The 72,089-nt window shown below is 43.9% G+C and overlaps 1 protein-coding gene, 1 long non-coding RNA gene and 2 pseudogenes across 3 annotated transcripts; all 4 read left to right on the top strand.

The window, feature by feature from the left end:
* Positions 1–4,665: 4,665 nt before the first annotated feature.
* LOC136488855 (protein FAR1-RELATED SEQUENCE 5-like) lies at positions 4,666–7,960 on the top strand (annotated as a pseudogene).
* A 269-nt stretch (positions 7,961–8,229) lies between these two features.
* On the top strand, positions 8,230–8,948 carry LOC136488856 (uncharacterized; annotated as a pseudogene).
* A 2,850-nt stretch (positions 8,949–11,798) lies between these two features.
* On the top strand, positions 11,799–15,890 carry LOC136486752 (uncharacterized). Of its 2 annotated transcripts, XR_010766940.1 has the most exons (5): positions 11,799–12,102; positions 12,256–12,388; positions 12,460–12,510; positions 13,049–13,129; positions 15,678–15,890. It is a non-coding gene; the product is annotated as an uncharacterized lncRNA (long non-coding RNA). The 2 variants fall into 2 exon arrangements; XR_010766939.1 differs by having other exon boundaries at positions 12,256–12,510.
* A 3,971-nt stretch (positions 15,891–19,861) lies between these two features.
* On the top strand, positions 19,862–44,016 carry LOC136488857 (uncharacterized). The gene is made up of 10 exons (XM_066485654.1): positions 19,862–19,888; positions 19,970–20,131; positions 21,806–21,928; positions 22,127–22,183; positions 22,249–22,348; positions 22,608–22,684; positions 43,112–43,294; positions 43,360–43,480; positions 43,553–43,647; positions 43,723–44,016. Exons 1-10 carry the CDS (start codon positions 19,862–19,864, stop codon positions 44,014–44,016), a joined length of 1,239 nt encoding a protein of 412 aa, XP_066341751.1.
* The last annotated feature ends 28,073 nt before the right edge of the window (positions 44,017–72,089 follow it).

The following is a 72,089-nucleotide window of genomic DNA, read 5'->3' on the forward strand; positions in this document are numbered from 1 at the left end:
TCGTAAAGCTCTTGATGTCCTCTGAATTCATGGTCTAGAGGGAGGAACTGACGATGCTGGTCGAACGACGAATACTTGCCACCCTTCTTCAACCAAATGAACCTCACAGCTTCCTTGCATATTGGGCATGGGAACTTCTCGTGAACACACCAGGCAGCAAATAACCCATACGCCAGGAAGTCATGCAGGGAGTAGTTGTACCAAACGTGCATTTTGAAGCTTGTCTTTGTAGCTCAGTCGTATGTCCATACCCCTTTCTCCCAAGCGTGGATCAATTCATCAATCACAGGCTCCATGAACACACCCATATTACTCCCCGGGTGTCCAAGAATTATCAACGACAAGAATACGTTATGCCATTGAAAGGAGATGCCGGGAGGGAGATTGAGGGGGATAACAAAAACGGGCCAGCATGTGTATGGGGCAGCCATCATTCCATAAGGATTGAACCCATCTGTTGCCAGCGCGACACGTACATTACGGGCCTCAGCTACTTTGTCACGATGTTTGTCATTGAAGTACGTCAATGCTTCAGCATCAGACGGATGTACCATCTTTCCAGGATTGTACTGTTTGCCATCTTTGTGCCATGTCATCTGTTTTATGGATTCCTCGATCATGAATAGCCGTTGGATCCTCGGCAGGAAAGGAAGGTGTCGTAGCACTCTCGCGGGGATCGAAAGCTGCTTTTTCTGACCATCACCAGAGTCTACCTCCAGGTACCTGGAGGATTTACACTTCGGACAGTAATTTGCGTCCTTGTGTTATTTCCTAAATAGGATGCACCCCTTCGGACAAACATGTATCTTGTCATACGACATCTTAAGCATACGAAGGAGTTTCTCTGCCTCGTACAAGTTCATCGGCAAAGTGTGCTTCTCCGGTAGCATGGTGCCAAACACGGCCAACATCTTATCGAAGCCTTCTCGACTCAGGTTTAACTCGGCCTTCAACCCTATTACTCGGGGAAGAATTTTTGTTTTTTTGTTTTTTTTTGCCTCATTTTTTTGTGAGGCCTTCCCACATTATTTAAAACTCCCTGTTCAAATTTGGGACAATTTTGCATACTTCAAATTTGAACGCAGGTGCATGAAATAATGGAATTTGGTGATTCAAAAAATGATATTCATGATATTTGGTGTATGTTGAGGCCGTATCCAGGAACTAACATGAAATGTCGAGCATCTTGTTGACGTAACATGACGAGGTACTTGCGGGAAAAGTGTATTTAAATCATTTTGGGTCTCAAATTTTGGTTCAAACTTGTCATTTTTTTTAATTTTAAATTTGAAAGGTTCAAATTTTGTCAAATGACAAGATGACCAAAATAAAAGTTGTAGATCTTGATGAGCTGAACAACTTTTGTATTCATCACTTTTACATCTGAAATCATTTAGGGTTTTAAAATTTGGTTGGAATTTGTCAAATTTCAAATTTCAAATTTTAAAATGCGTAAAACATTGTCACATCCAAGTTTGATCAAACTTAAATGTTGAATCATGATTTTAGAAATTTTTAGAAAAAAAAACCATCACATTTTGAGTTAGTACGAGGGAGAACAACTAGTTGCAAAGTTTACCCATAGATTAAAAAGAGAAATCACACTGTTCTAGATGATCCTTACATGATCATAGTGAACAGTGTGATTTCTTTTTTTAATCTGCGGATCAACTTTGTAACTAGTTTTTCTTCCTCATACTAACTCCAAATCTGATGATTTTTTTTCCTAAAATTTTCTAAAATCATTGTCTATCAATTTATTTTGTTGGTTTTGTCAATATATACATATGAAAAGTTTGAGCAATTTAAATTTTGAATTTCAAAAAAATACAACTTCAGACAAGATTTTGGTACCCCAAATGATTTTAGCTGAAAAAGTGATAAATACCAAAGTTGAATAACTCATCAAGATCTACAACTTTTGTATTGGTCATTTCTTCATATGACAAAGTGATAATAACATTGTTCACAAATGTGACACATCTCTCATATGGTTTTATAAACTATACGAGACATGTATAAAATTAGTGAACAATGTATGCTAAGAATTTATCAAATGAAGAAATGACCAGATCTGGTGCTAGCTGGAGCCCGCGTTTAATTTGGACGATGCAGGGGCGACACCCCGTTCTGTAGTGAGGAGTGCCGGCAGCAGGAGATGGACGCCGACGAGGCCAAGGAGAGGAGGAGGTCGTCCAAGCAGCCTGCTGCTGCTGCCGCCAAGAGGGAGCGGGAGCGGGAGCAGCTGCGACAGAGCAGCGACCCGCAGACGATACGCGTGTGGGCGCTGTCGATCGTGTCTTGACCACTGCTACGACTATGATATCGAACACGCGCGACGAGCACGCAGAGATGGGCGTGGCTAGGTTTTCTTTGGAATTTTCCGCGTCACTGCAGGTGTTTGTTCCGTTTCCCGGCACAACCAGTGCAATGCAAGCGCGTGCAACTGGTATGTATGCATGTGTGTGCTGCATTGATCTCTGCGCGATGTATAGCCGCGTTTTGTACTCCAACATTTCTGTTGTATGAATTATTACGATTTATGATAAGCAATAGCAAATACAAATTGTGATCTAGTTTCCACGAGAGCCGGAAGTACATTTTCAAGGCTGTGTGCCTCTTTATTAGACAGAGGCCGAAACTACATTTTCAAGGCTTTGTATCATCACGCTTTGACAATTTAGTAAAAGCTTTCCTTATATAAAAAAAGTTTCCACGAGAGCCGATTTGCAACAGGCATCACAAGGGATATATATGTGCTCCGCAATGCAGTAATGGCTTCCGGTTGCTTGAATCAACCAAAATTCCAGCTATACAATACGATAGACATCGTGTGTGACAATGGTATCCACTACGCTCTACAGAACTAACAATTTTCTAGTCATGATACGCTACACATCATATCTTTACCTGATATATTCTCTAAGTAGACAATCATTTCTGCAATTTGTAAAATTGTAGACATAATCGTGTCTCGACCACTAAGTACAAAATACATTTATTTATAGAGGTGGCATCAGGCCCTATATCCGTCTCGACCAAATGGTCCTTGTAGGCTGTCCATGTAAAATGGTTTGAAGTTGAGTATCGCAGGTCATTTCACATGAATAGGCGCGCGTGCGTTTTCAAAGATTTTAAACCAGAATGTAAAGGTCTATTTGGATTTTCTCCTCTAAACTTTAGATATCTAAAAACTCTAGAGCAATTTAGCTCAGTTTTGAGGTCTAAAGCTCTAACGTAAAGTGGGCTAAAATTTAAAGCTAACTTTAGATCACTTGTTTGAAGCCTTTACCTCTAAAGTTTAGAGTTTTAAAGCTTAGAGAAGCAGATCCAAACAGGACCTAAATACTCTTGTGACTCCCCTTGTACCACACAACATGGCACGAGTACCTATATAGCAGATTTTGTACTTTTGTATTACCTTTTACGAAACCTTTATCGAATATTTGGGAACCCAAATGAAATCAATTTTAACTACAAAGCTTTAGACCTAATTGTTTAATACAACTTTGATATAGAGTGCATGTCTAAATCCGTGATCATTAAAAGAACTAAAAATTTGAGTTCAAAAGTATGATAATTTAAAACGTATATTTAGGCCTCTAAAATTACTCAAATTAAAAAACAGTATCAACTACAAAGATGTATATATATCGTGTTGAGAACAGCAACATTAATATAGACCATATCAACATTCAATATTGTTTGAAAAATATTAAAAAAATGAATTTAAAAACCAAAGAAATTAAAAAAATAAGTATTTATGTCTCCAAACAATCTTGTCGCCGATTTGTGGAAAAAAATTGTGTGGACTCTGGGCTCATTCCGTGGAGGATGAGCCCCCTCCCCAGATGCACGACACATGGCGATGTTTCTAATCAGACAAGCGGCGTTCACTCGGCTACCTCGACAGCTTGTACACGCATCCAAGGCCGGCTGGCTCCTATCGGCTCGGCTCCTACGGATACTATCTAAACTTCTCTAATAGATCTTGCACGCAGTTGTACGCCGCCACCGCCTGACCCGTGCATGCAGTTGCATGCCGCCGCTGCCGTGCATGCAGTTGCACATGCCGCCGCTACGTGCAGGTAGTTGCACGCACACGCCGCCACTGCGGCGTGTAGGTAGTTGCACGCCGCTGCAGCAGCACTTCGATGAATCAATCAACTTCTATGGCCGGCATTGGAGACCAAGAAGACATCAGAACTGTCGACTTAATGGCAACATCTTCTGTGATGGAGGCTTCATACGCATTACCAATTGATGGCGTCGGTGGTACTCGTGGAGATGACGAAGATTAGCTAACACAGGTTGTTTATTCGTTTAGATGATATCGCCTTTTCATCTATGTTGTTGTTTGGTCATGTATATAGTGCACATATTTTCACAGAACACTGAGTCAGTTACCATGGGAGCAGAGGCCATCGACAGTATTGATGGCAGTGTGCATGGCAATGTTAACAGGTCTGGATCAATGGAGAACGAAGTACATGCTGAGGTAAAATATAAGTAACAAACTTGATAGGATATATGATATTTTGTTTTGTTATGGTACAACTTTAAGTGACAATTGATATGTACAGGAGGTGGTTGATAAAGCTAGGAAAAATTTGATCACTCCAGAAGTTGGAATGACTTTTTCATAAAGAGGAAAAGGCTTAGGAGATGTACAACACCTATGCCGGTAAGGTTGGGTTCAGTATTAGAAAGAGCAAGACAAAGCACCGCCAAGATGGTACTTATGTCAGAAACATATAGTTTGCAGTAACCAGGGACATAGAGAAAATGAGTTGTCACAGAAGGACGTCACAAGGACGGGTTGTGATGCTCGTGTTCAGTTTAGCATCAGCAGGTAAGGGATTTGGACAGTGCAAAAGGTCGTAGAAGAGCACAACTATTATCTGGCTAGTCCAAATAAGTCACACAAACTGAGGTCCCAACGACAAGTTATAGAGGCAGACATGAAGTTAATTGGGCAGATACGGGAAGCCGGAATGAAGCCAGCCCCAAGTGTATGAATTCATGAAGGAGTTTTATGGAGGGGAAGACAAAATGCCTATGTCTAAGATGGATTGCAATAATGAGATTGGTCACGAACGCAGACAGTACTTAAAAGCCAATGATGCACAAACACTATCTGAATACCTGAGAAATAAATAGCTACAAGATCCTACATTTTTTTATGCGATTCAGGTAGACAAGGAAGATGGTCGTATTGCAAAAAAAATTTGGGCAGATGGTCAGTCTATCATGGATCACAAATGCTTTGGTGATGCTGTGTCATTTGACACGACATTTAAAACTAATAAGTTTGAAATGCCTTTTGCTCCGATTCTTGGCACCAACCATCATAGGCAGACAGTAATTTTTGGGTGTGCGCTTTTATTTAATGAAACTATTGAATCATTTGTTTGGCTTTTCGAAACTTTCCTAACAGTAATGTCAGGAAAGCACCCAAGCACAATTTTCACTAATCAAGACGCGGCTATGGCAGGTGCAATTGCTTATGTATTCCCAAATCAAGCCAACGTTTTTGTTTGTGGCACATTTGCTTAAATGCGGGTAAACATCTTAGTCATGTAATTCATGAGTTAGATAACAAGTTCCTACCAGATTTCAAGAAATGTGTGTACCAAGACAGATCAGATGCTTACTTCATAGAGAAATGGCATTTGAATTGCTGGCTAAATACAACCTTGAGAATAACTCATGGATGGCAAACCTATATGCTTTGAGGGCAAAGTGGGCTGCTATATACCGTGACTCTTTTACAGCAGACATGAACTCGATCCAAAGGAGTGAAGGTATGAATAATGTGTTCAATAAAAGATTTCATAGGAAACTCGGACTTTCAGAACTCCTTGTAAAATGTGAGAAGGTTGCAATTAGTCTGCGTGAAAATGAGTTGGATGCAGATTTTAAGTCACGCCGAAAGAACCCAGTTACCTACATTCCAAATCTACCTATGTTGAATACTGCAGCTGAATCATATACAAGGAGAATGTATTCAGAGTTTGAGGAAGAATTTAAAAAACAGTTTACATTGACATGTGATTTGGTGGAAGCTGTGGGGACAAACTTTACATTTTCTTGTTAAGTATATGCAATCTGAGCGTGGAGCAACAGTAGTATTTGACACTGAAGGTTCCACCATTACATGCTCTTGCCGGATGTTTGAATCCATAGGTACGTATACTATTACATTACATTTCAATTTTTACATTGTAACCTGTAATATAAGTTGTTTAAATTAGGAACTACATCTTGCAAGTATACTGTGCAAGGATGCTCTTAGAGTCTTCAATACAAACGGAGTATACAATTTGCCATCGCAATATATACCGCCTAGATGGACAAAATATGCAAAAAGTGGATTTTATATCAACAAAAAAGAAACTGAGACGGAAGATTTGAAAACACAGGCAGCACTTATATCTCAACAGGCCGCATCTCTTGTTTTGAAGTGTTCGCCGTCAAAGCAACTTCTTGATAAATTGCAGAAAGACTTACATAGCTTGAACTTGGAGTTATCTAAGCGAGATGCATGAAAAATCCAACGAGGTTACTCCAATTCCAAATGAAAGTGTCCAAGAACCATTAAATGATGTAATATCATTTTAAATTCCACAAGTAGTAAAAGGTCCAAAGAATACACATTTCAAAAATGCTGTTGAAAAGAAGACAGGGAAGAAGAAGAAGAAGAACGGTGCTCAGGAGAAACGTAGTGAGCCTGCCCACTATGTTATGCTTATGTCTACAATTTATTTTTAATCTTCTATTATATTATATATTTGATTGTAGGTGAAGATCTAAACAATGATGTAGAAAATAGAGATGATCCTGCTGCTCCAATACAAATGACTGTAAGACAATAGCTATTTTCACAATTTATTCACTTACAAGCATTATTTGTGAACACTTTCTTATGCTGTGAAACAGGATTTTAATCCTGGGCCATCTTCAACTACGGCAGCTCCGTACATGCCACACTTCAATTCAATCGCAGATCCTTCTGGAATGGCTGCTCCATTTATACCAGGAAGATACACAAGTCTCTTAATTGGAGTTGATCAAGAAGCCGCAGTGCAAACTGCTGTTAGGAAGTTGCATTTTGATGGAGTGGAAAATCATAAAAATATGTAACTGTACTCTTTTACTGTCATGGGACTTTATGAAATGAAACATGTTCAGACTTAAGAAGAACATGTTCAGCCTTACATAATTGACTAAAGCTCTACATTTTTGTAACATGTCTATACAGTTTACTTTGCCAGGAAGTTCCCATGTACTATCTATGTTTACATCTTTGGCAACCATCCTAGTTACTGTCAGGCACAAGACACAAGTCCTATCTTTTGGAGCTAGACATCTTCAGATGCCAATACAAGAAAAAATTATCTTGTCCACCATCCTATCTTCTGGTTGCCTCGCTGCTCTGGTAGGGAGGTTCTCATTCCCATTCGCACAATGCAAGATACAATGCAGGATGGTGCCTGTTCTTCAATGTTCCTTGCAGCCGGCACCCTGCACCCTGCAACCTGCAACAAGTCAAACAAATGCTTCAGCTTCATTAGCAGGACGAGGATGCGGCAGCGGCGGTGCCCAGGTGGGCGCGCCTGCTCTTGACTGCGTTAGACAACCTGCAGCTGTCCTGCACAGCCGCGGACCCGCTGCTATCGGCGCCGTCGCAGAGCTGCGTGCGGCCTTCGCGGCGGGCATCCAGGTGGGCGTGGGCGCGTCTCCTCCTGGCCGATTGGGATCACCTGCTGCTGTGCGATGCAGCCGCGAGCCCCCGCCGCCGCCGCCGCCGCCGCCGCGACATCCTGCTACGCATCTGAGCCGAGGGAGCCGCACTCGTATGTGTGGAACCGAGGAGCCGCAGTGGACCGTGGAGCCAAGGGAGCCGACGACTTCTGATTACAAGTCGAGGGAGCCGAGTGAACGCTGCTCGTCTGATTAGAAGCGCCGCCACGCGTCGTGCATCTGGGGAGGGGGCTCATCCTCCACGGAATGAGCACATTTTTTTCCCGATTTGTAGCAAAGGCATCGAAATACAGGGTCCCTGGCTAGTTAAAAAATTACTAAAATGTAAACCGCGCGCTTCCCCCGCTATCCTCGTTCCTTTATAAACCACGTCCATCTATCTCACCCACTGCAAAGTCCCAAACTCCATCACCACCTTCTTCCTCCTCCCGTTGCTCGATCGCCCAGAAACAAAACAGAGAACCCATGGAGGACTACCATTTCCACTGCTTCCACGCCTTTTGGGAGACTGAGCGCTTCCCGAAGGCAGGGCTCCCAGGCCACGCCTCCTCTCACACCCTCACCCTGAGCGCGACCCAAGAAAATGGCAACACCACTGATGAGCGCGATCACCACTTCCTCGACGCCTGCTTCCGGTGCGGCCGGCTGCTTGGCCGCAATAAGGACATCTTCATGTATAGGTAAGACCCTAGCTAGTGTCAAGTAACGTTGGCGAGTAGCCGCCGTCCTTGTTTCTGAGATCCGATGCTGGTGCCCGCGTTTGGACAAATGCAGGGGCGACACCCCGTTCTGCAGCGAGGAGTGCCGGCAGCAGGAGATCGACGCCGACGAGGCGAGGGAGAGGAGGTCCAAGCAGCAGCCTGCTGCTGCCGCCAAGAGGGTGCGGAAGCAGCAGCGTCACATGCATGTTTGGCTCCCGCCGCACATGCACGTCGCCACAGCTGCTGCGGGCGCGCCGCGAGTGCGGCGGACGAATCGTATGCCACACAATTGGCAAGCTGTGGCATCAAAGATGAACCGGAGCGTGCGGCGGCTGCCAAACCTTTGGCGAGTTGCGGCGTGGCCGCGTGGGTGTTTGGCCGACGCGTCATGCCACACTTGCAGAGCGGCGAGCTGCGGCGTGCTGTGGACGCGAGCCAAACACTTGTTTCTTTGGACCCCTAGGATCTTTAGGACTTGTCTAACACAACACATATGTTAGCTAGTTCTAATGATTTGGTTGTCATCTAAGTCCCCTAAATCATGTACATGAGCACATAATCATTACAAAGGCCTTGTGTACTCTGTATATATTTTCTTTCTTTCAAATGTATAAAATTCAGGAGGGCCCTCTCATCTTGTTTGGTCAAAAAAATGTTGTTCACAAAACATGAGAAAAAACAAACAACAATTACACACAAACAATTTTTAACAGGTTATGCATGCAAAAAATACAATAACTCAAATCAAGAAGGAGCTTCCAAAAAAGTGACATGACACAAGGAACACACTATTCACAAGAACATACTCGTAATTGGTTAACTGATACACTTATTCTGTCTATGATTCCATCTATAGCAAATCGCCATGGGTCTGCAAGAGTCTTTTCACTTGCATACTATGCACTAGTTCACCATTCGGTGAGCATGCCTTCCATTGGGCTTGTCAACAATTTCAACTATAGAAGGTGTTCCATTGAGCATGCCTTCCATTGTGCACGCATATGATGTGATAGTAGCTATATAGCAGATTTTGTACTTTTGTACTGCCTTCTACGAAACCTTTATTGAATATTTGGGTATCCAAATGAAATCAATTTTAACTACAAGCTTTATACCTAATTGTTTAATACAAGTTTGATATAGAGCGCATGTCTACATCCGTGATCATTAAAAAAACTAAAAAATCGAGTTCAAAAGTATAGTAATTTAAAACGTATATTAATTTAGACCTCTAAAATAACTCAAATTTTAAAAAGTATCAACTACAAAGATGTACATAGATCGTGTCGAGAACAACAACAATATTATATATAAACCATGTCAGCCATTCAATATTGTTTGCAAGAAAAATAAAAAAATTGAATTTAAAAACCTAAGAAATAAAAAAACAAGTATTTATGTCTCCAAACAATCTCAATAAAAAAGCTGCCAGTAACAGAATTGTGCATTGCATTGACCTAACTTAAATATAGACCATGTCAGTATCAAGACTGTTTAATAAAAACGAAAAAATGAATTTTAGAATCTAATAATTTAAAATAAATATTTGGGATCTCGATAAAAGAGAGCTATGAACCACAAAATTGTTGATCGCGTCCAGCCGTATATAAAGTTTTGTTTCATCTAACTTATTATAAAAAGTTCTGAATTATTTACAAAGATAGACCGGCATCTAAAAAATGGATTTAGAAAAGACAAACTTTGCCCATTGGGCCCATAGATGATTTACAAAGCTGGCAGGTCGTTAGCTCTGTATTATTCTAAAATTGTTTATGTATAGTGCGTGCGGCATATACTAATATGATAATATGGGGTGCCATTTCTTGCTTTTCATGAGCTACTTAGAAAATGTTTCAGATAAAAATAAATAGGGGTACAAAGCAAATGATTTTGTTTATATTTATAATAAGTTAAAATGAGAACCAATTCTTTCTCTTTGGACAAATCCCAGAAAATAACTAAGAGCATGAACATAAAAACTGGGAAGCACAACTGCTTGTACGGAGGGCAGTGCATGCCGCCGGAATCAATCCCAAGCACGTACCGCAATATCGTACTTTATGAACAGAAATGGACAAAATGGTCATTTTTTTAGAATAAAATGATCATATAATTAACCGGAGGTACAAGTAAACAGGAGTACTTGTCAAGTGTCGTTTGGGAAATAACAAAAGAATCAAACTAAAGGTCTCAGTGAACCAAAATCTTATCTTATACAGCGTGCGTGCGCCGGGCCGGACAGCGACGCGCGCTTTTCCTTTTCAGGCTGTTAGGCCCCGTTTACATCCCACCCAAAATCCAAAAAAATTTAAGATTTCCCGTCACATCAAATCTTGCGGTACATGTATGGAGTATTAAATGTAGGTAAAAAGAATAACTAATTACACAATTTGCCTGTAATTGACGAGATGAATCTTTTAAGCCTAAATAGTCCATAATTGGACAATTTTTGCCAAATACAAACGAAACTGCTACAGTAGCCAAAAGCCAAAAATTTTCGTATCTAAACGGGGCCTTAGACGGACTCCAACAACGTAACCCATATCTGACACATATTTCACGGTTTGGATAATATACAGTAAAAAGGTTACATTTCCATAGCTTCACTCTCCAATAGAGGAGCCCCAAATCCATGCGTCCGCAAAAATATCCGAGCTCCCACTTCACTACAGCTGCTACCATTTGGCGGCCTCCACTGGCTGCGACGCCGCCACAGCCGAAACGCCGCACCTGCGCCCTCCGCTGGCCACGCGGCGCGGCCCCGCAAGGCGCCGCTAAGCCGTACCTCGGCAACGCCGTCGGGCCGCGCGCGGCCCCTCAGCAGCACCGGTCCGCCTCCGCCTGTCTCGGCCGCGGTCGCGTGGCCCCGCAACAGCGGTGCCTTCACCCTCGCACGCTCCTGCAGCAGCACCGCAGCCTTCACCCTCGCACGCATTTTGGGTTTGCCTCCTCATTGGAGACAGTCTTACCCTTTCTTCCATCCGGTACTTCATGTTTAAGGGGGTGTTTGATCTGATGACTAAAATTTAAGAGATATATCGGAAGGATGTTGTATGGGGTGTTCGGATATTAATAAAAAAATAAATTACATAATCCGTCGGTACTCCACGAGACGAATTTTTTAAGCCTAATTAATCCATCATTAGCACATATTTACTGTAGTAAAATATTGTTAAATCATGACCTAATTAAGTTTAAAAGATTCGTCAAGTAAATTAGTCGTAGACTATGTAATTAATTTCATAATTAATATCAAATATTCGATGGGACAGTGATCGAGATTTAGGACCAAACACCCCCCTCAGTCGTTGCATCTCATCCCCGGTTCGCAAAACTCCCACATCGGCCTTTCAAAAAAAAAAAAAAACACCGCGTCGAGGAGAGCCTCTGGGACAAGCCGCCGCTCGAGGCACCTCCGCCACCAGATCCCAGCATCCGCCTTCGCCGCCCCTCGCCTGGTCACCGCCGGAGCGCTCCGCCGACACTAGACGCAGCTCGTCCGTCCCATCACCTGCAGCTCCGCATCGGCGCCGGAATTGTTAGGGTTTGGAGTTTCGGTAGCTGGCGCCAAATCCCGACGCCGCTGCTCGCGCAGGAGGCCTCAATCTCGCGGGGTTCCCCTCCTCCTCCGCTCCAGGTAAGAGGTTCCTCTCCTGCTCCTGGCGACCGCGCTCTCTTCGATTCGGCCCGTTTCGCCCGATTCGCTGTGTGGTCTCGAGCAACAAAGAGGAGCTCCCCTCTCTCATCGGCCTCCTTCTGACTAAATCGCATCTGTCGCCGCGTTGCTCAGCCACCGTGGACCCTTCATCGCCGCTAGAGTTGCTCCATCGCCGGTGCTGTCTTTCCGCTGATTCACCTGGATCTGTGGGCTAGGTGAAAGGGGATCAGCTGCTCCTTGTACTCGTCGTCCACTGCTTACTAGGGTTCGTCCTAACCCTCAGATGGGGAGGCAAATTGATGTGATGCGGATAACATCCTGCTTGTGTGTTTGCAGGCGTGTGTGTTCAAGTCAGTGTGATTTATCTATGCGAGCAGCAAAAATTAGGTAGTCAATTTCCTCTCCCTTGATTTTTAGGGATGTAGATTGTTTTGTTGATGGGATCGACCAAGGGATGAGCACCTTAAATATGTAGCCAATCCATTATCACGATGTCTGCAAGTTTGATGCGATCCAAATCCCTGTTTGAATATATATGTGCTTCTCTTGTTGATGGCACTTTCTTACCCAATTTATATGTAATGTATTAGAGGTCCTATGATTTTAACATGAACATTTGTGCCTCCAAATGTTGTCCATGTAATGCATTTGTTCCAAGTATATTTTGCTATTACTTCCAATGAAATAGAAACATATGAATGTCATATCAGATAGTTGAATCATATTCATAGCACTACATACAAGTCGTGAAAATGTTGTAGGCATGCTCTTTTTCTAGGATTTTAGTTTTTTATACCCCAGAATTGTAACAAGAAGCAGCAGACTCAGAGAACTTGTTTTTCTTCTTTCCTTTTTGCTAGTTTGCTGCCTGTGTGCTCGCTGCTGAAGATTCATCAGTTATTGACTTACCTCCAATTTTTTGTAGGTCGATGGTCTGTGGGATCACGTGAACAAAAATGGGATTGTAGATAAGAATGAATTGGTCAGTTTCTTCGCTTTTACTGAGGTATAGTCCGGTCTTAATATATCTTATGTGTGCTTTTTACTATTATGGATCCTCTGGTAGTCTTCTTAGTATTTGAGAAATAGTTATCTTTAGTTTTGGCATTGCTAGTATAAAGTTTCTAATTTAGCATCTGAAGTTTTTAATATATAAAGTTATAAAATTGTGAGTTTGAAGTTTATGATGTTGTAGTACAAAGTTTTTGTATCTCGAGTACAAATGTTGTTGAATATAAACTTTTTGATTGACGAGGTCAGTACATAAAGTTTTCGACATGTAAGTTGAAAGATATGTATGTAGAAATAGATATGTATGTAGAAATAGAAAGTTTTCAACATGTGCTTTTTTGTTTGTTGAAAGGATTTTTCTTCTTTTTTGATATGAATGTTGTCCTAACCTTTTGAACTATTACTTCTGCCCCCATATAAGACTTTTGAATTGCACGGAATGGAATTGCTAGCACCTACTACTACTAGTACTCATCTGCCTTCTGTTGTTTTTGTTGTGGATGGATGTGATGATGATGGCATGACGTTGTGCTTTGGGGTTGTACAGGCAAGGGTGCCAAGAGTTCATTTCAGCTGCTCTCTGTATTCCACCTTCACGCTGTGTTTTTGGAGGTGGTGGTAGTACAGTAGCAGTAGTAGCCTTGTGGCTATTAGTAGATGATAATGAATTCAACCACCCAGTTGCTGACACCTACTGCTAGTACTCATTTGCCTTCAGTTGTTTTGTTGTGCATGGATGTGATGATGATGGCATGATGCTTTGCAGTGAGTGATTTGTTTATGTGCAACATAGAAAGGATAAAAGCTTTTCTGCTGCGTCTTGGGAATACAGGTGACACTGATGTTAATTCCCTCCATTTGCTTGCTTGCCCTTGTCATCTTTTGTGTTTGATTGGCCCTGCTCCTGCTAAGAAGTCATATTAGTACCACTAATTGTCATCCTGTGTCTGATTCGCCGTGCCAAGAAGTTGCATTAGTACCACTAATTCTGGCCCCTTCGTGCTACAACCTGCATTTGTCAATAGCAATCATGTTCTAACCGCTTTTTTGAGGACCAAGGTTGCACTTGTCAATAGCAGTCATCATGTTCTAGCTGCTTTGAGAATTGAGATGCATCTCTGCAACACTTCATAAGCTGGCTGGCTGTTTTGTGCTTAAAGCCCAACAGATTAAAAAATATATACTTGACTGATGATGGAGGAGCGCGCACCTTTGCGTTGACAGTTTATCCTGTTGTAGTGGATGGGCGAGTAGTTCCTGTAGCTAACAATTAGCTAGTCGTTGGTTGTCTCTCGCTAAGATGAACTAATATTTTAACTATCTATTAGCTTGGTGTGGTTTGGGTCTACTAGTTTAAAATAGCCACCTAAAGACTCTGCTTGGATCCAAGAGCACCCAATAGTTAACTGGTTAATATAGCAGCTAATACTAGCTATCTCACTATTTGCTGGCTATCTATTTTAGTTCGTCTTACCTGGTTAATATAGAAGCTACTACTAGATAGGAAGCCGTGTTTCCATGCTTGGTTTGGTGATATGATGATGTGCTTTAATGCCCTATTCAAATGTTTACTTCAAAACTAAAAATAATTCCTAGCTTGAGGCTTAACATGCCATTGTAAAGCACATATGCCTAATACTTTGATACAATTTGAAACATTGATCTTTTTGATAATAGATGGTGCTTTTTACTTGCTTTTGTCCCGTGTGGTTTCTGTCAGCCAAGATAGTTTTGAACCTAGCAGTACAAAGTTTATAATGTGATAGATCAAAGTATTACATCTAACAGTATAAACTTTGTAATGTGATAGTTCAAAGTTTTTAAATTCTTAGTGTAAAGTTTTGAACCTAGGTGTACAAAGTTTATAATATGATAGTTCACAGTTTTGAACCTAGCAGTACAAAGTTTATAATGTGATAGTTCAAAGTTTTGAACCCAGCTGTACAAAGTTTGTAATGTAATAGTTCAAAGTTTTATAAATTCTGAGTGTAAAGTTTTGAACCTAGCAGTACAAAGTTTTGTAATGTCATAGTTTGAAAGTTTGTAAATTCTGAGCGTAAAGTTTTGAACCTGCATGCATAAAGTTTATAATGTCATAGTTCAAAGTTTTGTACCTAGAAGTATAAAGTTTATAATGTGGTACTCCAAAGTTTATAAATTCTAAGTTTAAAGTTCTCAACCTAGCATTATAAAGTTTTTTATGTGATAGTTCAAACTTTTTAACCTAGCATTACAAAGTTTGTAATGTGATAGTTCAAATTTTTAAATTCTGTATAAAATTTTGAACCTGGTAGTACAAAGTTTTTTTAAACCTAGTAGCACAAAGTTTAATATTCATAGTTCAAACTTTTGTACCTAGAAGTATAAAGTTTATAATGTCAAAGTTTATAAATTCTGAGTGTAAAGTTTTGAACCTAGCAATGCAAAGTTTATAATGTGATAGTGCAAAGTTTCGAACCTGGCGGTACAAAGTTTTGAACCTAGTATGAAGTTTATAACTTCATTCATTTTCTTAATCTGTTACCTTGTCTTTTTTTTTTCAGGGTATTAGTGACAACTATTTTGGTACTGAAGAACGGAAGCCACATGTGCTTTATATTAGCTATTTGCATATCGACAAATAAGATGTACTCATTTTCCTATTTTTTCAAACTTCATAACCATTTTTTAAATTTTTTCTGTATCAGTTGAATCGTTAATCCTGTATAAAGTATTATGGAACATAAGATATATGAATTTTGAAAATAGTACTTCTACATCTATTTAGATGTCAAACCATCCTTGTCCTTTTCATCTCCCATAAACCGCTATCTCGAAAGAGAAAAAAAAAAGCTCGTAGGATCTCAATCAGCCCATTGGCTCAGAATCTAGATAGGGGAAACGCTAATGGGCCGGTCCAAAATAAACTAGACATGAGAAAGGGTATTATATGTAGGCCCGTGCGTTGGGAAACCACGCTATTACGGAACGTGTGTAAAGATGGCAATGGGCCTCGATACCCGATGGATATTTGATCCATTAGGGAACGGGGATGAGATCATATCTTTACCCGCATGCATCTAAATAGGCAAGAATCTATATCCGATGGGTATAGCGGGTACGGGAACGTTCCCTGTTTACCTGTCCCCGTTACCCGTTGGGGAACCCGACTATTTGAGCTGTCATGCGAGTATTAGGTCTAAAGAAGCTCAACATAGGTATTTTGGTCCAAATCTGAACAGTTATATATATAGTTTGTGTGTTCTAGGAATCCTCGTTCAATTTTTCCTCACCATCTCCGCCAGCAGCACAAGCACGTTTGTCTCACGAGCGCTCGTGTCCCTCACTTCCTCAGTTCGGTCTCTTTGCCACCTTTGCTCGTCCTCCTCACAACCTCGCTCCTCCTCGGCATCTCCGAGACTCCGACACTTATACCCGGGTGAAGAAGAAACGTCTCCGATTGCAAAGCTACGACCCCAAGTGTCCTTGTTTATCGGGTATGCAGTACCCATCGGGTATCTGTTACCCGACTGATACCCGACGGGTACGGGGATGGGCAAGAATCTATACCCGAGACAGTTAATGGGGATGGGGACGGGATGAATTCTCCGTAGCGGGGAAGAGAACGTTCCGGCGATACCCGACGGGTATATCTCTGTTGCCATCCTTAAACGTGTGCCGCTATCGCTTCCCGTGCGCGTGCGCCGGGAAGGATCGGAGCGCACGCGTGCTGAGGAATAGTCCTAGTGATCCCTTCGCGCATTGCAGGCCGAACACTTTGTGGTTATGTTTTACTTTGTCATTTTTGTCTGAATTATTTTGTCATTTTGACAAGCGGAACCTTATTTCAGACAAAAAAATTAAATTATTTTACTTTGAGTTTGCTGGTTAACTTTTACATATGAGTATATATTTGTATGCACTACGAATATACCAAATTTCAATATTTTGGAGTTGTCAAAATACAACTTTGTGAATTAGTTTCCATATTTTCAAATAGTATGTGGTTTTCACTACATATTTTCGCTGCCATCTTCTGTTTGCTTCTCTCTTTCCTCCATGTGGCGAGCGTACTATTAGGCTCGAACAGAGCAATTTCATAAGCCTATCTAAAGCCTTTCTTATTAATAGGAATAGAGGTTATGGTGAAAAAATACCCTCTAACAATCTATATCTCTTATAAAGATAAACCTCATTAGTAATTTATTTTGCCATGTAAAGTGTCCACTTTAGCACCCACTAGAACATCCCACTAGCACATTCAACTATCTAGTCATGCAAAGTGTCCACATCAGCATCCATTAACACATGCAATTATGTCTTCATTCAAGCTATTCACGTTAGCAAACAACATCATTTACTAACATATATTTAGTTGTCCACATTAGAATGCTAAAAATCATCTACTAACATGTATTATGATATTTATTCAATCATATTAGTAAATATAAGTAGTATAATTTCACAAGCGATTCCCGTATCAATGCGAAATATTGCTATCATTTATTGCAGTTTTCTTGCTAGTTAAGATGGGGAACAAAAATGACTCTACAAAGTGTGTTGACGGCAAAAAAACGACAGATAGCCGCTGGCACATGTAGCAAGCCGAGAGAAACCGCGCGGAGCAGATCTCGAGCTCTCCCCAGACTTAGGAAGAGCGCCGGACCGGATGGTTGTGACCGAGGGCATGCTAGTCAATTTAACCCTGTAATTGACAAGGAGAGAAAAGTTGATCAGTAATTTAAGGTAGAACATGCCGATGTTTGTCCAAACAGTTCCAAATATATAGCCAAGTGGCTAGTACGATAAGGCTATCGACTAGAGAGTCGATATTCAGCATGTTCATGATATAATATAAGCAAAACGAGCATATCGGCAATTATTATTTACTCAATTATATGGTTTTAACTTAGCCGATGATCATGAAAGCATGCAAAAGATGTAAGGATAGATGTGTAAGCGAACATGTGAGAGACATACTAGCTTTTAACCAAGACAAAAAAACAAGTAAAAGCATATAAACAGCCAATACATCCTCAACAAAGCGGGCTATCGGCTGAAACAGTCGATTCCAGTGACCGTGTCGTACGTCATACGATCATTCATCCGTTGGATACAAGTAAATCTATAAACGACTAGACTCAATCTATTGTACCGTCAACAGGTCGAGTCGTCTGATGTAGCATTGACGGTAGGACCCTAGATCAGAGGCCAGTAATCGATAGACCTACTTATATCGCAAAAGAATCATGATGGCATGTCGTACGCGTTAAAGCTCAGACCATCGGCTAAATAGCCGATGGGGACATAGCGGGTGGCTGACGCCATGCTCTTCTTAACAGATAGATCTACTAACCACCAATGTTCAGTCTGACACGCTATCAATAGGTCAAGTCGTCTGATGCATCATTGATAGCGGAGTCATACTGAATACTGGCGATCAATGGATCTATCTCCTAATGGAACATGACTTCAAACACCCACCATGTACGATCAGGACTGAGATAGATTGGTCATTAAAACAGGATCTAACGTCAGAAATTGAATTCAACTGTGATAATAATCAGCAGACGATAGATCAAAGTAGATAGGACCAACGAATCTCAATCTGGACTAGGCAATGGGTGATATTGTATTGAACAGTAAACTATTGAACACAATATCGGTAACTTTGATTAATACCAATGTTTACAAGAGATCAGTCGTCCGTTGCAGCCTTATAAAAGTTGACACAAATCGATAACTAACCTATACCATGATTTATAAGAGATCAGTGGTATGTTGCAGCTTTACAAATAACAATATAGATCGATAACTAACTTATATCGCGACTCGCAAGAGATCAGTCGTCTGTTGCAGCCTTGCAAGTAACAATATAAGTCGTAACGGATACTCACAAACAAGCCAAAGGTCAGGTCGTCCGATGCAGCACTGCTTGCCCAAAGAACTCATCGAAATCTACTCTACTCCTACTCCCAAGGGGTGGCCGGAGCCGAAAAGTAAAGGTACTTGATTTGGTTGATCGATGTAAGATGTCTATTACAATAGTCGGGGTTCACTATTTATACTCGAGGCTTGACTATGAGTCCTGGTCGAACAAGACCAGTTATGAAAACTTGGAAAAGAAAACAAGACTTCCTAATTTAAGATAAGTTAGTGTCGGTATCTTGAGACACCCCGGGATGATGACCCCGACACTTGGACTCCAATCTTTCCTTTCTATGGAGCCCGATGCATCTTCTTGCTTCATGCCTTGCTGCCTCTGTCGATAGGGCTCATTCCCTTGATGATGTCATCTTGCTAGCTGATCTAGCAATCTGGTTAGCTGATCTTGTTGATTATTTCAGCTTTCCCTTGGCAGATTCTGACCTCGGGGCCCTTTCACTTCAAACCAAATTTTGGTGTCAACACATGCCCCCCAATTTTGAGATAAAATGATTTTATTCCAAAATTTTCCTTTATGACCGCTGCATGCACTGCGTATTCACACCGAAACCTCCGTCTCAGTCCCTGACTCTAGGCAAGAACTTTCATCATATTCCCAAAATTGTCCCTGTCTCCATCACTCCCCTTTTGCTTTGCTCGTCGACCACCACAACTTTTGAACGCCAAACCCTAGCAAATCTAGGACTCCAATCTCAGCACAGCGCCCCTGCAATTTCCATGGGATCTTTAGAGGTGGCAATTCAACTAGGTAGTGCATCACCAACACTTTGTTCGGAGACCCGAATCCACTCCTTCGAGCTTGATGGCGACCATCGACTTCATCCTAAAGGTATGACCCAGAGACCTTATTTGCTATTTTTTTCGCTTTTTATTCGTCATCCGGCTTACATATCTACTCTTTCTGGTCAAGGATCTTAAGGACAAAATCTTGATCCCAACTGATGTTGATAATGCTTACTTCTTGGGCCCGATGGGTGATCCAGATCTGGCCAAGCTTATCAATTTAGAAACAAGCAGGCTTCCATTCAAGCAATCTAGCATGAGCCCTTCAGTATGGAATAAGACTTTTAGGGTATGGCCACTCCTGTTAAACGGGTGGAGGGATTGGTACCTCAGAGTGGCCAAAACCCATCAGACCAAATGGGTAGATTATGATTTGGACCAGTGCATAGCTCTTTCTCTATCTAACATAAAGAAGAATGAACCCATGTTGAAATTGGCTTCATACTTCTAGTCCAATGCTCTCAATGCCTTCATATTTGGTCATGGGTCGATGACAGTCACCTTGGCTGATATCCATGTGTTAACCAGCCTTAGGATTATAGGCCCCCTTCAACCCTATGACCTTGTTGGAATTCCAGAACATAAAGTTTAGAGTGTCAGATCAGATGGGTGGGGAGGCTACATTGTTGTGCACAAGCGGACTCAGAACAGGAGCACTGATCCTAAAGAACATGCAGCCTTCTTGAACATGTGGTTAGAGAAGTATCTCTTCTATGGGTCTTCATGCAGCCCGAATGCCAATTACTGGTATTTGGTAGAACGACTGTCCTGTGGTGCTGATATCCCCTTAGGCAAGTGTCTGCTTGGATCCTTGTACCACCTAATGTACCAAGTGTCTTCAAAACTGATGATGAATGAGCCAATTGGTACAATCAGCGGACCATGGTGGCTTTTGCAGTTGTGGATGAACCTGCATATGCAGAAGGTCACAGTGAATGACCTTTGAACTTTAAGCTTCCCCTCTCTGAGTTACTCGGAAGCTTCCCCTCAAGAAGAGGCTCTGGATGAAGAATATAAGTTTCATCAATGTCTGTCTTTTGGCGAGGCTACATTGGCTATCTCAATCAATTGGAGCACCGGTCAGTTCTTCGGAGGTTTCTACAAGGGGCTTTTGGATGAGGCTCTAACTTGGTTTGTCTATCCAAAGATTGTTGAATTCGAACTCCCGATCTCCTTCAGATTCGAAACTACTTGTTTGGACGAGCCATCGACTGCAATTTTCCAGTGCATAGTCAAACCAGGGTTGCTCCTAGTCGAATTTAGGCATGGTCGAGAGAAACCGCCGACATCCTATGAATTCTACAATCCTTTCATTGCTGCTCGCCAACTTGGCTTTGGATAGTTTCCTCTTGGGCTCTTCTTTACAGACAAACTAAGGCCAAGAGAAGCCATCAATCAACCATGGGAATTTTGGATAATTCGGTAGTTTGAGGATGCTCTACCTTCCATTAATGCCGAAGGATGGAAGTGTGGCCCCTTTTCTTCCACTTTGTTTGATGCTTGGTGGCAAGAATGGGCCCAACATTTGTTTTGTAGTTTAGTTACACCCTTTTATCAATCATTGGATCCTAGTTTCCAACCTAAAACTGAGGTAAATGCCTGCCCATAACTTTTCCAAATGGTCCGACATTATTCTTATCATCATGCTATTTGCAGGACTCGGATTCTGCTCCCCCCACAAACAGTAGGAGCGGTCGGTTGCTTGAGTATGCCGACCAGTGCCCAAACCCGAGAATGGGATGCTGAGTGCCCACTCTAAAGGCTGTCCTGAAAACTCAGGCTGTTCCCATGATTGTGCAGCTTTCCATGTCACGGAAACACAAAGCTCCAAATGCCACTTGGCCAATGTTACAACGTGGAAGTGTTCGCGTAGAAACCCAGGATCTTCATCGGCTTCCAAAGTGAGTGTCAGCCTATCCATAGTATATCTTGTCAAACCCGTTTGTCCTAATCATCCTTCCAGTATCAACTCATAATTCCACCAATCCAGGCTTCTGGGATGATGGGGATGGGTGGCCCGTCGGCCACTACTGAGATGATAGCCGATGAGCAACGCCTGTTATCTTTTGCTAATGTCGCCACTGGAGTAAGTTCTCTTGTTACTAACAATCTTAATCCTCCCAAAACTAAGCAATACCTCTTTTTAGGTCGACCCCAATTGAGCACTGATGATGAAGCCACGAGTAGATCCCAAAGACTTTGTCAAAAGAAGGGACAGAGGTACTTCTTGGAATAACTCGTTGCTTGCATTGAGTTTGAATAATCATGAGTAACTTTCCCATAGATTCTATCTGGAGGTCCAGACCATGAACAGAGCTCTTCAGGAATGTCGACTACTCAGGTAAAACAATTCTCGGCTATTCCTCAGTCTTTTCTTATTAATCTTGTTGATCACTTCCCCATTAGCCGATTGGAGACCAGGAGGAGGATGATGCAAGGAATGCGGATACAAGCACTGCTAATTCCTCAGGCAAGGGGGCTCGTGATGACCATCAAGAGGTCAATGGTAAGTTTCTGAGTCTATTTCCCCCATTTTTGTTTGCAATTCTTTGGATCTGAGCTCTTTCTCCTATTTAGACGCGAACTTTGAGTTAGGGCCGACCCCTGGTGCTATGATTGATCAAGAATCTAGTCGGCCAGTCGGTGATGGGGAATCTGAAGATATTCCATATCCTCAACCCATCAATGGTGAACAACAACACACTACATCCTTCTTCTACCTGAATCTCCTGACTCGTATTAAAACTAATCCTTGGTCTGGGCAGGATCTAAGAAACCGATTGAGGAGCCTGATGAAGGTATGGGCACATCATCGGCCGTTCCCCCATCCCCAGTGAAAGAGGTATGAGTTACTTTATAATGGTCCGAGGATCAGGTGCTTTGTTGTTCTCGAACCTGACTATTTCTTTGCATGCACAAAGCTCGCCTTCTCTAAACATCTTCCCCTTTGACATGAAAGATTATACTGAAGAGGGGGAAATAGGCTGCTCTGCTCCTGACACCCATCAAGAAGAACACGTCTTGTCATCTACAACCAGAGATCGGCTACAATTGATGCTTCCCCATTTGGAAAGAGACATAACCGACCTAGTCGGCAATGCGAGGCCGCTTTTGGACGTCTTTCTAGCCATCAAAGGAGAATTGAATCAAGACCTTCTCGTTGTTCTAACTCCTATCGCCTTTATTGAGGGTCAAGCAACCAAAGTGATTCAAGCCAAGCAAAGATTAGCTGACCGCAAAATTCAAAGCACCCTAGTTGTCTAAGAGGAATCAACCAAATAGGAGATGCTTCGTTTGAAGGAATTGATCAATGGCTCGAAGAATGCTCTTTCTGAGTCTCAAGAGAAAATCAATTCTTTGAAGATTGAATGAGAGCAGCTGCTAATGAAACTGGAAGAGATCAACTCTTTAATTCAACTTGAGGAAACCAACTCAGCCCAACTTCCTAAGACGACGGAGGAGAAGAAAAAGGAGATGACTGCCAAATACAACGAACTTATGGTGATCTGAAGTTAGAAAGATAAAACCATCCTTGGGTCAGCTGACGAAGACAACTGGCTGATTGCAAAAGCCGATGTTGTCCGTTTGGATGCTCTGAATGCAGTTCATGCGGCACTGAATTTGTAATCTCCAACCTCTTTATTTCTCCAGCTTGTAACATCTTTATCACAAACATTTGGTTGATGTAATTCGGTTGATGCAACTTCTTCATTTGACTTGTATTTTCTCTTTTATATTCGCACTATAGGCGATGCATACCGCACCGGCTTTCGCCTCCTTAGGCTAAATTAGGATTTGCTATTTTTGTTCTAAAGGCGACACTTTGCTAGTATTGGCTATCGGACTCGGCGATGATCCATACTTCGAACGTTTAACCTTAATTACTAGAGTCCAAACTTTATAATGAAAAATTACTTTTGAAATAGCCGATGATGATTTGAGTACTAAATTTTCCATGGAACTCAAGAATAATCGACCGTTAAGATCTTCTAAAGTGCTATGCAATTAAATCTAGATCTGACACCTTGAAATAGCATGGCCATATTCTGATGAACTCAAAGAGTAATGTTTAGCCGATCTGTAATAACTAATAGGAGTCACTAAAATAAACTCTCAGAGCCGATTGCTTGGATTGGCTATTAATGTTCATCATTGATGTTGATGACACCTCCTTCCTAGACTCTTCCTAAGATGCATTCACAAACTTCAAACTCCCAGTATACCGGGTCAACTGTCGCCACACTCACAGACATGTCAGCCAGAACCACTTAAACATTGTCTCCCTACCACTGGATAAGGCATTGGTGCATCGTTGAAGGGATGCAACAATTGGCGTGGATCTAGTCATGACCCAAGAGTAGACTATATGTTCCTTTACCATCGATGATGAAGAAAGTAGTAGGTAGGGTCTTGCTTCCAATCATCAATTTGATGTTAACTGCCCCTGGGTCTTAGATGCATTGCCACCGAAGTCTTTCAACATCATATCTATTTCAAGCAGATCTTCTGGGCCTTTCCCAAGCTTACAGAAAGTAGTATAGGGCATGAGATTGACAGTAGCACCTACATCAACTAGCATCTTGGTCATTGGCTTCCCATCGACAAATCCCTTCATGTATAAAGCCTTCAAGTGTCGATGCTGAGATGGCTTATCAAACATAGCTTGCTGGGTTGGAGGGCTAACTGAGCTATTGCTTCTCCCAATTCTTCTCCATCATACTCCTCCCCATTAGATTCTTCTTGTTCATACTTGGAAGGAGCTCAGAATTCTACAGGTAGGATGAAGACCATATCAATATTAGCCGACAGCTTGCCCTTGTCGGCTATTTGTTTAACACGCCATGTCCGAAGGCTGCTATACTTTTGAGCTTCTAATTCTCTATTTCTCAGGCGCTGAACTCTTCTTTTCTGGCTCCTTGTCAGACCTCGTGGACACCATTGGCCCTCTTGCCAAACATACTCTCTCCCTTCATCATGACCAACCCAATTCTAATCATGGGCAAGCTTGCCTAGCCAATCATGAACTCCTTTATTTTTTATGCACCATCCCATGCTGTTTGGTTGATAATTCAAATGATCATAGATGGACCGGTGGTTGGACTATGATTTCCTAAATTCTGCATACTATTATTGCACTCTGGGCAGTTACGTCTTGTAGGCAATTTCAATCCTTCATTCCAACAGTGCCTGAAGAAAGGACAACTCCAATATAGCTCGGCTTGTTCTCTTTTGTACATTTCTTCTTCACACCGACACTCATATTCTTCTTCTTTAAGCCAGCACTGATAGTCCTTTTCCTTCTGGCATTGCTACTTGTTCAACAAGATCCTAGAGGCGACCCGAGGACGTAAAGCACTAGCTCTGGATGTCTCACCTTGTTCGTATTGACTCTTTTTCTGATCGCGTTGCTTCTTAGCTTCTTCATACTCATTAGCTGATATTTGAACCTTGAGGTTGACTGACCCATCTTCTTTGGCCTTAGCCGATGTTAACACCTTCGTCTTTCCTTTAGACAACTAGAACTCCACCATGTGCACCCCTAGGAAAGGATGCTTGTCTATGTCCATTATTAGTTTCTTAGCTAGCTCAAACTTGATCCTCCCTTGCTCGATGGCCTTCTGAGTGTGGAAGCGGAAGATTCTGCACTCATTGGTACTGTGGTTGGTAACATTGTGGAACTTGCAGTATTTCTTTCTTTTAAGTTCTTCAGCCAAAGGGATCACATGATTTGTAGGTAATCTCAATTGCTTCTTCTCCAGCAGCAAGTCGAAGATCCTATCGGCTTTATTAACGTCAAAGTTGTAGGTGTTCTCTGACTCCTTCATTCATGGACAAGATACAGGAGCCTTGCCCCACATCCATTAAGCCATTGTGATTTCTGGATCTTCCCCATCAGAGTCTGCATCATAGGGATCAGTCATAGCAGCAGTACCCTTTAAATACTTCTCTTTGCGCAGGGTCCGGTGCTGACTCTCGAAGGCAGACACTCTCTGAACTAAATGGGCCAAGCTTTCAAACTCCTGGCCATCAAATTTCTCTCTAATTAATGGAGACATCCCTTGAAGGGCCAATTCAGCCAATTGGCCATCAAACAGATTCAATAAATAGCAATGGCTCTTTACTTCTTTGAATCTTTGGATGAACTCAGAGCCTGACTCATTGTTCTTCTACCTCATGCTTGTCAAATCTATAATCTTCTTCTCACCTATCCCACTATAGAAATATGCATGGAACTTATTCTCTAGATTGGCCCACCCAGTGATTGAGTTTGGTTCTAACGATTAAATCCATCTAAAGGCTGATCTAGATAGGGACAAGGGGAAGATCTAACTTTGAGTGCCTCCCCAATAGATGCTTCTCCAAGCTGAACGAGATAGCAGCTGATATGTTTCATGGTTGTCATCTCATCTACCCCGGTGAATTTGGAGAAATCTGGGACTCTGTAGCGTGGTGGGAATTGCACAATACCATACCAGGCAAGGTATGGGCACTAGTAAGAGCCAACTTGTCCCTTAGGCTTCAGATCAAACTAGCTTTGTATCATAGTGGTTATTCGGTTGATGAACTGTTCAGCATCCATGCCGGCAACTTCTTGTCTCGATTGCCCTTTTGCCTGAGCCTAAGATCCTTGTACTTGGACCTATTGATTCTGAGCTGGAGACTGTTGGAGTTGCCATGCATTATAATTGTAAGGGTTCTGATACCTAGGATGTGGCATAAACTCATATGTACTGGCATCAGAAACCAAGTGGTATCCCTCTGGATAGTCGATCTAAGCATTGTGAGTTGCGTATCCTTGCAATCGACTATTGAAGTAGTTAGGATCAACATTCCTGATGATCCTTTACACTAATGGAGCAATTCTTTAGACCGACTGTGATGTTTGATAGGAAGTACTAAATCTTCCCTGAGCCGGCCGTTGCACAACCTGCTGAGTAGCTGGGGAGATTAGCTGCTGGACTATCTGTGTGGTAGGGGCACTTGGTGATTGCTGTGCTGGTGGCTGCCCCCTGTCATCTGAGCTTGGCCCCTTACCATTGGTAAGGCCTAACCTTGCCCCCTACAGTCAGCAGAGTTTGACCTTGCCCCCCTGCTATTTACAGGGTCTGATCTTGAGCCTATCCTCGTGGAAGCTACTATACTAGTTGCTGCTAGAACTGCCCACCATTCGGCTGTTGACTAGTACTAGGTATGCTGCTTCCCACAGCTGAAGGATTCAAGCCATTAGAGTACGCTGGCCCAACTAGATCAACTGGCGCTCCAAAGAAGATCGCTTTCAAAACATTGCCAATCTTGTTGGCCAACACCTTATTGTGGTTTGTAAAGGCTTCATGGATAGTTTTGTGGACCAAATGAGCAGTGGTCCTTGCTTTAACATTTTCACTTTGACCATGTAGGAGAACGCTTGGTAGGGGAGTCTTTTGGACGACTGAATCATGCATCCTACTGTAAGACTGCAGGCACTTCTCTTTGAATTCCTCTGTCATTTGATCAATGAGCGCCTTCTTGTCATCAGGTAAGTCTTCAAGGTTGACATTAAGAATCATTTGATTATCCATGTTGACGACTATGGTTGACTTCTGATCAAATGATTGTGGTCCCACCGGGCGTGCCAAAGATATGTCGATGGCAGAAAGCGACAGATAGCCACCAACATATGTAGCAAACTGAGAGAAACTGAACGAAGCAGATCCCGAGCTCTGCCTAGACTTAGGAAAGGCACTGGACTAGATGGCCATGACCGAGGGCATGCCAGTCAATTTGACCCTGTAATTGACAAGGAGAGAAAAGTTGATCAGTAATTTAAGGTGGAACATGCCGGTGTTTGTCCAGACAATTCCAAATATATAGCCAAGTGGCTAGTACGATAAGGCTATTGACTAGAGAGTTGATATCCAGCAAGTTCATGATATAATGTAAGCAAAATGAGCATACCAGCAATTATTATTTACTCAGTTACATGGTTTTAACTTAGCCGAATGCTCTGAAGTTCTTACAATGGGGGTGCAAAAATGGTGAAAGAGGTGGTAGAACCTATGCTAGACGAGGGGCAGCCCAAAGAGAAGCTCTAGGAGCCCTGTTGCTATGGATGGAATGGTAGAGGATGAAGAATGTGAAGATGTTCCGAGAGGGGAGCCCTGGCTGCACTTATATAGACTTCAGGGCCAGGGCTTGTTACAAAGAGAAGGTTCCCCTGACCGAAGGTTGAGAGCCTAAGGTAGGTCCTAGCTAACTTGGCTTGCATGCTACGCCATCTTTTGGTGTCTGTTCGAGCGAGGGTGTTGTCATGGCCTTGTGGACATGTTGTGGCAGGGTTTGACGTGGTGTTACTGTGCTGGCCGTGGCAGCACTGTAGCCATGGTGATAGTTCATCAGCTATCCTGTGTAACGTGGCATCCTTCATGGTCTTTGCCGTTGTCTCTAGGCTCCCAGAGGCATCATACACATAGTAGGTAGCCACCCTAGGTCATTGTTCGTCTGGTCGCTTCATGAGGCTAAGGGCCACGACGCCCATTGTTGGGGTTGAGGCTCTCCATAAGTTGGGAAGGTCTCCAGGTCAAGACCCTTATCATGGATCCCATCCTATAGTGTGTGGCATCATATGCATGTCCTATCAGTCTATTTTCGAATGGTGGGTTTTGTACCCATTGCCACCGCTGTGCGGTGCAGCCTCATTGGTACGGCATGGCACAGGGATGGCACCTGACTGGACTGAGGTGACTGCTGTCACATTGGTCCTTGAGGGATCGGTGTGGCATACTTGTCCCTATCAGAGCTGGTTCATCAGGTAGGGCCTAACCTCTCCCTGTCCCTTTTAGGGGTCATGACGGGGGAGAGGTCACACATCTAAGCGTCGTGTGACCTATGCTGGAGGAAGGGGTCGTAAGCACCCTTGGCCTTAGCTCCTAGCCTACTCTACTTGGCTTTCGCTGGGCCTCAGTTGTTTGGGCCCTTGCTGACTCTTGTGTTGCAGGCTGTGCGGCCTGCTAACTATTCGGTGCCTTGAGACACCCTGGGTTTATGACCCCGATAGTAGCCCTCGAATGTTATGAAGTGACTAGGAAAGCTTTGATATGCGTGTTGCATGGGCTTATGGTCGTTATGCTTTACTTCGCTTGGGACATCCTGACGATGTCATATGTGACTGTTGAGCCTCGCCTGTGTGAGTGTGCCGTTTGTCAAGGTTCACGACCCAGGCAGGACCAATCAGTCTTATCGATGCTATATTGGTCTTGCCCTTATGAAGGTCTTGTTTATCCTGACCTTTCATAGGCATCTATTGTTGGTTGTGGCTTATAGGCTACATGGTTTGTTTTTGGGCCTATAAATATTGGCCTTCCTTCTGCTTGAGCTACTCACAGTTGTGCTCGAGAGCTAGTCTTTCTTGATTTTGAGGGAGTCAAGAGGAAAGAAAAAGACATAGAGGCGCCATGAGTTTTGTTTGAGTGTTTCATATGTTGGCCGGGTGCCATCGTCTTTCAACCTATCATTTGGTGCTAGGAGGGATTTTGTGACCCTAGAAGGACTGGGTGGCTTGGTCACTAGAACCATAGCTTTGCGACCACCTTGGCCTCCAGAGCGCTCTGTCTTAGATGTGCAAGGTGGCCCTTGCTGTGGGTGGTTCCACCGTGCCATCCCTGTCCTTGTGAGATGGTGGCAATGAAGCCATCTCTCACCCTCGTGTCTTGCGCTCTGGGAGCTACGGTGTTGGATAGAGTTTTGAGGGGTGTTTCTCTCTGTCATGTTCGTGATGGAGGGGAGTGTCCTGCAAGCCCTTATTCAGCACCATAGCTCCTAGAGTGCAGGTCGCTACTAGCGTGCCTAAGGTTGCCAAGCCTCGTGGTGCTGGCCGCTCTCATGTCGTGAGAGATTAGAGAAGGGTTTGCTTGTGAAGTGCCATGGTGCTCGGCTAGGTTGAGTTGTAATTTCCTAAGCTTTGACCTAGGATTATCTCTTGTTTTTGTATTTTATGAGCTTTGCGCCAAAATTTTAAAGGCGTGTCCCTTAACCAGATGTCGTCGTCTCATTTTGGCACCATCAGGGTTGTGGCTCTCACAGGATGCATTGCAATCCACTAAAATCGAGGATTTAGGGTGCCAGCGCTCGCCTCTTTGCTCCATGATGCTCTTTATGACCCGAGGGGTCGTGGTGCCTTGTTACGGATAGGTTTTTTTGTTTCACCCCACGTGGGGAGATGCCTCATTGGGGTCGATGGGTAATTCAAGCGGGACCTGATATCCTCCCCAATCGACATGGAGTTTGGCTGTGCCTCATGTGAGACATCCTGTAAATCATTGGCTGTCAATCCCATCGGTCCCCAACCACCTCTGCAGTGGCCAGAGGGCAAGATGCCCCCCTGAGAGGGTCAACCCGGGAGACTTTGGAGCGGATGACTCAAACATAGGGAGGGATGGTCGCGTGGCTCTGTACCACCAATTAGAGCCACAGGGGCCAATCTCCTCCTGGCCCCTATCCCTTTTGTGGCCTCAAGTCCTTCTAAGGACCAGCCTAAGGGTGGATTTCCTAGTTACGACATCAGGTCATGGTCATGACCAAGCTACCCGACGCATGGGCTTAGGGGATCTTGGGCCTCTTTCACCGGGGTCATGACTTTTTTGGCGCTCACTCATCGTGTGATCACACATGCACTATGCGGTCATGGTGACCGATGGTCGCTCTACACGTGGATCCTAGGGGCGATCAACCTCCCTGGATCCTTCGCTTCTTAATGATATTGCTGCATGTTATGGCGCACCGACTCGGTTTCTGAGGGTTTGTGAAGCCCGTATTAGGGAGGATTCACCTATGTGTGGTTCGCTTCCCTAATCGTCTCCACATAAATAGTCCCCTCTATTCGAACCAACCCCTTACCTAGTTCTCACCTCCTGCTACCGTTCCTATAATATTTGAAGGAAAGACAGAAGGGAAAGGGTCGAGTTCATCTCTAGATCGCGTATGTCGCTGCCATTGCTTGTTTGCTCCACCGTCTCCACTCCTTCTTCTGCCTGCAAAGAGAGATGGGGTTGTGGATTCCTTCATCTATAATGGGAGTGAAGCTACAGTGCCTTGTAGCGAAGGGTCTTCTTCTACCGAAGGAAGTTGCCAGATGGAGGGCCCCTGATGGTGAGGCGGTGCCTCATCCGCAGCGTAGGGAAGTGGTGTCATTCATCGACTTCCACAAGCATAGGATTGGGATCCTAGCGTCTGACTTCCTCCATGGCTTCCTCTATGAGCAAGGAGTCTAGCTGCATCATCTTCCTCCCAACACAGTGTTGTAGCTAGCGGGCTTTGTTGTCATGTGTGAGGCCTTTTGAGGGATCGCCCCCAACAAAGACCTGTTTCGAAAGGTTTTTGAGGTGAAGACCTACAAGATGCATGGCTCAGATGGCAGCGTGTTTGCTCCCATGGTTAGGATGAATCTTCAAATGCGTCAGGGAGTCTCTCATAGCTATCCATGCCTACCACTGAAGACTTCAAACTAGGCTAGCACAATCATTGGTTGTACATCCATGATGATGCCGCCACCCCCTCCCCCTTTCTTTGGTGCTGCTCTGGTGAGGTTGGACTCATGGGGTTGGGGGTGTGTCAAGAAGCACTTGTCGAAGGTGGCGGAGATCTTGGAGATCCTTGCGGGCCAAGTATCGGCTGGGTTGGATGGCATCACGGTCCTATGGACCATGATCGAGCGGTGAGTCCTGCCCCTGAAGTGTTGGGCAACCCTATTATGCCACTATTTGGGGGTCAGAGACCCAACCCTGAGTCCTCAGAGACGCTCGATGCCACCAAGGTCATGAAGCACGTTGGGGGATTTGTCTCCTCTGTGACCGTTGTCACCTCCGAATGCATTGTGGAGGCATTTTCGGTGACCTATTGGCCTAATCTAGTAAGCCACCCTGGTTTGTTTTCCTTTCGTCGTTCGAAAGTTGTTGGCTGATTAAACGCCATTTTGGTAGCCTATGCCTTTGTTCAGCTCCTGCTTCCGCCTCTCCTATGCCAAAGGTGTCGAATGCACTACCCAAGAGAAGCCGGCTGCCGATAAGCAGAAGCGCCTCAGGTAGGAGGCGAGGAAGCAAATGGAGCACCAGAAGCTTGGGGCTTCGCCATCAAATGCCGACGAGGAAGAAGATGATGATGACGATGATGATGATGACTCCAAGGAAGATGTTGAGGACTTGGTGGCCCTTTGGAGGGTCCCCGATGCCTTCCTTGGGTCCAGTAGTGGTGTTGATGGCCTAGCGGGCGCTGAGGCTGAGGAGAGTTCTATCCGGAAGTAAGCGACTTTGTCATCACTAAGGGGGCTGAGCCCAAAGTGTCCCTGCACTGCCGTTGATGATGATTAGGGCATATGGCCCCCGTTGCCCCCTCCCCACTGAGGTCTGAGGCTCTCGCCATGGATGCAGCGGGGTACCATCCTTCCCTAGAGATTCCCGAGGGGGAGGACCCAGACCTCCTCCAGCGCCTCCTCGCCAATATAGTAGCCGGGCCTCCTACATCCCTAGCTTTTCATGTCGGATCGTTAGGGCTCGGGGATGCTAGGACCATTGGGGGTCATGGTGCGGGGGAGGTTGGTGCTGCCGACGCCATCAGGGATGCGTCGTCGGCTTTTGGCCCGGCAGTGTCAGCGGAGGTGCCTCCCATCATGATCCCTTCTGCTGGGCTACACATGGGGTGGGGGGGGGGGTGGGGGCAGATCATTCTGCCTCTTGTGGAATGCTCCACTAGGTACACCGCTCTTTTGAACTTCCCTTGTAGTGTCTATCGCCACCGTTTGGCCTTCCGTTGTGGCCTTGCGCTCACCTCTCAGGGATGAGCCCATCCTGGGTGGGGATCTCTTCTTGTGGCCTCATCCAACGAGCTCAGGTGAGGTGCTATTCGTGGTGGATGATGTGGCTAAGCAGGTCGCGAAGGAAGACACCTCTTGGAGCCACGAAAGAGTTCAGGCAGCCTTGGCCAAGATGGGCGTCGTGGTAGCCATGATCGCCAGGCTAGGCAAAGAGGCCTGACGTTGAATGATCAATGACATGGAGGCTCAGATGTAGGTGAGTTTTCAGCCATACGCCCCCACCATGCTCGTTTTGCTCTTGCCGCAATCGTCTGATCATTCTTCATTTCTGTAGGGGTTGATGAAGATTTTGGTAGAGAAATCTTAGTTCTTGCACCTGGCCTATTAGGCATAGATGGGAAATGCTGCTGACTGTGGCCATCTGACTACAGTAGAGGCCGAGGTACATTGCCTATGAGAGGAGCTTGGGGCATCCTAGGAGTTGAGGGGGGAATTGGTACGCCGGGAGGCACAAGCTTGGTCCTAGATTGAGGCTCTAACGTCTCTGGTGGCCGGCCTTAAGGAATTGATGGCTGTCCAGGAGATCAAGCTCACCTTGGCTAGTGCTATTCAGGAAATGGCTGAGCAGGGGTGCCAGGACCTCGAAGCTGAGTGTCAAAAGTTGTGCTCCACTTGTAGCAGTAAGTCCCCCTGCTTTGCATTGCGTCTTTGCTCTGTCATTGCGTCAGTCTATGAACTAGTGATCCTTTCTCAGGATTGCGCATGAGGGTGCTCTTAGATCAGGAGGAGAAGGTGACCCTGAACCGGAGGATGCTGGAGGTGGACAACTAGCTGGCTACGGTGACTGCCTCTAGATGAGCTCTTTGTGATGCTGTGCTTGGCACCAGTCGGGGGAGTGTCCAGCTATCTCTTCATCTTGACAAGGTTCGTCTCCATGAGGATTCCCTGATTTCTGAGGGTGCTCGCCGTGGTGCTCACGCCGCCTCAGTGTTAGTTGGGTCACACTATGGCAGTGTTGATTTCAAAGTCATCGGGCAGGGGTGCGCTCCGAGGAGATCTAAGGGTGACATCCTTGCTATTGAAAGTGTGTTGGTATTTCTTAATGCATACATAAATGATCCGCAAGCGCACGGAATTACCGTTGTAGCATTTCACCCGAAAGTATTTAGGGTAACATATTTCCGTAGGGAATGGAGGTATTCTTCTAGCTAGCTCATTCAAGGAGAACACAAGGATAGAGTTGGTAGAGGGTAGAGAGGATTCCTATGGTCAAGAGTCTAAGGATAGGTAAACTCTACTATTACTTGCTTACTTCGGGCACCGGGTTGCAACTAGTCTGCTAGTCGATGCCGATCTACAGCTCTACGCCGTGCCCAGATGTGGGGGGTTACAAGGGACAAATAGGGCTACCACCACCTGCCACCTACCCCTCAACCGTGGGACACGAGGCAAACGAAGGTAGCCTCTAGCCTAGACACCACGTCTACGCTATCGACTACTACTCTAGCACTATACAGGGTGATCCGTCTTTATCAGGAGCCCTCTACTAGAGTATCCACCTCAGGGATGGACAATGAACCCACAAATAAGTAAGAGTAAAGCTTAATTGAACAAAGACTTTGTAACCACAAGAACCACGAACACTTACTTAGCAAATGTATTCATCGAGGTACAAAAGGCGTTCGTCGATGTACAAGCTTGGGGAGACACCAACAAGTCTAGCACTTCCTCGATCTTCCCCTCACATATCTCCTACTACTTGCTCTAGATAGCTAGCTAGGGCCTAAGCCCATTGGAATGATGCTCTACTTATTCTCAAAGGTGTAGCTCTTTTCTTATGTGTTGTTAATGAGGGGGAGAGGTCCTCCTTTTATAGGTGGAGAAGAGGGGGCTCTTTGGAAAATGCTTCCTCCCCTCATGGAAGGTATCAAACCACCCTCAAACTAACCTGAAGATGCATTGAACCTGGCTGGGCACCTAGGTAACCACCTTTGCAATGTCGGTGAGAGGCGGCCCGCAAAAGTTGGGCCCAAGGTGAGCCAGTGGTGGTGCGGGTGCACCAGGGGTGCGGCCACAACCCAACTAGGCCTAAATGAGCCTAGGTTTGGCTGGTGGCCTCCTGTGACCTCCTAGTGTGGGCCTGCAAAGTTTTTGTTGTTTGGGGCACGTTGGGTTTGAGTTTTGGCCATTTTTCTCCACCTAACTAGGCCCTGAATTGCCTGGTAAGTGGGCCTTCTCCCCTTGGGCTCATGTCGGGTGATGTTACGCCTTGTTCTTTGTGTACTTTTGACATGTTTCTTGTGTTATTCCTGACATGTCCTCCTACAATTGATGAATTACCAAAACTCATGGAACTTTGTTAGTTATGAGCCCTATTTCTAAGTTTGGTGTTCAATTGGATGGATTTTATATAAATGTTGGCGGTTAAAAGTGTGAGTTAAGGACCGCCAACAAAGTGCTGCTGCTCTAGGCATGGAGGCCTTTGTGAGCAGAGTGTCGGCTACGAGCGTTCGCCGCCAGCTCAAATCTTCTGGGGTGTAAGATTTTGTCATGGACATCAGGGCTCTATGGGCAGTCGGTTTACAATGAACATGTTTGATTTTGCTTGATGGTCAGGTGATTGGCGTGTTCTTTTGCCGTTAGATTTCCTCATTGCTTGTCTTTTTCGTTCGGGTTGGAATGTGCTCCATCCCCTTTGGTCTTGTGCTCGTGGGTGCATATTTTAGCCTGAGCACCGGTCCACGGGGCTCGGAGGGTACGTAGTTGTAAGGTTGAGATGGCGGACTAGAGGCGGGTGAATAGTCCTTTCTAAAACTTAATCATGTCAGCTAACCAAAACAAGTGCGGAATTAAAACTATCGGTCTAGCCAAGACTACACCCCTCTATCTATGTTCTCTAGCACCTTGCAAAGATCCTAATTAAGCAACAAAGGTGCTAGCTAGCTAGAGCTCACCTAATCAATTCTAGAAGCAAGGTCACACAAACCTATGCCACTAGTACTTTAAGCAATGGGGAGCTCCTACACAATTCTAGTAAGCAAAAGCACAAAGCTCCTAAGCTCACTAGCAATACTCAGTAACAAGGCAACCAATGCCAAAATAGAGAGCGCAAATACTTAGCTACACAAACTAAGCAATGTGACTAACAAGGTTACACAAACCAAATTAGCCACGCAAGGGAGCTACTCCTATGCTACACAAGCAAGAAGGTAACTAGTGAGCTACAAAAGCTAACTAATTACAAGAGCAACTACATAAGCACAATGTATATGAAAGTAATTACAAGCTAGTGTAACGAGGATGCAAACCACCAGGAATACAAGGATGACACGATAATTTTTTCCTGAGGTTCACGTGCTTGCCAACATGCTAGTCCCCATTGAGACAAGCTCCAAGGTTACCGCCGGTCCTCTTGCTAGTGGTGACCCGCAAGTCACACTCTCCCACGTGGAGTGCTTACCACAAGTTCTAGCACTTGAACCGGCTGGACCACTTGTCGCCTTTCGCGTCTCGCTCTACTAGAGTTGCTCTTCGCGGCTCCCATGGGGCGAGCACAATGCCCCTCACAAAGCTCTTCTCTGAAGCACCGCACAAGCTTCTTGCGGGCTTCGACAAAGACCACCACCAAACCATCTAGGAGGTGGCAACCTCCAAGAGTAACAAGCACCACCGGCTTGCAACTTGAACACCTAGTGCAACTTGATGCAACCTCATGATGCAATCGCACTAGAATCGCTCACTCACTCGATTGGATGAACACTATCAAGCTAGAGTGAGTTAGAGGGCTCCCAAGCACACCTACACAAGCCACCAAGGCTCAAGGGTGCTTAGCTCTACTCCCCTCACTACCAAAGGCCGACCAACACTTCTATTTATAGCCCCATGGGCTAAAATAGCCATTACCCCTTCACTGGGTATTTTTTGAGCTGACCGAAGCGCCGGTCACACTGACCGGACGCACCTGGCCAGTGTCCGGTCGTGCTACACCATCCACATGTCGCTCTGTGTTCAACCGGAGCCGCCCGATCTCAACGGTAACTTTACGTGCCAACGGTTAAGTTGTGACCGGACGCAGCACACTCAGATGACTGGACGCTGCTACGCCTAAGTCCGATCATTTCCAGAGAACTCCCTGAGCCTCTGTTTTGCGACTAGACGCATCTGATCATAGGTGACCAGATGCAGACCAACATCCGATTAGTTCTACGCCCGTGTGCCAACTTCAGCGCCACCTACGTCAGCATATGTAACCCTGACCGGATGCACCGTCATCGAGTTCGGTCACCACTTGGACCAGAGTCCGATCAGTGAACTCGTGCCCCTCGGCCTGCCAGCGTGCTGCGGCTAAAATTGACCAAACGCGTAGGTCCTCCCGAGGCCTACGTCCGGTCACCTCCAGTGACCACTTTTCACCTCTGTTTCTTCACCGAGTTGATCCGTTTCAACTTCAACTTCTTCTCCTTTGCAATTGCGCCAACACCACCAAGTGTACATCACAATGTGCATGTGTGTTAGCATTTTCACAATCATTTTACAAAGGATTAGCCACTCAACTTGCCATGCCACTCGATCCTAGCGATGATACAAAGTTAGATCACTCGAGTGGCACTAGATGACCGATATGCAAACAAGTTTGCCCCTCTTGATAGTATGGCCATCTATCCTGAACCCGGTCATCAACTTCTCTACACACCTATGACCGATGAAATGAAATGCCCTAGGTTATACCTTTGCCTTGAGCTTTCCATTCCATCTCCTCCATTGTCGATGCAACACATGCACCAACCAATCACCAAATGATATGATCCACTTCATATCATCACGTGACCGTATTGGTTCATCGATCTTGACTTCACTTGCTTTTCACCGTTGCCTTCGTCCATCGACACCAAGTCTTGCTCAAGCTTCACCGCCACGCGGTCCATCGCTCCAAAGCCTCCAACTTGCCCTTCACGCTTGCAACCGGTCCATCAAGCCAAGTCATGTCTTGATCTTCTCCACCTTGATCACATGACTCAATGTCATGTCTCATGTGTAATGAGCTCCTTCATCATCACATGTGCGAGCTTTGCAACATCTCTGAGCCATCTTCACCATCATGGCATATGTTTCTCACACACATGTACCTGTGGACTAATCACCTGTGTATCTCACATAAACACAATTAGTCCACCTAGGGTTGTCACTCAATTAGCAAAACCAAACAAGGACCTTTAGATCTCCCCCTTTTTGGTAATTGATGACAACTCTATAAAGATATGGAAATTAAGCTCTTTTGGATTCATGTTGCTTGCTCAAGCAATTTTACCATGTGTAAATGATTTTGGACAAGTACCACAAACCCAAAATGGTAGTATTAGCCCCCCCTACATATATGCTAGAGTGTTTGGTTTGAAGCTCACACATATGCATAGATTGGAATTATGGGAGAGTAATTACTACCAAATGATGCTAAGGTGTATAGAATAAACCTTTAAAGTGTGATACCAATCGAAGTTGCACTTTTAACACCATCCTTAGCACTATGAGTAGCTAGACAACAAAAATACTAGAAACCCCATGAGATCAACATTATAAGCAAGGTTCTAGTACCACATGTAGAAATACAAGTCTAGCTACCATCCTATACATGCTAGTTATCAAATCATCATTCAAGTTCTACAACTAGCATACACCACCCAAGCATGCATATTGAATTTAAAAGCTTATGCAATGCAAGCAAGCACATGACTATGCACATATCAAATGCAACCAATCAAAGAATCAAAGTTCATGAGCTTTCTCCCCCTACTTGTGTGCTTCTCTTATCCAAGAATTTTGATCGATCTCTTTTCTTCAATGTTCATGTCCATGTCCAACCTCTACTTTTTTGTCGTAATCTCTCCCAAAGCTTTCATATCTTTGTACAATCTCTCCCCCTTTGTCATCAATTTCCATAAAAGGTGTGCTTCTCATTGATGCAGAGGTTTGCATTTGGGGTAGATGGTTGAGGCTTGAATCTTGCATTTTTTATGGACACTACCAAATATGTTGGAATGACACCACTTGTATAGCTCTTGAGATACCACACATAGGATCTTTGACCTTGATACCAATTTGTGGGACACCTCCCCATATGTCATGGCATGGGTCATCCATTTGATAAACTTGAGCTCTTGTAGGTGAGGGATGCATTCTTCATTTGATGATCACTTAAAGTTGAGGATCACTTGTGGAACCATCGTCTTGCATGATTGATACCACGTGTAGATGTGATACCACTTGAAAGAATTTTCTAGTATGGAACCACTTGTTGGATTTATCAATAAGAACCTATCAGCACGAAAATGTCGACACATAGCAAGACGGAAGGATCTGCTTAGGATGAGCCTGGAGATCCGCTTGGCTTCAACGCAGGGTTAGTCGATCCTGTGTATTCCTCTTGAGGCGTGCTAGTCAATTTGACCCTGCAATTGACAAGGAGAGAAAGTTTATCAGTAATTTAATGTGGAACATGCTGGTCTTTGCCTAGATAGTTCCAAGTGTGCCGCTTTGGGAGCAGACAGACAGGAAAATCGACTAAATAGCCGATACGCGCAGAAATCCATTGTTACGGATTGTAAAGCTCGTGGGTAGCGATTGATTTTATGTTGACAGGTATAGTACATGTAGATGTAAGTGAGATCATCAGCTAGGCAGATATTACCAGTATAAAGCATTGAGTCGATAAATCTAACAAGAAAGGATATAGCATGCAAACAAATTAACTATCTGATACAAATGGACCTACAAACGCTCTGAATCTAATCTGTTACCATCAACAGTGTGGTTCAACCGGATCGATGGCAGCTATGATGATAATAACAAACTAAAACCAAAGAATATGTAAAAACATCTATACATCGACAGGCTTTACGAAAGACATGCTATACGTGAAGGCTCGGATGAATCGGCTCGATTCAGGTGAAGAGGGACTATAGCGTGTGAACAATCAACTATTTCACATGGACAAACCTTTGAACTCATTAGACTTAACTTGTTATCTCTAACAGTGGGGTTCAACTAGATCGATGCAGCCATGATAAAGACAACAAATCAAACCTTTAAAGTAAATAGATCTATTCACGTTTAACATAATCATGTAAACACGCTGTAGGCGTTAACGCATAGGCGATCGGCTATTTAGCCGATGCAGACATAGCAAACAGTTAAGGCCATGCCTGATCGAGAACAAATCTATCAACTAGCATCCTACAATCTAAAGTGCTATCAGTGGGGATCGACCGGTTCGTTACAGCCATAATAGCGAACCGTACACCAGATTTAACTAACCAGCAAACCTCTTAAAGATAATACATGCCTTAATCACATACTATGCATGATCAAGATCGAAGTAGAATAGCCAATGAAACATAACCTGTCGCTCAGAGTAAGAAATATCATGTTGTAGCAATGCAAACAATGGACTAAAAGGATATGAGGCCGATCTAAATTGATCTCGACCAGGCAGATTGATGTTGCTGCAAACTAATGACAATGAAAACATCAGCAAGATCAGTAACTTAATGAATCTACCCAAAGGACGTCACCCTTAGGTAGAGCCAATAACTTGATCTTAATCTAATTCGAGCAGTGGAGGTCGACCGGATCGATGCAGCCATACTTGAACTAGATAAGAGTCGATAACTAGCTTATACTAGAGTTCATAGTGGAGGTCAAACTTAACCAATGCAGCCATACAAACAGAAGTATAAGCCATGACGATACTTATAGACAAGCCGGAGGTCGGCCGGACTGATGCAGCCCTACTTGTTGAAGAACTCGCCGAGATCTACTCTACTCCTACTCCTAAGGGTTGGCACGGAGCCAAAAAAAGTAAATTGTATTTGATTAATTGGATGACCTTTTACAATAACCGGGGTCCAATATTTATACCCGGAGCCTAAGTATGAATCCTAGTCAAGTACGACTCATTACAATCTTTGGTATAGAAGAAAACATTCCTAACTCAAGATAACTTGGACCCTAATCTTTCCCTTTTTGCAGAGTCTGATATGTATCTCCCGACGCCAACCGTAGCTCATTGTCGTTATCCACTGGCGTCATTCGAAGAGAGCCGATTCCAGCATCGCATCTGAATTAGCTGATATCGATCCTTATGCAATCGATTCCTTGATTGACACAATCTTGAAAGCTTCGAGTTCCCGCATTCTTCTTCCCAAATTTTGGTGTAAACACATGCCCCCCAATTTTGGGATAAAATGATTTTATTCCAAAATTCCTATTTATCTGTTTACCATGTTGCAACCATTTTGTTCCAAGATATACGCGTGACTCCTGACTTCCCGGTCCAAGTCTTATATAATATCCCAGTAGTATCTTTTCCAACTCACTCGGCCTGTTTGCTTTCCCCTTCTTTCTCGAGTAAATCTTAACAGTCGATGCCGCTATTGCCAAAGCCTCAACCCTAGCAAATCCTCTACCAAGCTTTTATTCAAGCAATATTCCTTAGATTCAAATCTATTTCGGCTGCAATGGTGACCAGCGACCACATCCCTAAGGTATGCCTTCAAGTTCCCATTCTCAAAGTATCGGTCGCTACCCTATGTTTCCTTTCTTCTCGAATTTATTTTATCTGGCTTCTAGGAAATGAAGAACAAAATCTTGATTCCATCGGCTGTTGCTCCCAATGTCTATTTTCTTGGGCCTATGGGTGACCCTAATCCATCTAATTTTATCTGTCAAGAAACCGACCAAATCCCCTTCAAACAATCTATAGTGGGTTTGTCTTCCTAGAACACCAAGACTCCCTTCAGAAACTGGCCCAAAATGCCTAGGGGATGGAGAGACTGGTTCATAGGGTGTCTGAGAAGAAGGCTGGAGATTGGGAGCTTTATGATCTGAATTAATGCTTGATGCTCTCATTGTCTAGAATGGAGAGGAATGATCCACTCCTGATCTCTGCATCTTATTTCTGGACCAACACCCTAAATGCCTTCGTTTTTTGTCATGGTCCAATGACCATCACTTTGGCCAATGTTTATATGCTGACCAGCCTTAGAATAACAGGATCGATGCAGCCTTATGACTACTTAAGTGCTAGATCCAAGAAATTAGCCAAAATATCAGACTGCACAGGATGGGCAAGTTACATTCTGAACCATATCGGAGATGAATCAACTGTTAGCAAAAAAGAATATGTGGCCTTTCTAAACATGTGGATAGAGAGATTCATCTTTTGTGGGTCATCTTGTGGTTAGACTTACAATCATAAACTCATGACAGAGCATCTGGCAGTAGGCAAGGATATTCCTCTTGGAAAGTATCTGCTAGGAGTTGCTTATCATCTGATGCACCAGGTAGCTGCCCAATTACTAAAGAATGAACCAGTGCATACTATTAGTGGCCCTTGGTGGTTGATATAGCTATGGTTGAACCTGTATATGCATAAGATTGTAAGGCCTAATCTTAGAAACCTTAGTTTTTCTTCCTCCAACTTTGATGAGGAATATAGAGGCGAAGAAGGAAGAACCCATCAGTGCATCAGCTATGGTGAAGCTGCATCGGCCATAACAATTGATGTCGATGTTGGCCATCTCTTCAAAAAGTTTTATAGAGGGTTTGATGCAGATACACTAACTTGGCTCCCCTATGATGACGATGACAACAATGAACTGATCTTTCCATTCAAATTTCGATTTGAATAAGGCAGTTCAGATGAGACGGCGGCTGCAATCTTTAATTCCTTCATCAAGCCCTGTGTTCTTCTAGCCAAATTTCATCATGGTCATGGCAAAATGTCTACAGGTTCCTTCCTTGTAGGCAACCTTCCAACCTATGAGTTTTACAACCCTTCTTTTGTAGCTCGTTAGTTTGGTCTTGGTCAATTGCCTCCTCAACTGTTCATCAAGGATATACTGAGGCCAAGAGAGGGTATCAGTGAAGTAATGCAAGCCCTCAGAGTTTTCCAACTAGGTTCAGATCTTCCTTCTCTTTACTTGCATGACTGGACAAGAGTCAACTTCTCTTCCAACCTTTTTGACTCTTGGTGGCAAGAATGGTACTCCCATCTCTTCTGTGGGTCAGCCCATCCTAGATGCATAGCTCTGGATGGACAGTTTGCTTCTGACAGTGAGGTAATTTACCATTCTTTTTTTAGAAAAATTATTTGATGAACTCCCCTACCAACTGTTCTAACAGACCTTTTTAGGACATCAAATTTGATCCCCCAAGCTTGGACATGAAAGGGCACCCTATAGATTATCAGCCACCATGCCTAGTTTCAAGAATAGGATCAGCTGCGCCTCTACTGAAGAAGCTAATGAAAACTCATGCCGCCCCCATGATCGTAACGCATCAATCTTCAAAGCGCAAGGCAGCCCAAGGGACAACCCAAAAAGCTGTTACTAGGAAAAGAATCCACAGAATGAGACCAACAGCTGCTTAGGTAAACAATTCATCCTCTTCTCAAATTGATAATCAACTTCTAATCCTATTTCTTCACAGTTATCAACCATTGCATCTCAATCTTCTCTAGGTGCAGAACTATTGTCCCTGGCGTTTGATTCAGCACCAACTAAACCTTCATCGGCTGATCCTGAAAAGGAGTCAATTTTAGTTGAACCAACCGATGCTTCTAGGACTATAGAAGATGAGAATCCTTCCATTTCAATCCCTAATGTTGCCAAGGTATCTCCTTAAAGCTCTTGACTCTCATTCAATTTCACCCTTTATCTGACTATTCATCACGTCAGATACCCTCTGAGGAAACACCTATGCAGGAACAAGAGTCTGATGATCCTATTGGTATTGAAAATGATCCTGCTATTGTTGACACCCAGACTGTTGATTCCCCAGTTCAACACACAACTGATGGTAAGAAAATTATATATATATTTTATACTTCTATAATAACCATGAACTAAAAATCTTCCTTGATGTTTGCAGATACCAACGTTGAAAGTTCAAAGCCGATTCAACCGGACATCATTAGTGCATCATCAGCTCTTCCTTTTCTTCAGATAGAGGCTACCACAGAAAATGTACTATGTCCACTTCACTGTTCATTTTGTTATAAACTGATCAAAACCTCCTAATCAAGATTTTCTTATACATAGGCATTTAATCTTCCAGCTCTGAGCTACTCTTTCAATCTTGAGGAGTATCTAGATGAAGATGAAATCAGCTCATCAACCACCTCCTCTAAGGAAGCTTTGTCAGAAGAGACTAGAAATCGGCTAAGGGATATATTGCCAATGTTTGAGAAAAATATAGCCAATTTGGTTCAAGACACTAATTCAATGCAAAGAGTCTTCTTGGCTGTTAAGGATAATCCATCCCTAGTTCTTTCTAGAGTCTTGTCACCTTTATCCATTATTGAAGATCAAGCCCCAAAGGTGAAAAAGGCTTAGAGGAACCTGTCCAACTATGAAGCTTTATTGGCCAAGAGGAACTCCAATAGGCAAGAGGCTAAAGAGCTGACATAGCTGATTGATGATTTGAAGAACTCCTCCCTCAGGATCGATCTAGAGTTGTCCCAACTAGAAATCAAGCGTGTAGAACTTGAGAAGGAGCTAGAGAACATGAAGGCTACCATCGTTCACCACAAGTCCAACCTAGCTCAAATACCCGATGCCATCAAGCAAAAGAAACAAGAACTACTAGCCAAAGTCAGAGAAGGTAGGGCCATCCATAGTAGCCTCGAGGACATTCCTGGATCAGCCGAAGAAGATAAGCAACAAATCACAGAAGTTGATGCTATCTAGCTAGAAGTATTGAAAGCAATCCAGGATGTTCTAGACTTGTAATCTATATATCAACATGTATCTTGTGTAGAATCAATGATAACCATACTTTCTGTCGCTTCATTGTACTTCTTGTTTCGGCTAAAGAGCCAATTTGAAAATAGCTGATTCATACTTCTAATCTTAATCTGATTAAGTCTAAAAACACGGCCTTTATTAAGAGAACCCCTTGATCTTCTGTCCTTAGTCACCAAACACCATATTCTTTTCGGCATTAGTGAGGTGGCACTTTGCCTTCTATTAAATGTGGTTGCCTTTTGCATGTCCCGAGGCGTCCACCTCCTCGCTCCATGGCTTCAAATACCAGCCGAGGGCTCCGACCTCGAACACATCTACATTTGCAACCGCTCATGTTCCTTTGCACTTCTCCACCCTTGTAAACTCTATAGCGGCCTTTTTCCCCTTCTTGGAGATCTAATCAACTTCATGGTCAGCGAGGACAACCGAGGCAAACATGTGGTGGAGGAGATCCCGGAGGAGGACATGCCGATGAACCAGCACCTTCGATGTATGAGGTGAGATTGATATCTTCTGTTCATGGTGATGAACTTTTCTAACTCATTTATAGGTTCGTCTAGAATGATAGTCTTTGACCTCTCCCTAGGGCCAGTGAGCCCTCTGATGCAGCATCTCCTACGCTAGCCTCATCATCGGATTCCTCTGACTCTTACAATGGCGACGACGCCCGGCATTTCCTCTGAGAGTGGAGGGCAGCCCAGGACCGCTATTCTGAGGCAACTCGGGAAAATGGCTAGCTTGAGATCTGCCTCGGGGTCTCTCAAGCCGCCCTTCACGCTGCAGAAGAAGCGGCCAGTGCCACTTGGGCGCGGCTGGCTAAGTCCAACGCCATGGTGGCGGGTAAGATGAAATCCATGAATGTTTTTATTCTAATTTCCATTGTCTTTATATTGATAGCTCTCCTATTTCTGTGATCGCCAGTCCTGATGGTGTAGTTGGAGTCCCTCCAACTGGCGGCGAATGTGGCCACAGATGCCGTTAATGCTCGGGGCCCCCCTCATCAATGCCTGCCTCCATGACGTTTCGGCCCGCGTCTAGGAGATCACCCTTCATGGCGTCTATCATGGCCCATCGATGGCACTGGCCATGACGCAAGTCTAGATCAGGCACAAGCTCCACACCATGGAGACTGGCTTCCCGATGGGCAATGGCCTCGAGGAGCACAAGGACTTGATCGCAGAGTTCGTCGATGCAGCGGAGGCCATCGTGGACATCACATCTGCTCAGGATGTGACAAACAATGTCTTCGATTAGTTATGTATCTAGGGCAAAACTGATCAATGAATAAAATCTTCCACCTTTTCTATGATTGTATCTGTGTACTTTCTACAGTGTCATGATTTTTCCTGCGTTTGTTTTTGTTCTATAGGCGATACATTTCATATCGACTTTTCTTCCTTTTGGGGTAATTTTGAACTAAAGGCGATACCGTTCTGGTACCGGCTATTAGAGCCGATGACTAAACGAATCAGCTGCCAAGTGTTGATCCAAATGCTAGGATAATATTTCTTCAAACATTTTCCATTAATCACTCTTTTATAGGTTGCACCAGAATTCTCCAGACCAAAGATTAAACAATCGATCGATCCAGGCCAAGCATCTCATTAAGCAGAACAACCTCTAATAAATTTATCAACTCTGGCTTGTACTCAGGATTCGACTTAGCGCTTACATATGTCGGTCTAGGCTTATCTTCATGACCAATGTCTATCTCCCTTAATCCACCGACCGACGCGAAGCCATGATTATCCATTAAAACAAACTCTTAGAGCCAATTACTTGGATTGGCTGTTGGACTTCATTACTGGTCTTAATGAATCCTCCTTCCCAAAGCTTGCCAAAAAAACATTCGAAGTCTTCTAGCTCCCAATATACTGGATCGGCTGTTGCGATACTCACAGATTCATCAGCGCGAACTAGCTCGACATCATCTCCATGCCATTGAATCAAACACTGATGCATAGTTGATGGCACACAACAGTTTGCATGAAACAAATCATGACCAAGGAGTAAACTGTATGACCCTTTTCCATCAATGACGAAGAATGTGGTGAGCAAAGTTTCACTTCCGATTGTCAGTTCGACGTTCATTGCCTCCTGATCGTGGATGCATTACCTCCAAAATCCTTAAGCATCATATCAGTCTCAATCAAATCTTCTGGTCCCTTGCTAAGTTTATGAAAAGTGGTGTAAGGCATAAGATTGACAGAACCACCTCCATCTACCAACATCTTGCGCATCGGCTTCCCATCAACAAAACCTTTTACATATAAAGCCTTTAAGTGTCAATGCTTGACTGGCTTATCAAATATAGCCTACTGTATAACTGTCAACTTGGCAACTATCTAATCATATTCCGATTCATCAAAATCTGAATAAACTTCTTGATCTGCTGGAGCCTTGAATTCTGACGACAACAGAAAAGCCATTTGAATATTAGCTAATGGTTGCCCCCTATCGGCTGTTTGTTTGGCACGCCACACCTGAGGTCTACCAGATGCCTGAACCTGTTCCAACTCTCTATTCCTTAGGCGTTGCACCCTCCTTTTCTGGCTTCTTGTCAAACCTCCTGGACACCATTGCCCTTCCTGCCAAACATATTCTTCTTCATTATCTTCTCCATAATTAGCATAGTTTTGATCAACAATTCGCTTCCTAAGCCGATCATGAACACTTCTATTTTTTAAGCGCCGATCCATATTATTATAATGATACACATCTCGAGCATGGATAGATCGGTGGTTGGCTTGAGATTGCCTAAACTCCCAATATTGCTCGCTGCACTCTGGGCAATTATTTCTAGTAGGCAATTTCAAACCTTTATTCTAGCAATATCTAAAGAAAGGACAATTCCAATGTGATTCAGCTTGCTTTCTTTCATACCTCTCTTTTTCCTGTTGACGCTGGTATTCTTGCTCTTCTAACCAACGCTGATAATCCTTTTCCTTCTGCCGCTGCCATTTATTCAACAAAATCCGAGATGTAACACGCGGCCTTGTTGCCCCATCCTTCGACGTCTCTCCCTGCTCATATCGGCTCTTTTGTTGGTCACGACACCTTCTAACCTCTCTATATTCATCAGCCGATATTTGTATCTCATGATCGACTGTTCCAATTTCTTTTGATCTAGTTGATGTTAGGACTTTAGTCTTCCCTTTGAGCAATCTAGCATCAACCATGTTTTGATCTTTTGGGAAAGGATTATCATCAACTTTCATCTTTCGAGGTGTATCAAATTTGAGCCTCCTTTGCTGAATAGCCCTCTGTATATATTGCCAGAAAACTCTGCACTCATTAGTAGAATGAGAAGTAGCATTGTGAAACTTGCAGAATTTCTTGTTCTTCAACTGATCGGGAGTCAACATAACATGGTTGTCAGGCAACTTGATCTACCCCTTCTCAAGCAAGAAATCGAAGAGCTTGTCTGATTTTGTGACGTCGAAGTCATAGCTCTCTTTGACTCCTCTTCCCCAAGGATTTGACACCATTACTGCCTTCTTACCCCAATTCCATTTAGCCACGGCAACTTCTTCTTCTTCATCGTCTTCATAGCCATCATCAACTGAATATGGATTATATGTTTTGGCAATTGCGGTACTCTTCTGGAATCGGGTATCTCTACGAATATTCTGAAATTGGCTATTGAGCACTGCCACTCGTTGAGCCAACTAACCTAAATTGTCAAACTTTTGCCCTAGCAGCTTTTCTCTCCATGTTGGCAACATTCCTTGAACGGCCAATGCAGCTAGCTGATCATCAGTCAAGTTCAATGAGAAGCACAAATTTCTGGTCTCTCAGAATCTCTGAAGAAACTCGATGCCTGATTCATTAGTTCTCTGCCATATAGTCATTAGATCGGTAATTTTCTTTTCTCCTGTCCCAGTGTAAAAATATGTATGAAACTTCTTCTCTAAGTCAACCCAATTGACAATGGAGTTAACTGGCAATGATAAAAACCAAGAGAAGTCTTGTCCTGATAGGGACAAGGAAAAGAAACAAACTCGATGGGACTCTTCAATAGATGCTTCGCCCAACTGTGTAAGATACCAACTGACATGTTCTATTGTGCTTGTGCTATCTTGACTAGTGAACTTAGCAAACTCCGGGAGCCTATAATTTGCTGGAAATGCGACCAAAATCATACCACTCTGGATATGGGCATTTGTACGAGAAGGTCTGCCCTTTTGGGTTCAGACCAAACTGATTCTTTATCATCTTGGTCACTCTAAGCAACAACTCATCAGCATTCGAATTTGGATTTCTCTACAATTGCTGACCCATCTATGGATTAAAATTTTGGGTACCTTGATACCCCAAATTTGGAATCATGTGAAGGGTGCTGTAATCTATGCCATAATGATACCCTTGTGGAATTTCTATCTACTAGGTTCTTTGCTGGTTTGCTACTTGAAGTCTCTAGTTATAGATATTAGGATCTATATCTCTATGAATCCATTGAACTGATGGCGCTATTCTTTGAGCCAACGACGGTATCTGGCCTAATGTGCCAAAATTGATCATTTGATTCTGAACTTGCCCCGTTGGCTGTTGCACGTGCTGTTCTGACGATCTAGGATTATACTGTATCTAATTAGTAGTAGCACCCTGAACTTGCTTAGATGAGCTCTGAACCACCTGGATATCATCATTACTAGCTGGTGCTGCTTCTTGATGGCTAGTACTGGCTTGATTAGTCCCCTGAATCGATGGATGTGGAATGTTGTAATAAGCTGGCCCAACCTGATCAACTGGAAACCCATGAAACACCTCTTTCATGGTGTTGTGGAATGTGTTCAAGAAAACTTCATTATGATTTGACATGGCATCATGAACAGACTTGTTTACAGCCTCTAAGAAGAAATGCATGTCTTTAGTTTCATCTACATCTGTCTACCCATGCAACAGAACTCTCAGTAGTGGATATTTCTGAACAATTTTATTGTCACATGTCTTGGTGTAGGACAACAAATAGATGTTCTGAAATTCTTCTATAGCTTTGCTGATGACATCTTTATCTCCATTAGGTAGGTCTTCATAAGGCACCATAAGGATGTCATTATTGTTGTAAGTCGTCATGATGATTATGGGGTCCCACCGAGCATGCCACAATGTGTGTCAGCATGAAAATGTCGACACACAACAAGCCGAAAGGATCTACTTAGGATGAGCTCGGAGATCCGCTTGGCTTCAACATAGGGTTAGTCGATCCTACGTATTCCTCCCGAGGCATGCCAGTCAATTTGACCCTACAATTGACAAGGAGAGAAAGTTTATCAGTAATTTAAGGTGGAACAAGCCGGTCTTTGCCTAGACAGTTCCAAGTGTGTTGCTTCGGGAGCAGCCAGATGGGAAAATCGACTAAATAGCCGATACGCGCAGAAATCGGCTGTTACAGACTATAAAGCTCATGGGTAGCGATTGATTTTATGTTGATAGGTACAATACACGTAGATGTAAGTGAGATGATCAGCTAGGCAGATATTACCAGTATAAAGCATTGAGCCGATAAATCTAACGAGAAAGGATATAGCATGTGAACAAATCGACTATCTGATACAAATGGACCTACAAATGCTCTGAATCTAATCTATTACCATCAATAGTGAGGTTCAACCGAATCGATGGCAGCTATGATGATAATAACAAACTAAAACCAAAGAATCTGTAAAAACATCTATACTTCAACAGGCTTTCTAAAAGACATGCTATACGTGAAGGCTTGGATGAATCGGCTAAAATAGCTGATTTAGGTGAAGAGGGACTACAGCGTGTGAAGAATCGACTATTTCACATGGACAAACCTATGAACTCATCAGACTTAATCTGCTATCTTTAACAGTGGGGTTCGACCAGATCGATGCAGCCATAATAAAGACAACAAATCAAACCTTTAAAGTAAATAGATCTATTCACATTTAACAGAATCATGTAAACACGTTGTAGGCGTTAACGCATAGGCGATCGACTATTTAGCCAATGTAGGCATAGCAAATAGTTAAGGTCATGCCTGATCGAGAACAAATCTACCAACTAGCATCCTCCAATCTAAAGTGCTATCAGTGGGGATCGACCGGATCGTTACAACCATAATAGCAAACCATAGACCAGATTTAACTAACCAGCAAACCTCTTCAAGATTATACATGCCTTAACCGCGTACTATGCATGATCAAGATCGAAGTAGAACAGCCGATGAAACATAACCCGTCGCTCAGAGTAAGAAATATCGTGTTGTAGCAATGCAAATGATAGACTAAAAGAATATGAGGCTGATCTAAATCGATCTCGACCGGGCAGGTTAATGTTGTTGCAAACTAACGACAATGAAAACATCAGCAAGATCGGTAACTTAATGAATCTACCTGAAGGACGCCACCCTTAGATAGAGCCGATAACTTGATCTTAATCTAATTCGAGTAGTGGAGGTTGACCGGATCAATGTAGCCATACTTGAACTAGATAAGAGTTGATAACTAGCTTATACTAGAGTTTGTAGTGGAGGTCGAACTTAACCAATGCAGCCATACAAACAGAAGTATAAGCCATGATGGTACTTACAGACAAGCCAGAGGTCGGCCGGACCGATACAACCCTGCTTGTTGAAGAACTCACTGAGATCTAGTCTACTCCTACTCCTAAGGGTTGGCACGGAGCCAAAAAAAGTAAATTGTATTTGATTGATGGGATGTCCTTTTACAATAACCGGGGTCCAATATTTATACCTGGAGCCTAAGTATGAATCCTACTCAAGTACGACTCATTACAATCTTTGGTATAGAAGAAAACATTTCTAACTCAAGATAACTTGGACCCTAATCTTTCCCTTTTTGCAGAGTCTGATATGTATCTCCCGACGCCAACCGTAGCTCATTGTCATTATTTGTTGACGTCATTCGAAGAGAGCCAATTCCAGTATCGCATCTGAATCAGCTGATATTGATCCTTATGCAATCGATTCCTTAATTGACACAATCTTGGAAGCTTCGAGTTCCCGAGTTCTTCCCAAATTTTGCTGTAAATAGAACCATTTCTTGAACATTTGCTATTTTCATGAGTACCACTTATAGGATATCACTTGTGAGTTGATCTAGACATCACTTGTGAATTCTTGATGAAATACTTGAGTCTAGATACCACTTGAAGTAAACAAACAAGATATCCATTTGCATTGTTGTCTTATGCTTGTACTCTTATTGCTATCATGAGCTTCTATGGTTGACTTGAACTAAATTGACTTGCCTAAGCTTCCAAGTCCAGTTTGAACCAATGACAAGCTTCTTCACACCTCTTGCAAGGGTTATCTTGCCAATGTTGTACTTGTCACTTGTTGGCAATCCAAATTAAATCAAGTACTTGGGTTCACTAGCTCATGAACAAATTCATATACTAACCACTAGATCAACCAATCATTCAAGCAATAGTGGTAGGCTATGAATTTAAACATTTCATTTGTTATGCATGATCCTATGAAGTATGTACTATATGCACTAATCGCATACTAGTAAGGGATGAAATGATCATGCACATTACAATAATACCTTTGCTATGTTGGAGTAGAGGATAGTCACATAGATTCCAATTCATTACTCCAATAGCAATGTGAAGTCCAATTATAAGCTTGGTGAAGACCAATTATCATAGATAGAGTCTATTCTTCACCCATATGAAATGAGAACCACTAATGATCAAGTACACTATCTTGTTGTGGTTAGCTTGCTTCATCTTTGATCAATGCTTGCATGAGAGAACTATTTGGAATACCACTTGAATTGCCATGACTAGCTCTCTTTTGGGTGTTGCTTGCTTTTCTTGATCAACCCTTTTGATTGCTTCAACTAAGCATCTCAAATATCCCTCAGATCACTACTTCCATGTTAGCCTTCCAAGTACCACATTTGGTTTACCTACACATAGGCGGCAAGCCCCTACACTAGGGAGAAGTGACCCCTCTTCAAGAATCATTCTTGACACTCACTTGAAATGAATTGATTGATTGATCCAAGTGATGGACTTAACTTAATGAGTAACCTTGTTTACTTGTTTAAGTCATTTTCTTTCTACCAAATGATTTCCAATAGTCACTAGAACTTAAACTTCATCTTCATCTTGAGTTTGATCTTGATCTTCCAATTTGAGTACCAAATGTGTGCAAAGTACACTCCATAATCAAATGCCCTTGTACTCTTTGCTTGTCATGCTTCTAGATCATCTCAAAACCAAATTTAGGTGTCTCAATTACTTATAAACATGTTTTTAACTTGAGGACCTTTCAATCAAAGTGACTCCAAATAAATCCAATATTTGTCACTTTTCTGGCAGATTTTGTACCCTTCAATAAAAAATGCATATCTCATAAAGTACAAATCCAAATACCACAAAATTTGGTGGAGATGTGCTTCACTAACTTATCTAAGAGCTGTAAAATTTGAGCTTTATTTGACTTCTAGATTGCTACCAGATTTCAATTATTCCACCACTACTACATGTTGAAAACTGCTGCACTGTAGCTGACAAGATCTACTCCAAAACCGAAACATCTCTTATCCAATTCTCATGAAATTTGTACAAAATCTTATACCATAAGTATAGAGAATGTACACCAATTTTTATGCCAATCCAATAAGTTTTGATCACTCAAACATGGCTAAGATCATAGCTAGCTCAGATTTTGCAATATAGGACTGATTTCAATCACTTGAGCTATACTTCATCAAATGTGAATCAAACTTGAAATCAACTTATTTGAATACTTTCACAAGACATATATCCATTCAATTCACTTACTAAATGCCATCTTATAAATTTATCCAGCACAAATCCATCCAAACTTGATTACTAAGCTATTTATCCATTCAAACATCTCATAGCAAGCAACATTGCATATTTATCCAATTGAATCAACTCATATGCACCCAAATGAAATGATCAACAAGAGATATACCTTGGTTAGCTCATGATCATCCAATTAGCAAGCTTCAACTCATATTTGCAAGCCATCAAATAATCCAATAAATCACCACAACTTGATCATGACACTTGTATGTTGAAGCACATTTGGACTTCACTAATTCTTGGCTTGGCATTGGGATAGAATTGCATTAAGCTTCAATGCTTGATTCAACATATGGTGATCAATATGAAAACAATTGAATCAAGCCTCCAATGCCATGGTACCTACACACATTCATCCACTTTTTGATGGTACCCAAACTAGTTTGGGTCCTCTCAAGTTAGGTGCAACATACTTAGGCATAGCCTTAGTATGAATAACGGGATATTTTGCAATAGCAACCATAGAGGTACCATTACCATCCTTTCTAAGCACATTATTATCAACAATTTAAATAGGCTTAGAAGAGTTACCTAGGGGACATGAATGAGCCATGTGTCCCCTTTCCCGACACGAGTAGCACTTTCTTCTTGATTGAGCCTTTTCTTCCTTGCTCATGTGGGGCTCCTCATTGCCTTGCCTCTCATGAGTTGCTTGAGCCTTCTTCTCAAGCTTGGTAGGACACTTAGAGGCCAAGTGTCCCGTGTCTCCATACTTGAAGCACTTGATGTGAGCATAGGCTTTCTTCTCATCTTCATTCTTGCTCATCATCTTGATATCTTAGATTTGCAATGGATGCCTTGCCTTTCCACCCCTTCTTGTTTTCTTCTTCCTCATCCCCAAATAACCATCTTGATGGTTGATCTTGACTTGAACTTGGGGTTTTGCTTTTGGCTCAACTTGAGGCTTCTTGGTTGGGCAATACTTGGCAAGATGTCCCATATCATGGCACCGGTAGCACATGAAATGAGATATCTTTTCTTCTTGTATCTTCATGTTCTTGCCCTTGCTCTTTTTGAAGCCAATGCCACTCTTATCACCATAGCTTCTTTGATTCTTCATCATATGCTCAAAGGTGACTTTGGTGTTGTAGCACATCTCTAACTTGTTGCTCAAATTCTTCACTTGTTCATTGAGCTCATTGTTCTCCTTCAAAAGGTTAGTCTCACAAGACATAGAACTAGAACAAGCATCTATTTGTGAAGAGCATGGCATATCTAATAAATCATCACAAGAGGTGGATACATGCTTTTTTCCCTACATCACAAGAGTTAGTCATATGTTGTAATTGATCACTTGACTCATGTGATGAGCTCTCATTATTTTTAAGTTTCTTTGAAAACACTTAAATGAGAGAAGCATGTTGTTCTAATAATTCTTCATGAGATGCAAGTAGTGTCTCATGAGTCAATTTTAGCTCACCGTGTGAAGATTTAAGAACATCAAGTAATTTCTTATGTTCTTCATATGAGTTCTTTAGAAATGAGTTTTCATTTTCCAATTTCAATGTTTTAGCTTTCTCATTTTCTAAAGACATGGTCATGCTAGCAAGTCTACTAACAAGCTCATCATATGAATCAACACGATCAACCATATTAGCATTTGATACCTTGGTGTCACCTTGTGACATGAAGCAATGTGGTGATGTGCTTGTAGTGGCATCACAATCATCATTTGAGCATGAACCATCCTTATCACCATCAAGTGTGCATGGAGTAGCATCGTCATTTGCATCACTTGAGGCATCATCATCAACCTTGTCAAGTGATCTTGTGGTAGTATGATCATCATCATCACTTAACCATGAGGTGGAGCAATCTTCCACAATCACCAAGTTGTGGTCATGCTCAACATCCTCATGCGCCACTTTCTTGGGCTCATCCTCCTTAAACTTGCCATCATCCCATGTGGAGGAATCACTGAAGGTGCGCTTGATGGACTCCCATATCTCAGGAGCGGTTCCCTTGTAGTTTACTTGTTTCATCAAAACAAAACTCAATGCATCCATTAGATAACAACAAGCATGTGCATCAAGTTCATAGAGAACTCTTTGAGCTTTGGTGAGATTTCTATGGTCCAAGACATGAGTGAGACCACTAGTGACTATCCACCAAAACTTAGATCCCTTTGCACGAAAATGATCAACCATGTGATTTTTCCAAAGTGCAAAGTTTGTGCCATCAAAAATGTGTCTCACAAACATCTAGCCCACTAAATGTCATCCTCTCGGGTCAGTGAAGACTACAAATGAGAGACCTAGCTCTGATACCACTTGTAAGGTCAAGATGGCGGACTAGAGAAGGGGTGAATAGTCCTTTCTAAAACTTAATTGTGCTGGCTAACCGAAACAAGTGCGGAATTAAAACTATCGGTCTAGCCAAGACTACACCCCTCTATCTATGTTCTCTAGCACCTTGCAAAGATTCTAATTAAGCAACAAAGGTGTTGGACTAGCTAGAGCTCACCTAATCAATTATAGAAGCAAGGTCACACAAACCTATGTCACTAGTACTTTAAGCAACGGGGAGCTCCTACACAATTCTAGTAAGCAAAAGCACAAAGCTCCTAAGCTCACTAGCAATGCTCAATAACAAGGCAACCAATGCCAAATTGGAGAGCGCAAATACTTAGCTACACAAACTAAGCAATGTGACTAACAAGGTTACACAAACCAAATTAGCCACGCAAGGGAGCTACTCCTATGCTACACAAGCAAGAAGGTAACTAGTGAGCTACATAAGCTAACTAATTACAAGAGTAACTACACAAGCACAATGTATAGAAAGTAATTACAAGCTTGTGTAACGAGGATGCAAACTACCGGGAATACAAGGATGACACGATATTTTTCCAGAGGTTCACGTGCTTGCCAACACGCTAGTCCCCGTTGAGACAAGCTCCAAGGTTGCCACCGGTCCTCTTGCTAGTGGTGACCCACAAGTCACACTCTCCCACATGGAGTGCTTACCACAAGCTCTAGCACTTGACCCGGCCGGACCACTTGTCGCCCTTCGCATCTCACTATACTAGAGTTGCTCTTCGTGGCTCCCACGGGGCGAGCACAATATCCCTCACAAAGCTCTTCTCCGGAGCACCGCACAAGCTTCTTGCGGGCTTCGATGGAGACCACCACCAAGCTGTCTAGGAGGTGGCAACCTCTAAGAGTAACAAGCACCACTGGCTTACAACTCAAACACCTAGTGCCACTCGATGCAACCTCATGATGCAATCGCACTAGAACCGCTCACTCAATCGATTGGATGAACACTATCAAGCTAGAGTGAGCTAGAGGCCTCCCAAGCACAGCTACACAAGACACCAAGGCTCAAGGGTGCTCAACTCTACTCCCCTCACTGCCAAAGGCCGACCAACACTTCTATTTATAGCCCCACGGGCTAAAATAGCCATTACCCCTTGACTAGGCATTTTTTGGGCTAACCGGACGCACCGGTCACACTGACTGGACGCACCCAGCTAGCATCCGGTCATGCTACGCAGTCCACATGTCGCACGCCAACGATTAAGTTGTGACCCGACGCAGCATAGTGAGATGACCGGACGCTGCTACGCTTGAGTCCGATCATTTTTAGAGAGCTCCTCGAGCCTCTATTTTGTCACTGGATGCGTCTGATCATAGGTGATCGGACATAGACCAGCGTCCGATCAGTTCTGTGCTCGCGCGCCAACTTCAGCGCCACCTACATCAACATACGTCACCTTGACCGGATGCACCATCATCGAGTCCGGTCACCAGTTGGACCAGAGTCTGGTCAATCAACTCGCGCCCCTCAGCTAGCCAGCGTGCCGTGGCTAAAATTGACTAGATGCGCAGGTCCTCCCGAGGACTATGTTTGGTCACCTCCAGTGACCACTTTTCACCTCTGTTTCTTTGCCGAGTTGATCCGTTTCAACTTCAACTTCTCCTTTGCAAATATGCCAACACCACCAAGTGTACATCACAATGTGCATGCGTGTTAGCATTTTCACAATCATTTTACAAAGGATTAGCCACTCAACTTGCCATGCCACTCGATCCTAATGACGATACAAAGTTAGATCACTCGAGTGGCACTAGATGACCGATATGCAAACAAGTTTGCCCCTCTTGATAGTACAGCCATCTATCCTGAACCCGATCATCAACTTCTCTACACACCTATGATCGGTGAAATGAAATGCCCTAGGTTATACCTTTGCCTTGCGCTTTTCATTCCATCTCCTCCATTGTCGATGCAACACATGCACCAACCAATCATCAAATGATATGATCCACTTCATATCATCACGTGACCGTTGAAAGCATCTAGGCCCCTTGTTGGGTTTTGGTGATTAATGACAATACAAGATTACTATGACTAACGTGTGTTTTGTAGAGGCAATTAAGTTAGGTCATGGTAATGGAGATCGATTGGGCAATCATAGATGTCATGCCCCTACGATGGAAATTGTTTCAGTTTTCAAAGGATGGATGACAAGGTTAAGGATGACTAGTTCTAAGTGTCCATTGGAGTTGGAGAGACACTTAGAGTAGTTTAGGACTTTGTTTTTCCTTTGGCCGTACTATTAAGGGGGGGTATGGATGGGTAGCTTGACCTAGGTGAGTCTAGTGAGTTAGGTGTGGTGCACACTTGCTAAGTCTAGCACTAGGTAGCTCCAACATTGCCCTTAGATCCAATGGAGCAAACTTCATTCACGTATGATCAAAAGTTGGAAGTGAATGGAGGGTCAAATACTGACCGGACGCTGACTGCAGGGTCCGGTCAGTTCACTTGACCGAGGAGATTGCGTCTGGTGTGATCGGACGCTGAGAGGCTAAGTGATTGGACATAGAAAGCCTATGTCTGATCGACTCCAGTAAGGTTCCAGAAGAGTGAATCTGTGACCAGACGCGTCCGGTCAATACTGATCGGACCCTGAGGATCCAACGTCCGGTCGAGTACAGTAAGCATCTAGTGAGGGAAAAATGTGACCGGACGCGTCCGGTCAGTGCTGACCAGACCCTGCCAGCGTCCGGTCATCACTTAAACACTAGTGTGCGGGTTGAACTGACCGGAGCGTCCGGTCACCCCGTAGAAGCACATAACGGTTCGTTTTTCAAGCTGCCTTATAAATAGAACCTCCACTCGTGTGTGGGGGTACTTTTGCTCATTCCAACAGCTGAGAAACACGTTTGTGAGTGCAAAGAAGGGCAAGGTCCTAGTGAGGTGATTGAGATTTGAGAATCCAAGAGAGTAGCCTCATTAGTGAATCAAGGGTAGCAAAGTGTGCATCCACCGTTCTCATTAGGCTTCGCGTGGTCAAGTGAGAGTTCGTGCTTGTTACTCTTGGTGATCGCCATCACCTAGACGACTTGGTGGTGATTGGGAGCTTGGTGATCATCCGACGGAGCATGTGGGTGACCCAACTCAAGTTGTGAGCGGTTGTGGGTGATTCACCACGATGGAGTGTCGAAGAATCAACCCGTAGAGAGCACTTGATCCTTGCGCGGATCAAGGGGAGCTACACCCTTGTGCGGGTGCTCCAACGAGGACTAGTGGGGAGTGGCGACTCTCCGATACCTCGGTAAAACATCGCCGTGTTTCCTCTCCTCTCTTTACTATGAGCATTTACTTTGAGTATTACTATGAGCAATTCAATTCTCGTCTTTTATATTCCTAGAATTGCCAAGCTAAAGTAGGATTAGAACTTAGCTTGCAAGTTTTTTTGTGCGATAGAACATTAGAAACACTTTCTAGGCATAAGGGGTTAATTGGGCTAACCATATGACTTATTTATTGCGAAGAAATTTAGAATTAACCCAATTCACCCCCCCCCTCTTAGGCATCTTTATCCTTTTAATTGGTATCAGAGCCTCGTGCTCATGTTTTAAGCTTAACCGCTTAGAGTAAGATGTCTCACGGGGATGGACCTCCTCCTATCTTTAAGGAAGATGACTTTCCATATTGGAAAATTCACATGGAGGCGTACCTAGAAGCTCTAGACATTGGTATACTTAGTGTTGCCTCACAAGGCTTCCCAAAACCTCGAGATGCTACTCACTTACAAGGCGATTAAGTGAATTATGAAAAATGGAATGCAAAGGCTCGCAACACCATCTTTAGAAGCCTTTGCAAAGATGTGTTCAACCGCGTAAGGAACCACAAAGACACCCATGCACTATGGTCGGACGTTTGTGCGCTCCATGAGGGAACTAAGAGTGAGCGTGAGGAACGCTATCATCTTGTCATTAAAAAGCTTAACTCTTTTGAGATGGTTCCAAAAGAATGTGCTAATGAAATGTATTCACATTTGAATGTTCTTGTAGAGGAAGTCAATGGGCTTAGACTTACTCAAATGTCACCATCCGACGTTGTGAGAAAGATCTTGAGTGTCCTCCCCATTGATAAATATGGGCATATTGTGACCGTGCTACACCAAGGTGATCTTTCCACCGCTACACCGACACAAATCTTGGGAAAGATCAATGCTCATGAGATGTACATGCACATCTCACCTCAAGATGGCTCATCCTCTACAAAGAAGAAAGAAAAAGACTTAGCATTCAAAGCTATCCAAGAGAAGGGCAAAGCAAGACTTGAGTATGAGAGCTCAAGTGATGAGGAAGATGATGATGAAAGTCTTGCCCTCATGGTGAAGAAGACCACCAAGATGCTAAAGAAGCTAAACAAGAATGGCATCAAGTTTGATGGCAAGAAGAAGTTCTTCACTAGCTCAAGAAGGAAGCCAATCTCCAAAATGGATTGCTTCAATTGTGGAGAGCTTGGTCATCTAGCACACCAATGCACAAAGCCCAAGAAAGACAAGTATAAGAACAAGTACAAGGGCAAGAAAGATGACTCAAGCAATGAAGAGGAAGATGAGAAGAAGAAGAACAAGCCATACAAGAAGAGAGATGGCAAGAAGAGGGACTTCCACAAGAAGAAGAAGAGTGGAAAGACTTACATTGTCGGTGATTGGCTCACGGACATTGATTCATCTAGTGGATCATCCGATGATGATAGTGACAATGAGAAGGTGGCCGCCATTGCTATCGATCTTTCATCTTCACTGCCACCACCGCCATCATCCTCTACTCACCTATGCCTTATGGCCAAGGGTGAACGCAAGGTATCAAAAAATGATGATAGTAGTGATGATGAGCATGCTAGTGATGATGATAGTGATAGCGATAGCGATGATGATGATGATGACTCACCTTCTTATGATGATCTTGTTAAAATACTAAGACAATACACTAAGATCATTAGGAAGAGTAGAGCTAAAATTGAAAAGCTAGATGCTAAGAATGATTCACTTTTAGCAAAATGTGATACAATGGAAAAGGCTAATGTTGAGCTTAAAGAAACAAATGATGCTATGTCTTCTAAACTCAAAGAGCTAAAATCTTCTAAGAAAGAGATTAAAGATAAGCATGATAAACTTGAGAGGACATACAATGAGCTCATCACTAGCCACAACAAGCTAAAAAATGAATTTACTACTCTTAAGATCAATCATGATACTCTTGTTATTGCTCAAGAATTTTTGCCAAATGAGCCACATGATGCTACTAACCATGTTGTTAAGATTGATATAGCTACATCATGTGATGATTTAATTGATGAGAGCATTGAGCAAGGATCTAGTGGCAAAGGCAAGCAAGTGGTTGAGTGCAATGACTATGATGAGTATATCAAGATCAAGAGTGATAATGAGAAGCTCAAGAGAGATCTTGAAGAGATCAAAAGCCACAACACCATTGTGCTAGAAACTCTTGATCATGATGAAGAGTTGATCCTTGAGAATGAGAAGCTCAAAGAAGAAAACAAGAAGCTCAAGGAAGAGAAGAACAATGTTGCACTCAAGGAAGATAAAGGTAGTGATGCACTCAAGGAAGAGAACAAGAAGCTCAAGTTGGAGAAAGAGCATCTCAAGATTGGATTGAGCAAGTTTGCAAGAGGCAAGCATCTCTAAAGTGAGCTACTCATGAACACCGTCATGAAGATGGATAGAAGTGGCATTGGATATGTGGCACATGTAGAGAAGAAGAAGGCTCAAGTTTAACAACAACAATCAAAGCCAAAGCCAAAGCCAAAGAGATGTTTTGAGTGTGGACAAGAAGGCCATTTTGCTCATGAGTGTCAAACTCCACCACCACAACCCTTGCCCAAGCATGCTAGACCCTTTGCTTTCAATGCTCACTACATGCTTAGAAAGGATTCTAGTGGAAATATGAAAGTCATGTTCTTAGGATCTCCTAACAAGAATAGGCCTAAGAAGATTTGGGTTGCTAAGTCACTTGTTGAGAAGGTGAAGGGCCCTCAACAAGTTTGGGTTCCTAAAGCTTGAATCTCTTGTGTGTAGGTGAACTACAAGACCAGTGGAAGTCATTGGGTTATTGATAGTGGTTGCACTCAACATATGACCGGTGATCCTCGTATGTTCACCTCACTAGATGAAGAGGTAGATGGACAAGAGAGAATAACATTTGGAGATAACTCAAAGGGCAAGGTTAAAGGTTTGGGCAAAGTGGCAATATCAAATGATCATTCCATCTCCAATGTGCTTTATGTTGCTTCATTGAGCTTCAACTTGCTATCCGTTGGACAATTGTGTGATCTTGGCTTCCAATGCTTGTTCACCGAGAAGGAGGTTGTTGTATCCAAGGTGGATGATAATCAAGTGATATTCAATGGATTTAGATACAACAACTTATATCTAGTGGACTTCACCTCCGAAGATGCAAATTTGAAGACTTGCCTGTTCACCAAAACAATACTTGGGTGGCTATGGCATAGAAGACTTGCTCATGTTGGGATGAGCTCACTCAAGAAACTAATGAAGAATGATTTGGTGAGAGGGTTGAAGGATGTGAAGTTTGAGAAGGACAAGCTTTGTAGTGCATGTCAAGCCAGCAAGCAAGTTGCAAATACCCATCCAACAAAAGCTTTCATGTCAACCACAAGAGTGCTAGAACTCCTACATATGGATTTATTTGGACCAACAACATACAAGAGTTTGGGAGGAAACCTTTATTGTCTTGTGATTGTTGATGATTATTCAAGGTATACATGGGTATTCTTCCTTCATGACAAATCCGAAGTTGCATCTTGCTTCAAGAAGTTTGCCAAGAGAGCACAAAATGAATTTGAAGTGAAGCTCAAGAAGATTAGAAGTGACAATGGGAAAGTGTTTGACAACACAAACATAGAAGCATATTGTGATGAAGTTGGAATCAAATATGAAGTCTCCGCAACCTATACTCCTCAACAAAATGGTGTAGTTGAGAGGAAGAACCGGACTTTGATCACTCTTGCAAGAACAATGCTAGATGAGTACAACACCCTCGAAGCTTTATGGGGGGAAGCAATCAACACCACATGCTATGCATCCAACCGCCTATTCCTTCAAAAGTTCCTTGGTAAGACACCTTATGAGTTGCTCAATGGGAAGAAGCCAGACGTCTCCTTCTTTAGGGTGTTTGGTTGCAAATGCTACATCTACAAGAAGCGGCAACACCTAGGGAAGTTCCAAAGACGTTGTGATATTGGTTTTCTTGTTGGTTACTCATCAAAGTCCAAAGCATATAGAGTATTTAATCATGCCACCGGCTTGGTTGAAGAAACATATGATGTGGAATTTGATGAATCTAAGAGCTCTCAAGGAGCACATGAGAATCTTGATGATGTTGGTGATGAACCATTGAGGGAGGCCATGAAGAACATTCCAGTTGGAGACATCAATCCAAAAGATGATGTACAAGTGATTGATCAACCTTCTTCATCAAATGTGCCACAAGATGGTGAAAAAGATGGGAGAGTAGAAAATGAAGATACTCATGTCTCCCATGAGCAAATGGTGGTACAAGCACAAGATGTTGATGCTCCACAACCACCCCCTCAAGTGGTCAATAGAAGAAATACACCTCTACTACAAGATCATCCACAAGATCTCATCATAGGGAGTCCATCAAAGGGTGTAATGACTCGATCTCAAAAACTTGCTTCATTTATTGCTCATCACTCTTTGTCTCTTGCTATGAGCCTACCAAGGTAGAAGAAGCTCTTAAGGATCCGGATTGGATCAATGCTATGCATGAAGAGTTGAACAACTTCACCCGCAATGAAGTTTGGACTCTTGAAGAGCGACCAAAAGGAGCAAGAGTCATTGGAACAAAGTGGGTGTTCCGCAACAAGCAAGATGATCAAGGTGTTGTTGTGAGGAACAAGGCAAGACTAGTTGCAAAGGGGTTCTCTCAAGTTGAAGGTTTGGATTTTGGAGAGACCTTTGCACCGGTTGCAAGGCTAGAAGCCATTCGTATCCTACTTGCATATGCATCACATCATGAAATGAAACTATATCAAATGGATGTGAAAAGTACATTTTTAAATGGCTTTATAAATGAACTAGTCTATGTTGATCAACCTCTCGGGTTTGAAGACCCTAGATATCCTAATCATGTTTATAGGTTGTCCAAGGCGCTATATGGGCTTAAGCAAGCCCCAAGAGCTTGGTATGAGCGGCTTCGAGACTTCCTCATTGAGAAGGGCTTCGCCATTGGGAAGGTTGACACCACAATATTCACCAAGAAGCTTGATGGGAATATCTTCATTTGTCAAGTATATGTTGATGATACCATCTTCGGATCATCAAATGAAGATTCATGCCAAGAATTTGGTGAATTGATATCGAAGGAGTTCGAGATATCAATGATTGGAGAGCTTACTTTCTTTCTTGGTTTTCAAGTCAAGCAAATGAAAGAAGGCATCTTTATCTCTCAAGAGAAATATACAAAAGATCTTCTCAAGAGATTCAAGATGGATGAATGTAAGCCAATCAAGACACCATGCCTACTAATGGACATCTCGACCTAGATGAGGGAGTAACCCGGTTGATCAAACACTCTACCGTTCTATGATTGGTAGCTTGTTGTATTTAACCGCATCTAGGCCCGACATCATGTTTAGTGTGTGTATGTGTGCTAGATTTCAAGGTAATCCTAAGGAAATACATTTAATTGCCGTAAAAAGAATCCTTAGGTATCTTAAGCACACACCAAGCATTAGTCTTTGGTATCCCAAAGGAGCTATATTTGAATTAGTGGGCTATTCCGATTCGAATTATGCCGGATGCAAAGTTGATAGAAAAAGCACATCCGGAGGGTGCCATTTGCTTGGTAGATCACTTGTGTCTTGGTCCTCCAAGAAACAAAATAGTGTGGCTTTATCCACCGCCGAAGCAGAATACATTGCCGTGGGTGCTTGTTGTGCACAAATACTATACATGAAACAAACTTTGCTAGACTATGGAGTAGTTCTAGAAAAGGTACCTCTTTTGTGCGACAATGAAAGTGCGGTAAAACTTGCAAATAATCTGGTTCAACACTCTCACACCAAGCACATAGATATCTGCCATCACTTTCTAAGAGATTATGTTGCTAAAAATGATATATCACTAGAAGGCGTAAGGACCGAAGATCAATTAGCGGATATCTTCACTAAACCGCTAGATGAGGCTACATTTTGTAGATTGCGGAATGAGCTCAATGTACTTGATTTTAGTAACTTCACTAAAAGATGAGCTTGTGTTGTCCCTTGCATTCATTGTAATATACAACATGTTTAATTTTTGGTAATGCATATAGGGCATGTCTAACATGGTTAAGATAACCGCCGAAAAGCGTGTGAAGAAGCTTAACCTTGGATCAAACTTGACAAGCAACTAGATTTACTTACAAGTATTGCATATGCATGAATGTTGTTTTGTCATTTTGTTCCATTTGCCCTTTTATTGCCTATTTTCATAAAAGGAATTATAGCCTAAGGCAAAATATCTTGAAAAACTTGAGGGTTTGAGAGAGGTCACTCACATCAGTCCCAATTGGTGTTTATTTGGATCTTATTCTAGTTGGGACTTGATTGGGAACAGGCAGCGCAAAGGAACATTGAAGATTTGCTGGAAAAGAGTGACCGGACACTGCACCGGACTCTGATGTCCAGCGTCCGGTCGGTTCATAGGTGGTGAACTCGCTGCGAAGGAGTGACCAGACACTGCATTTCTGCGTCCGGTCAGATGACGTTTCAGTGTCCGGTCATTTGGAGAAGGAACAGGCTGAGTTGATCAGACTCTGGCTATGTCCGGTCGGTGTCCACCGGACGCGTCCGGTCATGATTCCAGAGGAATTGGACCTCTCTAGAATCGACCGGATGCTGGGTGGTAGCGTCCGGTCGCTACCACTGGAGCGTCCGGTCAGTAGATCTCGTGCGGTATCAGGACTCTTCTTCCGTTTCCTACTTCATCGTGTCGAGGACCCTTTATAATCTAATCGGCCGTACCTTGCCCTACATCCACGCCATGACCTAGCCCTAGCCTGAGCCACTGTAGCTCCTCCGTGCCTGCAGCCGCCGCACCGCCAGCAGCCGCCGCACCACCTACGCCGCTGGTCCACGTGCGCCACAGCAGCTTCCCACGCTGTCGTGTGCCCTGTTTCCGCGTCGCCAGCGCCTCCTCGAGCAGCGCTTCACCGCCGTGCGCTGCCACAGTCTCCTTGCAGTCGAGCCCCCATCTCGCTGAGTTCAAGTCAAGCACCGGTAAAGCTTTGCCTTAACTCCATTGTGCCCTAGCACCCTTTGCACCCTTGACTGTGACCTTGCTCGGCATCATCAAGCTTTATCTTCAATTGCATCCAGGGCCATCGATTCATCACAGTGCTCTACAAACCCTAACCCTAGCCGGTTTTGAGGTTCCCCACATGACGCTCCTCTTTCCTTCGGATCTTCGGTTCATCAGGTAGCATGCTAGTCGCTTCAATTTCATACCTACATTGCTTGCTTCCTAGGGTTTCGCATCTATTAGATATATTGTATTTATTTGTATATCCATCTATTCTGTCATGCAGTGAGTCGGTGCCGTTGAGGTGTCAGTGCAGTTGTCAGTCAACTCGGGGCCAAGCTCGTGAGTACGAATCGAGGCCAAGCCTCAAAAGTGTCAGTGGACAGTTGATCTTGTCAGCGGCAGTTTCTCTTGTCAGATTAGATGGCTCGCACCAAGAATGTTGGAGGTGGTCCCGGAGATGATGATCGGAGGCCTCCGCCTCGCCTACCTGCCGGTCCAAAAGGCAAGGTGACAAAGAAGACTGCATCCAAGAAGCGCAAGTACCCAGATGTAGAGATAGCTCGAGCAGTAGCTGTTGCGGAGGCCGTAGATCGTGCTGAGAGAGGAGGTGCTTGCAGTGGGGTTGTGATTGCAGATCCGCCGCTTTCATCGGAAGTAAGGGCTAGGATAGAGCGAGTTGAGCGCCTTCTTGGTAGTCCACGTGGGACTATCACTGTTGAAGTATGGCATTATACTATTGATGAGGGTCAGCCTCAGGGGGAGTCACAGCCACAGCAGTAGGAGCCAGCTCAGGTGACTCAGGAGGGACAGCAGGCCGAGTAGGCTGAGGAGACAGAGCAGGCACCCTAGCTTCGCCGCTCTGGACGTACCCGTGTTCTAGTCTCACCGAGGCCGCCGACACAGCGGAGGGGATCTCATCCACCACCTAGACCACAGGGTCCGCCTCCAGTCACCCACCTTGACTTGAGGGCCGCCATGGCCAAGCAGGTTCAGCAGCTTCGGTTTGTGGAGTTTGAGGTGTGGTTTCCACCCAGGAGGGATGAGCGTGCATCAAAGGGTTTCTATACACCGCTCCAGGAAGACTTCTACAATGCATATCTGAATAGTGGGGCAGTCTTCCGATCTCAGAGAGTCTGCAGCATAGAGGTTATAGTCACAGCAGCTGGAGAGCATATTTGCCCCTACCTTGCATATCTGCCAGGGCTGATAGATTTGATTGGCTAGACAGGATTGTATGTACCATCTTGGGTTCGGTAGTTCTATGCTTCGCTCTACATTGACCCGCATCATAACTTTATACACTTTGCATTCAGAGGCAGAGACTATAGGATGATGAGTCAAAGGGCTAGGGAGATACTAAGGCTACAGGAGCAGCCTGTCAAGTTACATGAGGTATGTTATGGACAGCAAGAGCCTCCCAAGCGTCCTCATGGTGGTATGGTGCCCCCTATAGATCTTGTGCGCCATTGCTTCAAGGAGCCCTTTGGTGAGGGGTCGAGGAGGAACCCCAGTGACCTTACTCCTACAGCTAGAGTGCTAGAGGCTATCATAAGGAGGACACTACTTCCCAGGATGGGATACAGAGAGGGCTTGACTCGCCTCCAGCTTTGGCTCCTCAACGCCCTGATGTAGCAGACAGTGTTTGATATTTGGGACCTCCTTCTATTAGAGATGGAGGATACTATAGCTGAGGGCTTTAAGGGTCGCAGACAGCTTCCATATGCACATTAGATCACATTCCTTATTCTCAAGGCTATGCAAGTGAGGGCACCTGAGATGGTTGCTGAGTACAGAGGTGCCACCATAGAGTTCCTAGCATATAACATGGCACAGAGAATCAGGCACATCACTCCTCAGGCGCCTAGTCAGCCACGCCATCGTCTAGATGTACCAGAGTCCGCTGCTCAGCAGGACGAGATCATTAGAGGCATAGCAGCTACTGAGGAGGAGCAGCTTGAGGCTCAGCAGGAGGTGAGCGAGCCTAGTGATAGCTCTGACGATGACTACCAGCCTATTCCTATGATGCCTCCACGCCGACATGACCATGAGGTCGGCAGTTCTAGCTTAGCTCCACCTACACCACAGACGGACCCTGCTCTCATTGCCATACTTGAGCAGATGCAGCAGGATCAGGCATGATAGGCTCAGGAGACCACTGCTAACTTTGCACAGTTCCAGGCTCGTCAGGATGAGTTTCAGCAACAGCAGCAGGTCCTCCAGCAGCAGCAGTAGCAGATGCATCAGCAGCAGTTACTCATGCAGCAGCAGCTTATGGGATTCATGCAGCATGTAGTGATAGCTCTTGGGGCCCCACAGCCTTCACCCCAGATTGTTCAGTCTACCACCACTACGATGACTCCAGCAGTACAACCTAGTGGGCTCCAGAGTCAGGGACAACCTCTAGCTCCATTTGCTTCACCCCTAGTACAGGTGTCCCAGTGGTTAGCTTCACCCGTTGTAGCCCTGCAGTTCACTCCACTTCAAACGGGCTTCACACCAGACCAATCATCATCGCTATTTGTGCCTGACACGTCAGTCTCTAGGAGTCTTGGAGCTTCTTTCAGCGAGTTGACAGGGATGCCTACACCGCCACACATGTATGCCCCAGGTCCTTCTATAGCAGCTCCCGTCGCCGTGATGACTCAGAGGCTCCCCTCTTCTATCGCATCATCAGATCCTATGATAGATGTACCAGCAGCATCTCAGGCAGCACCTATCCCAGCTCAGACCTAGACCGCTTCAGCGACGCTTCCAACTTTAGAGGGCCAGTCAATACAGAGCTCTGGGTCAGATGATGATGGCACCCAGTTCACTCTTGCTCCTCGCACTTCAGCGCCCGACTCATCTGCTGCAGCCCCGCCGACCGACCCTTAGGTTTTGGTGTTTGAGGCCAAAGGAGGAGAGGGTTCGAGTATGTAGACTCAGGGGGAGCGACTTTTAGGGAGAGCTAGTTATCTATTATTAGCTTATTATATACATTTGGAGTTTTATATGTGTGATACTTTATGCATTCATGTTTACTATTTATATGATATGTGATATCTACATGATTGTGATATGTGACATGTGCTCTTTACTTTGGATTATTTATATGTCATATCACTTGTACCATGCTCATTTGCTTTGCTTCTGTGTTTTTACTCCAATGCAAAAGAGCTCTGTTACTTGTACTCATGCTTTATTCATATCTTTTGAGTACATTGTGTTGGCTTGGGTCATATAAGCTTGCCTAACTCTTTTGTTCTTATTGACAAAAGCTTATATGAACCAAGCTTGTCAAAAACCTCACTCTTTCATATACTCGAGGTGGTATTGTCATCAATCACCAAAAAGGGGGAGATTGAAAGCATCTAGGCCCCTTGTTGGGTTTCGGTGATTAATGACAATACAAGATTACTATGACTAACATATGTTTTGCAGAGGCCATTAAGTTAGGTCATGGTAATGGAGATCGATTGGGCAATCATAGATGTCATGCCCCTATGATGGAAATCATTTTAGTTTTCAAAGGATGGACGACAAGGTTAAGGATGACTAGTTCTAAGTGTCCATTAGAGTTGGAGAGACACTTAGAGTAGTTTAGGACTTTGTATTTCCTTTGGCCATACTATTAAGGGGGGTATGGACGGGTAGCTTGACCTAGGTGAGTCTAGTGAGTTAGGTGTGGTGCACACTTGCTAAGTCTAGCACTAGGTAGCTCCAACATTGCCCTTAGATCCAATGGAGCAAACTTCATTCACGTATGATCGAAAGTTGGAAGTGAATGGAGGGTCAAATACTGACCGGACGCTGGCTCTAGTGTGACCGGACGCTAGCCACAGGGTCCGGTCAGTTCACTTGACTGAGGAGATTGCGTCTGGTGAGACTGAACGCTGAGAGGTTAAGTGATCGGACGTAGAAAGCCTGCGTCCGGTTGACTCCAGTAAGGTTCCAGAAGAGTGAATCTACGACCAGACACGTCCAGTCAATACTGATCGGACCCTGAGGATCTAGCGTCCGGTCGAGTACAGTAAGCATCCATGAGGGAAAAACACGACCGGACACGTCCGGTCAGTGCTGACCAGACCCTACCAGCGTCCGGTCATCACTTAAACACTAGTGTGCGGGTTGAACAGACCGGAGCGTCCGGTCAACATGACTGGAGCATCCGGTCACCTGGCAGAAGCACATAACGGTTCGTTTTTCAAGCTGCCTTATAAATAGAACCTCCACTCATGTGTGGAGGTACTTTTGCTCATTCCAACAGCTGAGAAACACGTTTGTGAGTGCAAAGAAGAGCAAGGTCCTAGTGAGGTGATTGAGATTTGAGAATCCAAGAGAGTAGCCTAATTAGTGAATCAAGAGTAGCAAAGTGTGCATCCACCGTTCTCATTAGGCTTCGCGTGGTCAAGTGAGAGTTTGTGCTTGTTACTCTTGGTGGTCGCCATCACCTAGACGGCTTGGTGGTGATTGGGAGCTTGGTGATCACCCGGCGGAGCTTGTGGGTGACCCAACTCAAGTTGTGAGCGGTTGTGGGTGATTCACCGCGACGGAGTGTCAAAGAATCAACCCATAGAGAGCACTTGATCCTTGCGCGGATCAAGGGGGAGCTGCACCCTTGCGCGGGTGCTCCAACGAGGACTAGTGGGGAGTGGCGACTCTCCAATACCTCGGCAAAACATCGCCGTGTTTCCTCTCCTCTCTTTACTTTGAGCATTTACTTTGAGTATTACTATGAGCAATTCAATTCTCGTCTTTTACATTCCTAGAATTACCATGCTAAAGTAGGATTGGAACTTAGGTTGCAAGTCTTTTTGTGTGATAGAACATTAGAAACACTTTCTAGGCACAAGGGGTTAATTGGGCTAACCATAGGACTTATTTATTGCGAAGAAATTTAGAATTAGCCCAATTCACCCCCCCCTCTTGGGCATCTTGATCCTTTCAACCATATTGGTTCATTGATCTTGACTTCACTTGCTTTTCACCGTTGCCTTGGTCCATCGGTGACAAGTCTTGCTCAAGCTTCACCACCACGCGGTCCATCGCTCCAAAGCCTCCAACTTGCCCTTCACGCTTCCAACCAGTCCATCAAGCCAAGTCATGTCTTGATCTTCTCCACCTTGATCACATGACTCAATGTAATGTCTCATGTGCAATGAGCTCCTTCATCATCACATGTGTGAGCTTTGCAACATCTCTGAGCCATCTTCACCATCATGGCATATGTTGCTCACACACATGTACCTGTGGACTAATCACCTATGTATCTCACATAAACACAATTAATCCACCTAGGGTTGTCACTCAATTACCAAAACCAAACAAAGAACTTTCAGTAGTCTGTTGGAGCGGCGTGATGTCGAGGGTAGGTAGTAGATCTGGTTTGATGTGAAAAGAGAGTGAACAGGCAGCTCGGTCGTTGGGACGATGGCAAATAGTACTATGCCATGGGTCACGTGCATGCATGTCAAAGAGTGTAGCCCCCGCAAGTGAGCTATGTCCGGCTGCGAGCGCGAACCGGATCGAGTCACTCGGGGGTGACGTGCTACGAGGACATACTGTGTGGGCGTCTTGTTATCTAGTTTGCTCTGCGGTTTAGCCTTAAGCTTCTTATGACTATTGGTGAGCTTATATGTGTATGTGGACATGCTTAGGCAGTGAGGCTAAGGTCAAAATAGATGCGACTGACCAATGTGCCAGAAGTTGCTGATGAGCTAATTATCGTGGCTCGGGGCACTTTGAATCCCAGAGTGCCGACCCATGGCGAGGTCGCTGCTCATGGTGCCATGAGCCCTCGAGCATTTGCTTGCGATGGAGTTGTCATAGTCCTCAGGCCATGAGCTGATGGAGATGCTTCTTTGCCGCTTTGGGCAGTTGTAGCTAGCATGGATCGGACTCTTGGGCTGCCTTGGGCCGATCCTTGTTGACATGATGCCCTCGTGGGGCTTGCGAGCCCCCATGATGACTTCTTTGCTCCTGGCTTGATGTGGCTTTTGGCCAGGAGAGCTCACGCATTCTAGCGCTTGAGTCTTCTTGGCGTGGCGACATCATTGTCGCCATGTCTCCACTTTTGGGTGAAGCTACCACTTCTAGTGAGGGACCATTACGACCTGTCGCTGTGGAAGCTGACTTTGAGCGCAACGCAGTTCGATCCACTCGTCGTGGCGCGCGGTGCGCTTGGGGAGCCCACTTTCTCAGATGCACATGCCTCCAAGCGAAGGTTGGCGGTCCTCCAAAGCATGTCATGCAGCTAGCC

The sequence above is a fragment of the Miscanthus floridulus genome, chromosome 10 (genome assembly GCF_019320115.1).
Source record: "Miscanthus floridulus cultivar M001 chromosome 10, ASM1932011v1, whole genome shotgun sequence".
In the NCBI taxonomy this organism is placed as follows: Eukaryota; Viridiplantae; Streptophyta; class Magnoliopsida; order Poales; family Poaceae; genus Miscanthus; species Miscanthus floridulus.

Bases quoted from the DNA above. Each gene is read 5' to 3' on its own strand.
- LOC136488857 (XM_066485654.1), top strand. From the start codon at position 19,862: ATGGCGACCATCGACTTCATCCTAAAG. The intron at 20,132-21,805 runs GTATGGCCACTC...TCATCCTTCCAG, and splicing joins TATGGAATAAGACTTTTAGG to TATCAACTCATAATTCCACC. The intron at 43,648-43,722 runs GTACTATGTCCA...TCTTATACATAG, and splicing joins TAGAGGCTACCACAGAAAAT to GCATTTAATCTTCCAGCTCT.